This window comes from Ursus americanus, chromosome 6, assembly GCF_024610735.1.
Source record: "Ursus americanus isolate L20-20 chromosome 6, mUrsAme1.1.p, whole genome shotgun sequence".
NCBI lineage: Eukaryota > Metazoa > Chordata > Mammalia > Carnivora > Ursidae > Ursus > Ursus americanus.
In genome coordinates, this window is record NC_142132.1 from 79793580 (window position 1) to 79865668 (window position 72089).

General features: G+C 44.9%; 1 protein-coding gene across 1 annotated transcript; it reads left to right on the top strand.

Moving 5' to 3' along the window:
* Positions 1-200: 200 nt before the first annotated feature.
* On the top strand, positions 201-32898 carry FAS (Fas cell surface death receptor). Its single transcript, XM_087863154.1, has 9 exons — positions 201-661; positions 13316-13481; positions 17768-17905; positions 19071-19179; positions 23242-23300; positions 23455-23523; positions 24733-24794; positions 25229-25253; positions 26160-32898. Exons 1-9 carry the CDS (start codon positions 632-634, stop codon positions 26444-26446), a joined length of 945 nt encoding a protein of 314 aa, XP_087719280.1. The 5' UTR covers positions 201-631; the 3' UTR covers positions 26447-32898.
* Positions 32899-72089: the final 39191 nt, after the last annotated feature.

Here is a 72089-nt window from a genome sequence, read left to right on the forward strand (position 1 = left end):
GAGTCCCCAGAGCGTCCTATCTGAACCTTTCCCTGGATGACTGTCACTTGGCATGGGGGTCAGGGGCGGTCGGTGGCCTCCGGGTGCAGCCACCGCACGCGAGCTGAGCAAGGCCGGGTCTTCCCCGGACGTTCCCAGCGAGCGTCCCAGGCTTGCGCGCGCAGAAGGACGCTGGGGGCGCCCCGCAGCTTCCCGGGGTGCGCGACACCAGCGTGGCCCGAGGACAGAGAGCCCGCTCCCGGGGCCCTCACCTGAACCCCGCCCGCCAGCCGCCCGCGGAAACGCCTCCGCACGGGGAATGCCGGTTTGTGCAACAAAGCCTGACCGCGGCCCCCACCCACCACCCCGGCCCCGCGCCGTCCGAGGGCGCACCTTCCACCCCCTCCCCAGACGCTCCCCGGCCGGGCTTCCCCCAGCGTCCCGGCCCCGGGGCCCGCCGGCCGAGCCCGCGCAGGTGCTCGGAGACTTCCGGGGAGCGAGGCGAGCGGCCGGGGCGGGCAGGGCGGTGAGCTGATCCCGGGCCGGCGGGGCTCGGGGAGGGGCCACGCGGCTGGCACTCCTCCCGGGGCTGCTGGCCGGCGGCGCTCGCAGGCGCAGAGGCGCTGGCTCTCCAGCGGGGCGCTCCGCAGCCATGTGGGGGACCTGGGCCGTCCCGTGTCTGGTGAGTGGCTCCGGCCCCGCGCCGGCGGGCGCAGGGCTGGGGGTGGGGCGGCCTGGCCGCGGGCTGCTGGGGCTCTCCGTGCCCGCGGGGTCTGGGAGCCGCTGCCTCCCCGCGCCCCTCCCCGGGGACGGCTGTGCGGGGCCCGGGCCGGGCGGGCCGGGAACGGAGGGGATCTTCGGGAGCAGCGCCGCTTGTCCCGCCGCACGTCGGCCCCGGGGCGGGGTGGTGACCGAGCCCCGGGTGGTGTGGGGGGGGGGCACAGCCCGCGCCCTCTGCGGCCGGTCCCCAGCGCGCGTTTTCCACTCGCTCTCAGATCTGGGGAAGAAAGCGGCCCCCGGGCAGTGGGAAACCTGAGACTTCAGACCAAACCGTTTCTTTCTCGGAAAAGTTATCTTGGGGCTGAATGCGCCTCTGGAGGCTTGTTTACCTTCTTATCACCACTCAGAAAAAGAAACTGTTCTTGTTTCCCTTCCGGGAATACTTCTCCTTAAGACCGTAAGTCACTGTCTCAGGTCTCTTCTCTCTTCTCCTCTCTTCTCCTCTCTTCTCCTCTCTTCTCCTCTCTTCTCCTCTCTTCTCTTCTCGTCTCTTCTCTTCTCTTCTCTTCTCTTCTCTTCTCTTCTCTTCTCTTCTCTTCTCTTCTCTTGCCCTTCCTTGTCTTCTTGCAGTCTTCTTCGCGCGCACCCATAAGGCCGGTCTGGGCCAGGGCGCTGGTACCTGCTGCCGGCGCGCACGCCCCCGCGCGCCTGCACTTGGCCTGGAAGCCCGGCCGCAGCCCCCTCCCTGGCAGAGTCCCCGGCGCAAAACTGCCGGCGTGGTGGCCAGTCCCAGAGACTCGGTGCATTTGAGTGCCGAAGCCCCCGAGAGTCCGTGGATTTTCATTTGATGGGGACCGGCCCCGAGTTCCGCGCACCGTGCCGGGACCGTGTGTCAACGGCGCGTCCGCCGCGGGCTGAGGGCGATGCCTTCATCCCCGTTTCACAGAGGGCCGGATGGAGGCCGGAAAGCTCAAGTAGCAGCCGAGCTCGCGCAGCGCGTCTAAGTGGCAGAGCTGGGACTTAATTTAGACTTATTTCCAAAGTCCAGGCAAGTTTGTTGATGGCACCTGGTTTCCAGACTACACCCAAAGTTGGAAGGAAAAAGGCAGTGATGTCTGGAACCATCTTATGATTGGGGAGGAAAAGAAAAACAAAAAACAAAACAAAACAAAAACACAATTCACTGGCTCTTTTGGAAGTACTGTGCAATAGCTGGGTTCCTTTAGAAACTCCTAGAGAAAATGTAAGATTCAAAATCGAACTATTTGTACAACTCAGACCGCTCTCTTTTCTTCCTGTCCCTAACCACTGCATTTTCGCAGTGTTGGTTACTTTGGAAAATCTCTCTTAGTTCTCCAGACAGCAGTACAAGTAAGCATAGCAGAATTATCAAAGCCAGGAGGGGGTTACACTTAGCATCTTTCCAGAGATGCATATTTAAAGCACCGAGGACACTTCGTTTTTCTGAAAGAATGCACACACACACACACACACACACACACACACACACTTGTGTATATTTTTATTTGTATGTACCTATTATTATAACATCTGTAATTAAACATTTATTATGTTTACATATAATATATGGCCTAGGAGATTAAGAAATTTAAGTTTTTTTTTTTTTAAAGATTTTATTTATTTATTTGACAGAGACAGAGACAGCCAGCGAGAGAGGAAATACAAGCAGGGGGAGTGGGAGAGGAAGAAGCAGGCTCACAGCAGAGGAGCCTGATGTGGGGCTTGAACCCACAACGCCGGGATCACGCCCTGAGCCGAAGGCAGACGCTTAACCGCTGTGCCACCCAGGCGCCCCAAGAAATTTAAGTTTTATTAAATAAAATTTTTAAATGCAGACAAATAATTCTTTCATCTGGAAACAATCTGACATGACCCTATCACTTAGATAATCACTGTCTACATTTTATTGTGTATATTCCCTTTGCCCCTCTGACATGACTCTTAAATTTATGCCTTGCGCCCACCACTAGCCCAATAGCACACCTTATTCTTAAGTTTCCAGGCTGTCTGTCGTGTCATCCGGTGTCTCCCGCAAACACTTGCTTTTGTGCCTTTGCACTTAGCAGTGCTTCCTTAGTAGTAGCAAGAATAATAAAACGGGGCGGGAGTGCTAATTACATGGAACACAGAAGCAGACTTGGTTTGACCAGTCAGTGGGCTGCGTGGGTGGGAGGGAGCTGCCTCCTTCTCTTGTCCTCCTTGTTTCTCTGGGGTCCTGGTCTCCGTTCCTGCCTGCTGTCCCTTACCTCTGTGCTTCCCTTCTTTCTATCCTCTTGGTGTTTGTTTTCTCTCCTCTAGTTCCTAGCCGTTGTGTCTGTGGTACCAAGAAATACGTTTGAAATCCCCAAACAATCACAAATGTCTGAAGGAGACTTTGAAAAAGAGTCAGACCTAATATAGAAATTTGTGTGAGAAATAGCTGTGGGCAATGCATCCTTCTCTTCTCTTTTCTTTCTTTCTTTCTTTCTTTCTTTCTTTCTTTCTTTCTTTCTTTCTTTCTTTCTTTCTTTCTCCCTTTCTCTCTTTCTCTCTTTCTCTCTCTCTTTCTCTCTTTCTCTCTTTCTTTTAGCACATAGCTCTGATAGGTTTTTATTTATACCATTGAGGCCTGTGGTCAGGCAGTTATTACATACTGAATTTCTTCTACATTTCTTAGAGCAGTTGTCTTCAAATTATGGTCAAGGGAAAGGAGAGGGCATTTGAAAAGAAACCAGTGTATTTATAAAGAATCCAATGAAAGATTTTTAGTGGAAAAATAAAGACAGTTGTTTAATTCCTAATTTAATCATTTTCCTTAAACCGGCCTCAGAAACGTGAAATGGGTTTTTTTTTAATGGGTTTTACTTATATCGCAAAGGACTTGAAAAGTTTTTAGACCAAAACAAAATTATGAAATGTAATTTAAAACAATAACAACCTGGAGGGAAAAACACCAATTTATAAATGATGGCAAGATGGGGAGGCAGAAATGAAATTGGTACACGGAGCCCAGCAGGGCCACTGTGAGATGAAGGAAGTCTCCTCTTGTCCATCTCTGACATACAGTTACCACCCCTAGTGGCAAATTAGAGTTTAATGTAGAAAAAGAGGTTACATTTCTCTCCCTAAGTTTAGAGGGGGAAGGTGAAATAGTGAGAGGCAAAGGGGACCCAGGATTTGAGTGTAAGTCTCTTTGGGACACTAGGCAAGTAATTTACTCCTAAATAGTTCTTACAGTGGAACTGTCAGTATCTCAAAGGAATCTCTCCGAAGGCTTCTAGATGCTAAAGGGAAACCAGATGACTATAATACAACCGGCAGTTGGAGAAAATGGCCAACATTTAAGAGATGTTTAAAAACCTGAATAAGGAAATCCCCCACTTGAAAACCCCTAGTGAGCAAAGTGCCTTTTGGTAAATTATCTTGGGTCCCAAAAGTCCCTCAGTGAGCACATGTTTTGTAATAGGTACTGAAGACTATTACCTTATGATGAAAAATAATCAAAGGACACACTTAAAAAGTGGATCCAGAAATAAAAAGCAAATCGAAACCAAATTTAGGACAGTGAATCTCTTTCTTCTCTTTAAATAGATATATAGAGAGAAACTGACCAGATGATGTGAAATGAAAAGTAATTCTTGAAAATGTAAAGTTATTCCTTACTTTATCACCTAAAGCCAGCGTTTTTATATTTTTCTTATGGCCTTTTAGTTTTGTCTACATCTGTAAATAATTGCATGTTTATTCTGTGCTGTTTATAGTCTGCTTTCTGTCACTTCTCCGGGGCACAATTTTTATCTTGTAATTTTTATTGGATGCATTACAGAGAGAGCATTTATTCAATGAACTTGAATTTCTATAATTCTTATCATTTATTATTTTATTTATTCTTTTTTTTAGTAATCTATTATTATAAAGAAACCTTTCTAATTGTACTGGAATCTGTCCACATATATCTTATTACCAAAAAAAAACCTATTTATAGAACTATTGTCAGTATCTTAGTGCATAGGCTTGTATTCTTTTTGCTATCTGTGTGTATCTGTTCACACAAGTGGAAAAGCAGCATTTAACTACCTAGAAGGTCCTTTTCATTTTCTGGAAGACCCTTGCTTTAAAAAGAGAAATAAAGCGCCTTTAGCTTCTTAAGTAAGTCTCTTGAATTCAGTCTCAAGCAGGAGCAAGTAATTCAGTGACTTGCCAACCTCTATTTTCTTTGACGTGAGATGTAAGTGGTGATGGTCTGATTAGAGAGCAAGTGATCGTTACAGGATTGGCAGCTCCATCTTTGCCAGAAGGAAATGAGCTACTTTTCCCCTTAGATCTCTGCTCCCTTCTTGTTTTGGAGTGGAACCAAGCCACTCCCATCTTGGGCATTTAGGAACAGGGGTCTATGTTGGACCACCGGCCCGAGTTCCACTAAGTGTAAGGATGATAATGATTTACTATGTGGTTAGGCATGTTGAGCAAGGCCAGCCTTATAAACTAACGAATCCGACTGCAGCTCACTAGGCCAGCCCAGCGAGGCGAGCAAGACCTACTGTAGGTTTTGTTAAGCTGCGAACTGGGATGAACTTGCAAAATTAGAATAAACTTGGCTCTGGAGGCATTCATGACGGACTGCCCTTTGGCAAGTCATGCAAGATTCTAGACTTACTCACTTCTGTGTTCCGGGAGACCATAAAAATATGAGATGTTAGAAACATCGATACTTTTGATTTCGGAGGGCAGAGGTTTTGGAAGAGAGAGAGAGAGAGAGAGAGAATACGTTCTCAGAGCACGTGGGTTACACTCTTGCCCCTTGCTGTTGCCTGAGCTTTCGTTTTTAACCGCCCGCACAAGATATTCCAAAGTAGACTGTTTTTTCGTATGGAAGTCTTAATAGATTTAGGCCTGATTTCAAGGCCTGACCAGACACTGCCCCAGACTATGTGGGGTTTTTTGTTTTTGTTTTTGTTTTTTTTAGCCTGCATGGTAGTGACACATACAGTAAATATATATGTAAGTACCTGTTTTTAATATTGCTGCCACCTAAATGTTGGAGGATTTTGCTTTCTGTGGAAAAAATGGAAGACCTGGGCCCACTTGCCGCATGGCCCCACTCTCCTGCCCTTGGTCCCGGTGGCCCTCTCCATTTCGACGAACCTCTCCTCCCCTATTGCCCATGACACGTGGACGCCTCATTCCCGTGTGACTTCTTTGGCCCCCCTGGGCAGTTAAGAACTCTAGGTTCTAGTTTAGGATTTTGTAGCCCTCCCATTATCTGTTTCCTCCACCAAAGATGGCTTCTTTACTTCCGGCCTGTTTCTGGGAAGAGTCATTACTTCTCTGTGAGAAGTCAGCTTCTGATTTGCAAGCGCGGACCACAGAGGCTGTTGGTCTGTAAATCTCTTCAGCGCCTCACGGGTCAGTGCAGTGGCCTGCTGCCCTCAGCTGTCCTCTAGCTGGGCTGTCTCCAGCTGTGGTGACCATCCACAGAACTGAGGGCTTGCTGACTATCTCAGAGACCCTCAGTCTTTACGTCTGTGGTGGGACCTGCAGTATTTTTTTTTTTTTTTTTTTTAGTGAATCACTACACGATTCTGAGGTCTGTCACAGTTTTGAAGACTATTTTTCTAACTCTAGCACTAAACTCAAAATCTAATCCCAGGGAGAATTTGCTAGATTCCCTCGTTCTCTTTTATGTATTGCTTGATCACTCAGAGGTCTACACCCACTGCCTCAACTCTCTCTCTCTCCTGGTCTCCCCAGAAACTGGCCTTAAGAAAGAAAGAAGACACTCCGGGCATAAGATTACCATGTGTATTTTTATTTACACGTTTTGAAAAAATAAGAAGGAACGGAATCCTCACTCATCTCTTTCATGTCAAGAAAATTTTCTCTTACTTCTCTGGATCTCAGTGTTTCAATAATGCACCTGCCACAAAATGTCCTTACTACTTCCTTATGTTTCACACAAATATACTAGCGATGCCTGTCATAGTCGGAAATGGTCTTCTTAGAATTTCTTTCTTCTCACGTGTTCTCAATAAGAGTCCAAACAGCAAGCAAGCGAGCAGAAGTAGTCAGCCGAGCTGCTTCTCGTGCCATTTACGTCCTCAGCAGCAGAGGACAGGGCTCAGTCTTGAAAAAATTCACTGACTCTTCGGCAGGCATCTGTTAGTCATTCTTGCCATCCTTGCATTTTTCACTTGTGTCTTTTTTTTTTAATTTGCTGCTTTTAAAAATTATTTTCCTGTTTGCTTCGAGCTTCACTAAGAACAGGAAAAAAAAAACTTATTATTTTTTTTCTTACTTCCTTTTCAAATTCTAGCTTATCTCTTAGGGCAATTGATTCTTTGGTGTAATCCAAAGGTAGTTTCTGTTTCTTCAATAGTTTGCTTAATTCAGGCACAGAGATATTACTGTTTTTGTAACTGCCACGTGACATCTCCAGTGGTTGTGAGTCCTGGGAACGGGCGGACAGCTTGTCAACCAGGGTGAGGTATGCGGTGGGGGGCAGTCTTCAATTTCTGGGTCTGGCTTTGCATGCGTCATTTCTTGTCTTGAGTGACCTGGTTGTCTCTGAAAAGTGATCCATCCCTGATACAGATAACTAAGGAATACCCAATTATTCTCTCAATTCCTCATCCTCTGATACAAGGGACAAACTCTCTTGCAGCCCTGTCACTGAGTTTCAAAGGGAGCCAGTGCCAAGACTCTAGTCTAGGAAGACGTGGGGTTTCTGTTTGTGCGTTTCAGACCCCCACCCCTGCAAGAGACTGCAGTCCCAGCGGGCATCGTGGCTATTCTCAGAAACTCAGCACCCAGATTGGAGGAAGGGAAGTGTAAACCTACTTCTTTCCGAGCTGCAGACCAAGGGTGCGAAGTTTCCACATCCCTTCCGTGCCAGCCAGAACCCGAGCCTTGGGGTCCCTGCTACAGCCTTCTTACATACACTTGGGACTGACTTCTGTTTCTCAGAGAGTTCCTGCCAGACCCCCTCCCCCACCCGAAATATGCATTTGCTTTGAAGGTTCTCTGTCTTTTTTTAAAACATTTTATTTATTTATTTCACAGAGAGAGAGAGCACAAGCAGGGGGAACAGCAGGCAGAGGGAGAGGGAGAAACAGACTCCCTGCTGAGCAGAGAGCCCAACGTGGGGCTCTATCCCAGGACCCTGGGATCATGACCTGTGCTGAAGGCAGACGCTTAACAGACTGAGTCACCCAGGCGCCCTGAAGGTTCTTTGTATAATTAACACTCAGGCTTTTTGTCAACAACTCACTGTCTGAAACGAATTGAGTTGTTTGTGCACCTAAATGGAATAGAAACAATTAGGAAACTAATACAGCACCTGAAAACAGAGCCCAGGTCTGGGTCAGAGGTGCGATTTTTCCCCTGGCCTTTCCTCATTGTGGATTATTGCACAAGTCATTTCCCATACTCTGTGCTCAGCTTCCTCAACCATAAAATAAGATGGTAAGAATTCCTCATGCAAAAGCTTCCCATAACTACCACAAAGAGAGATATATTAAGGCCCTTTGTTGCAGGCCAGGCACAGGTCCTGGGGATAAGAGAAAACCGCCCTCCAGGGTCAGGAGCTCTCACTTCACATCTTCATGGGTGAGTCCAGAGAGAGAGAAGCACATTTTCTGACTTGCAGAAAATACTAACATCCTATAGATAATGAAAGACCCAAGATGGTCCATTTTTTAAAATCTGTCTTGCAGCTGAACAGGTGTGTATGGTCCTTCCCCTGCTCTGACATTCAGGAGTCCAGGAGACTGCGGCCTCTAGGGTTAAGGTTGGCCAGATAATCCCGCTAAGGCTTCCGTCGGCAAAAGGTTGCTGACTTGGGTAGCTCCGGAGACGGAGATCTTTACTTATCTTCACAGCTAGTTGCTAATGATGGTGTTGCTAAGGACCTGAGGTTCTTCCCCACTTTGGGCAGGCCAGGTTCTCCTGGGTCTGACCCTCCTGGAAAGCCTTTCCCGAAAGCCAGCTCTTACCCACATTTCCTCCAGTGCCGTGCGCAAACATCCTCTCATTCGGGGGCCTTCCCGGACCAGCTTTCTAACACAGCCCTGCCCCACCCTTCAACCTGTCTGTGCCCCCTAAGCTGGCTTGACCGCTTTCCACAGCACGTATCCCTCCCTGGCGGGGCGCGTATCTCTCAAGTTCTCCATCCCCCTGCATGTGATGCGTTGTTTCGTGTGTCATTGTGACTCAGATGTGAGCACAGACGTCTGCTCAAACGTTATCCTGGATGTTTTGGTGACGGTGTGTTTTTGTTTCTGTTTTTGTGTTTTGCTGCTGTTGTTTTTTGATGAGATTAGCATTGGAAGTGGTAGATTTGAGTAAAGCAGATTCTCCTCCCTAATGTGGGTGGGCTTCATCCAATCAGTTGAAGGCCTTAACAGCATCGAGACTGTGGTCCCTTGAGGAAGAGGAAATTCTGCCTCTAGACTGCCTTTGGGCTTGAACTGCAATGCTTCCTGACTCTCCAGCCTCCTGGTCTATCCTGTCAGATTTTGGACTTGCCAAGCCTCCCCCCCAACTCTGTGTCTCTCTCTCTCACACACACACACACCCTTTTGGTCCTATTCCTCTAGAGAACCCTGACATACCTCACGTACATATAAACTCTATGAGAGCAGAGTCTTCCTCTGGTCACTGGGCTGTTCCCAGGCACCTGTCTGGCACAGAATATGTGCCCAACGAAGCGTTTGCTCAATTAGTTAATTTGATGAATGGATTAGCGAATATTCCCAGCAGAATGAACAGTCGAGGTTTCTCTGACTTTTTCATCTTTAGGATGCTGGAGATGTCAAACTATTTTTATTCCTCATTTTTTCCCAGTTGGTGATCCTCTGACTTAGTTTAGTCACATTTTTTAGACCTTTAATTTAATCCATTTTCTGGCCTTTTTGGCTTTTCTGAAAACAAGTTTTTTGAGCATTCAGATCATTTCATTCTTTGTGGGTTTCCTGCCTTGTCACAGTCAAAATGCCCCAGTTCCTGCCTGGACGGTTTGGGTTAAATCTTTGCATATTGCAAACTTGAGTTAATGCAACAATTTAAAAGCAAATACAAGCCCTATGCAGCACCTGCCTTACCCCACGCGTCAGCCACCATGTGCTCTTCGGACCGGCCTCCTTTTTCATACTTAAAGTAAGTTTTTGATGCTGAACAGAGTAAGAGCTGTTTCCAGAAATTCAGCTCTGTGAAGCGGATGTGACCAACTATGAGATGAGCTTGGTGCTGCTGTCTGCCCTTCGTGGCCCGTGATGCCCCTGTCTTCCAGCATTCTGCCCCAGCCTTCGCATTCCTCAAATTCTGGATGGATTTTGGAAGGTGGATTTCGATTCCCACTGAAAAACTTCAGTTTTTTCATTTTGTTTTCTTTTTCCAAAAGAAAACAAAATGAGCGGGAGCATACATTTGTTTTAGACCGCTGGAGAAAGTTGACTGGGTGCAGAGTTTTCCAGAAATAGCATCAGTGTCACAACCCATAAACGTAAAATGTGCTGCTCTCCTGAGCACTTATCACCTAAGCCAGGAATTGTAGACCTGCTCGTAATATTGTCTCAGGAATCCTGAGTGGAATTAGAATACCGAGGAGGAAAAGGCCCCTGAGGCCATCGGAGACACCCCCCCACACACACACACACAGGATTGAGCATCAACTTTCACTGCTTTTTGCTGGTCAGTTTTGGCCTGCTCAATCCCTATCAATCTCTTCTGGGTTTAAACCTGTGCCGTTTTCTTCACTTTCTGGCGGGACACCAGATTCGAAAGAGGAGGGCAAGTAGTATCTTCCTGTTAATCCCCTCTTCACAGCAGTGGGGCTGGGGGCAATAGAAAAGAATTTCTTCTACTCAGTTGGGTTTGCTTAGTTCAGTCTTCCATTATCTGTTGCAGACAGGACTCACTGGTCTCTTCCAACTATGGAGAGATATTTTTAAAGGTTTATTTATTTTATTTGAGAGAGAGCGAGATTGAGCACGGTGGGGTGGGGCAAAGGGGGAGAGAGAGAGAAAATCTCAAGCAGACCCCCTGCTGAGTGGGATCCCCGAGGTGGGGCTCAAACCCATGACCTGAGATCTTGACCTGAGCAGAATCCAAGAGTCAGACACTTAACAGAATGAGCCACCCAGGCACCCCTGGAGAGATTTTTATATTGGTTCCAGACTTTTCATGTGCTGGCAGTATCTGGAAGGCTAGCTGGCTGGTATGCTTAATCCCTATCAGATAGAACAACCAGATAGTTACAGAATGAGGATCCTAACAATTTGAAAGATTTTCATTTGAAAGTCCTTCCCATCTTAGCAGTTCACATTCTGGTATGCTTTCCATCGTGTTATTACTTCCTCGCATGTCCAATTCCGTTACTATGCATTAGCTATTATTCTCTGCTCTAGAAGAGGAGCTGATATTAACAGGATGACAGAATTTCCCCCAGATAAAGTAAAAGTGGGGAACTGTCACCATGAAAAGAGAGATTAATGCTAATAAAGACCTTTTGTTCAAAGTTCTTAAGTTCAAAGAAACTTAATATTCCCTTTCTATAACAATTGATGTTACTTGTCTTTTGTAGTCTCAGAACCTGGCACATAGTAGCTGCTCCAGGAATGTCTGTTGGGTCCAAGAGGCAGTGAAGCCAGCATATTTAGGCATTATTCCTCTGATCTGGATACCAGTTTCAGGTGTTCTGTACGTAGAATTATTCTTTTTTTTTTTTTTTAAGATTTTATTTATTTATTCGACAGAGATAGAGACAGCCAGCGAGAGAGGGAACACAAGCAGGGGGAGTGGGAGAGGAAGAAGCAGGCTCATAGCCGAGGAGCCTGATGTGGGGCTCGATCCCATAATGCCAGGATCACGCCCTGAGCCGAAGGCAGACGCTCAACCGCTGTGCCACCCAGGCGCCCCCGTAGAATTATTCTTATTGAGAGAGAGAGAGCTAGCTGTAGCCCGTGGTAAGTTCACCTGTCTCTTGGCTGGAGGGAAAGAACACTATGGAAGTTGTTTGGAGACTCGGAGAAGCGCTAGGTCTACCTTTTGCTGGCAAGTGTCCCTGGTCAAGTGAGATATTGTCTTGATGCTTTGGTGTCATTTTCCCTCTTGGAAGACTGAATTTTAGGAACGCATTTTTAAAGACGTCCATCCCGAGAGGAAAAGTAGGCAACCACATCTCCCTCAACCCTCCCTCCTTGGAGGTGCCGTGGTATCCTGTGACCTGACAGGATACAGGCTTGGGTGACAAAGGGGGAAGGGCTAGAAGGGAAGAGGGAGGGACTTCCGTGGCAATGGTTTCTACATGAAGAACGCTTAGTTCTCTTGACTCAGAAGATGCCAGTATTATTACTATGCCAGAAAGCAGAAAAAACTATATATGCCATGAAAACTGTGAAAAATGACCTTCAGAAAAATCCTCAGAACTAATAGTTTAAATTCTTTTGATGCTTAGCAATAGAATTTACATATTCCACCTAAAATTTATATTTATGGTTAGAGAGACAAAATATACCTGGGAAACCAAAGAAAGGAATCAATCAGAGATTAGCCCCAAATGCTTCCATACATTTTAGAGGGCTCATTTTTCTAAGGAATTCTAGTCTATAACTCATGAGATAAGTCTGACACAATACCACTTAGACAGATGGACTTTTACCTCCAGAAGAAAGGAACCCCAAATAAATTAAAGATTGGTTCTCCACTGAAAGAAGTTCTTTTTTTTTTTTTTCCCCTGAGCAAAGGTGAAGAAAATCCCATGAGATCCACTGTATCATTGGTTAACCAGACAGGATTTCATCAAAATTGTTTATTCTGCGGTTACATATAAAAGGGAAGATAGAACATACTATAAGCTAAGTACCAGGTTTGGGAGAAATTATCACTTTTTATCCTCGTCACTTACTGGTCAGGCGACTGAGGGTCACCTGGGTCTATACTTTGCCTGAAGTGCTGGCAGCAGAGCTGGGAGTCGCGCTGCAGTTGTTTTGAAACTTCATGGTTTTTCCTGCTTGACTATGTTGTTCCTCACTAGAACTTTATGACAATAACAATAATAAAATTTATTAATGAATAAATTTATTAAATTTATTAATGAATAAATAAATCTATTATTTATTATATTTATATTTATAATATTATATTATATTTATTATATATTATTGTTATTAATTTATTATTAAATTTATTATTAATAAATTAATAATAATACCATTCCCCGGGCACCTATTTATAATGCCAGAAATCGCACTAAGAACTTTAGGTGCATCTAATGATCACATGAAGGGGAGATTATTTCCACTTTATAGATAAAGCCGTGGAGACTGGGAGAATTTAAATGACTTCACCCACAGCGATGGGGTTTGTAAGTGAGAGCCACGGTTCACTTTTGAGCCCACAGCCCTGGCTCCTACCATCCACGATGCTGTTTCTAGAATAGGTCGGACTGTCACGTAATCAGTGTGCTCCTTTTCCGGAGATGTGTGAGCAGAAGGACGGAGCCCCGCGTGCATTTAGCCTGTGCAACCACAAACGTAGCCATTTGGGGCAGCTTACACCTGTCGTCCAAGTTGTCTAGCTGGAAAGTCAGTAAAATGCTCCTCGTGCTTTCCTTTAACAGATACTTACCTCCATCGCCGGACCATGGCCTAAAGGTGTCGACGCTCAAGCAACGGCCGTCAGCTCCAAGCTGTTGAGAGTGCGGAAGAACATTACCATAAGGGAGACGGGGTGCCCGGAAGGTCTGCATCGTGGGAACACATTCTGCTGTCAGCCATGTCCTCCTGGTATGTTCGACCAAACAGCCAGCAGTTAGCTTGACAATCAGGGTGAGGAGTAGCATGCAGTAATAATGGAGAGAAGATTCTATAGTGCTTGGTTCTCCTGCATTCTAGCATGACTGGGAAGAAAAACAACCAGAACATTACTTTCCTGAGACTAGTTGAGTTCAGCCTTATCCTGCTTGTAGTGGACATGAAGAAAAGAATTTACAAATGACATGTCCCCCTGAGGTGAGAGGATTTCTCTCATTCGTTCCATTTTTCAGTAGCAAAAGAAGACTCCTTTGTGACTATTAAAGCTTATCACAATGGAACTGATTAAAATGTATCATCATGGGGCACCTGGGTGGCTCAGTCCTTAAGCGTCTGCCTTCGGCTCAGGGCGTGGTGCCGGGGTCTTGGGATCGAGCCCCGCATCGGGCTCCCTGCTCAGCGGGAAGCCTGCTTCTTCCTCTCCCACTCTCCCTGCTTGTGTTCCCTCTCTCGCTGGCTGTCTCTCTCTCTCTGTCAAATAAATAAAGAAAATCTTTAAAATAAATAAATAAAATGTATCATCATACCCATGGAGCTCTGAAAGCGAGGGACCTCCAGCCTTAAGCAATTCCTTTCAGTCAGAAGGTCTCTGACGCCTGCAAAATACATTTGCATGTTTGCAGCTGAAACTAAGTGAGCTAGAAAAGCAATGGACAAAACCCAGCAATTTTTTAACACCAGAATTTTGAAAAGCAAACCCATTTCAGATCAGAAATCCTTCCAACACTAGCAAATGAGAAGCTTCGCCAAATGCGGAAGTGCACATCTTCTATTTCAGCATGGACTAGAGCTGACGACGTTCTGGCTCAGCTATGACTCCCTCTCAACGGCGCTGCGAAGGACGAGAGGAAGAGAAAGGGAGAAGCAGCAGTTGCTGCTGCTGAGCAGAACCAGACAGGGCTGGATGCCGGAGCTTTCGCGGTGACGTCCCAGGCTTCCGGCACCCACGCGGCTGAGCAGGCTTAGGTCCTGTTCGTAAAGATTCTGCCAGTGTCCCCTGGCCTCCTGTCCGGTTTTTAATAACCCTCATGGAAAACCCCCCTTATAATCCAAACCATGTATACTTCAGCCTATTTACATTTACTCTGCTCCAAAAACGAACAGAGGACGACTCCCTGGCCTTTTTATGACTCGCCGAACATCATCCGTTTGCCCCAGGACTTAAGATCCTTCCTCCTATGTTTAAAACCTAAAATGCAAATTCAAACAAAGATAAGATGCTTTCTACCAAACTGTCAAGGAATTTTGTCTGTTTGCTTTGCTTTCGTGGTGCTTTATTTTCACCGAAGAAGTGTTTTTGACACTGGTGGGTTTGCTTTTGAGATCAGAACTCCCATAAACCATAATTGGAAGGTCAATTCTTACAACCTTTTAAGAAAGAAATTTGGACATGTGGGTCAAAAGCTTGAAATGTTCATGCCTACTGATGTAGTAAGAAATTGATGGGGAAAATGTCTTTAAAAATAGTCAGAGGAAAATGTATTCGTGACACTCCATTGTGACACTCAGTGATGTGGGATTGGTTAGTTACATTGTGGAGGGTTCAAAAGTTGAATGTCTCCAAAATTATATCATGTTTTCTCATATATTTTTGAAATGAGCCTCAATGTATAAATTCCCCGAAGGACTTTTTTTTTTTTTTTTTTTTTTTTGAGAGAGAGAGGAGGAGGAAGAGCGAGAATTTCAAGCAGGCTCCACTCCCAACAGGGAGCCCAATGCAGGGATCGATCTCACAACCCTGAGATCATGACCTGAGCCAAAACCAAGAGTCAGATGCTTAATCTCCTGAGCCACGCCAGCCCCACCTCCCCACCTCCCAAGGGATTTCTAACTGATCTGCCTGCTGGACTAACTGACTCTCTCTGCTCCATCTCTAAGAAGCCTTGCAGGTGTCCAACCCACGCTACTCCCCTTTCTGCTTCTATTCCCTCTTGTTAAATTGTAGGCTTATCACTATTCAAATTGCTTCTGAGTCTTTATGCTTATTGGTGTTGTGATATTAATATGTAATTTAACTATTATATAAACCAATGCCATACGAATACAGAGAAAAGACAGATTTTATTTCTATGTACGCTCGTTTGAATGCTTGGAGGATTTCAGTCCGGGGAGCTGCTAAAAGAATTGTTGATGAATGAGATGAGGTCAAAATAAACAGAAAAATCAGAAAACCCTTGAAAGCTTGTCATACAAATTATTGGTATCTGTAAGGCTTTGTTTCCATCAAAAAGAAGGGAAGAAAGGAAAGAAGGGAGGGAGGGAGAAAGGGAAGGAGGCAGGGAAGAAGGAAGAGAAAGAAAAACAAGAAAGGAGGCATTTTGAATGTCACCTACCTGAGGAAGAATCTGGAATTCTTATTACTTTCTCCTATGCCACAAGACTGGCCAATAATTTCACAGTTATACTTTGTAAAGTAAAACATTTATAGTATTTTTTTCAATGTTGCCCTACGTGAACTAACATTTTTGATCAACTGATCAGAAAGTCCTCATCACGTCACCTTATCCAGTCAGAAGGGTTCTGTGGTACACCGCGTACATTACACACGCACACACATGCATATTACGTGCACATATGCTCACATGTATACATGGGTGAACACGCATAAGAATGCACCAAAACGAGAACCGTGAATCTCTCAGAATGGTTGACATATAGATGCTTTTTATACTTCCCTAACTTTTCCAAGTTCTCCATGTTAAGCATGTGTACTATTATACTCAGAAACAAATGTATTTTAAAATCTTATTTTCAAGAAAACAACCACTCAGGGACGCCTGGGTGGCTCAGTGGGTTAAGCGGTGACCCTTGGTTTCGGCTCAGGTCATGATCTCGGGGTCGTGGGATCAAGCCCCGCCTCGGGTTCCGTGCTCAGCTGGGAGTCTACTTGAGATTCTGTCTCCGTCTCTGCCCCGACACCCCCCACACACACTCGCTCTCTCTTTAAATAAAAAAAAAACTAATTAAAAAAAACAACCACTCATTTTTGATGTTTCGATCAATTGTGTACGTTGGAGGAGAGAAAACCCCGTGTCTACTGGCCTGCCTAGGCGTTGTGCTACTCTTATTCTGCAAGGTAATTCGTTAAAGGGGCCAATTTGTTTAGAAGCCAGGATCATACCACCGGCAGGCCAACGAAATCGCACTTGGCTCGGTGTTCTTAAACATCGCTATGATGTTATACAGCCCCGACGCTCCATGATGCCTGGTATTGGAATTTGGTTCTGGGTTTTCACAATTTATTGTGTTCTCTTGACAACTATCGTCTCCTTTGTTGCCTACTATATCGTACCTGGTTCAGTTTCATAATTTGCTTATGTAGTACTTTGTTTTCTTGGAAAGAATGCTACGAGGATTAAGGAAGTGCTGTCCCCAGGAAAGAGCATCAGTTATTTTTGCGGCACATGTGTGTGGGGCAGATTGGACTCGGCCTAGTCTTTTTAATTGGTTACGCTGTGAATAGTGAGATCCCCCAGCAAAGCTTTCCTCTTAGATTTTCCTTTATAGTTTCTGTCTCTTTCTTCTTCATCCTCCATCGCCTTGCCCTAATCCAGTTTTCTCCAAGGCACTCACCACCACTTGACAATCGTACGTTGATCTAGGCTTGCCCTGCTTCTTCCCTGGAAACGTGAAGTCCTTGCAGACCTAGGCTTTGCCTTCCTTCCTGCAGGATCTCTGGCTCCTGGAAAGGAGCATTTAATAAACATTTGTTAAATAAATGAATTTTCAGGAGAAAGCATTGCCATCTACTGCTTATGAACGCCTATGCAGTGACTCCCTTTATTTGACAAGTAAAGCGAATGTGAATATTACTTACAATCATGTGGATTGAGATAGCCCACCTGATAATAAATTTTGTTATAAATATGTTCATGCCTTCCCATCAAAACGCCCTCTGTCCCGTCCTGACAAAGGAATAGAAAGAGGAACGAATACAAACCTCTGCCCTCCTTGCAAAGAAAGTTGCTAGAGGCATTTCTTCCAGTGCATTCGGTCGTTCTAACCTTTTAAAAAGTATGTACTCCCATTGGTAATCAACCTATGATTAGGCGTATTCTCTGAGTCACTGAGCTTTTGTCTTGGGAGGCTTTCTGCCTGGTGACATGATTTTTAGAATCACCTTCTCTCCCGTCGTATTGATCTATCATTAGTCTGACAATCCTGACTCCCAGTCCCTTGTCATCCTGCACATATCCCACGCTGTTCCACGTCCTTGTCTTCCTCAAGTTCAATGCTTGCTCCGTTTTTCTCTTGGGCAGGCACGCGGAAAGAGGGCGACTGCAAGTCTGAGAGGGGTGAATCAATATGTGTGCTCTGCCAGGAAGGGGTGGAGTACACAGAGGAGAAGCATTTTTCTGATAAATGCAGAAGATGCATACTTTGTGATGGAGAGCACGGTAAGTGTCTTAAAAAGCAATCAGAAAGACCAGTCATGGTACTCCATGTGGAACCACTTACGACACAATTTGAAATTGGGACCTAGTCTGGTGCTGTGTTGGCATAGAGGAAAGGGCAGGGTGGAGCTGGCTGGAGTGAAGCAGGACCAGGTACCGAGCTAATCACCCGTCTAGACATTTGTGGGTCAAATCTAGGCATTTCTCCCAGAATGACTAAATATGAACGTGGTGAACAGGGCTCATCAGCTGCTATCCAAATTGGCAGAAATTTTTTTTCCTGCCCTGACTGGTGCACTGATTACAGCCAGCAAGAGCTCAGAAGCCTCTGATATGAGGACAGAGGAACCCAAGAGGTCAGTGGGATGCTCCCCCTCCCCCTCCTTTGGAGATCCGTTTTGTCCTGATAATTCCAACTGGGGACCTGAATTTCTATGAACGTGAGAGCCCAGATTCAAATACTCCCAGTTTCATTGGATATCAAGAAATGTCTGGACATAAATCATTTCTTGTCCCTATTCAGACCCTAATAGAATGTTTCTCAACCCTGGTGGTCCATTAGGATCATGCAGGGAGCTATGAAAAATGTCAACATTTAGTTCCCACCTCAGAGCAATTAAATCAAAATCTCTGAGTGAGGGCTTTGGCATTGGTCTGACTGACTAGGTCTGGAGTAGGGCCTGATATTCTGCACTTTTTTTTTTTTAAGATTTGATTCATTTATTTGAGAGAGCAAGCATGAGCCGGAGGCAGCGAGCAAAGGGAGAAAGGAAAGCACTGAGCAGGGAGGCCAATGCAGGGCTCGATTGCAGAACCCTGAGATCACGACCCCAGCTGAAGTCAGAGGCTTCACCGACGGAGCCCCCCGGGCACCCATGACATTCTGCATTTCTAACAGGTTTCCAACTGAGGTTGATGCTGCTGGTCCACAAGCCACACCCAAGCAGCCAGGTGCTCTCGAGGCACAGGGGAGCTCTTTAAGCAAAAGTGGGGTCGTGTTGGTTGCTGAACTGTCTGTCCACTTAAAACTCTTCTGGGTCGCCTGTTTTGCACGTGCGCGCTACCCGTGCTGCAAAAGGTGTGCTGACTTAAGCGGTAGATGTCAAAATCTCTTGCAGCCCCTGCTCCCCAGCTGCTATAATTCATAGTCTGCAAACTGGTTTTCTAGGCTTGGAAGTGGAAAAAAACTGTACCCGGACCCAGAATACCAAATGCAGGTGTAAACCAAACTTTTTTTGTAACGTCTCTGAATGCGGACACTGTACCCCGTGCACCACGTAAGTGTTCACCTTTCTTCGATCAAGAGGCTAGATACACCTGGATAGACAATGTCTTCCTCGGGCAGCAGCACTGGCTGAGAGTCAAGAATGGGGGTTCTAGTCTTGCTTTGCCTCCAAGCCACTACATAACTGTTCATTCGTTCAAACGTCCAGTCTCCAAACGTTTATTGAACACCCCCTAAGTGCTTGATACTGTGCGTGCTGCCTTAGCTAGCAAGTGTTATGAGCGAGCCACGTTCCTGGCATCAAAGCTCTCAGGCATGAGGCAGAGAGAGTCAAGAAAAGCAATGGTTATGGGGTCAAGCACCAGAAGAGACGTGTGCTCAGGCTGTTACAAGTTCTATGGAGAACATTCCAGCTCTGCCTGAAGGGCGGGTGAAGATAGGACACACAGCGGGAGTCTTGAGAGAGGAAAGGTGTGCGCACATGGGCAGGACATCTCAGGCAGGGGGTAGCATCTGCAGAGAGACCTATGGCCACTCCAGAGAGCAGAGTACCTGGCCGCAGTGTAGTGAGAAGGACCCAGGGCCAGATCATGAAAGGCCTTGGCTTTCATGCAAAAGAGCTCAATTTGGACCCAAGGTTAGAAAATCTGATTGTGCATTTCACTTAATCTTTTATTATTATTATTATTATTATTATTATTATTATTATTATTATTATTATGTTATGTTAGTCACCATACAGAACATCATTAGTTTTTGATGTAGTGTTCCATGATTCATTGTTTGCGTATAACACCCAGTGCTCCACGCAATACGTGCCCTCCTTACTACCCAACACCGGCCTATCCCAATCCCCCACCCACCTCCCCTCTGAAGCCCTCAGTTTGTTTCCCAGAGTCCATAGTCTCTCATGATTCATTTCCCCCTCTGTTTACCCCCCCTTCATTCTTCCCTTCTTTCTCCTACATATCTTTCTACTATTTCTTATGTTCCACAAATGAGTGAGACCATGTGATAATTGTCTTTCTCTGCTTGACTTATTTCACTTAGCATGATCCCCTCCAGTTCCATCCATGTTGATGTAAATGTTGAGTAATCGTTCTTTCTGATGGCTGAGTAATATTCCATTGTATATATGGATCACATCTTCTTTACCCATTCATCTGTTGAAGGGCATCTCGGCTCCTTCCACAGTTTGACCATTGTGGACAATGCTGCTATGAACATTGGGGTGCGTATGGCCCTTCTCTTCACCTCGTCTGTGTCTTTGGGGTAAATACCCAGTAGTGCAATTGCTGGGTCATAGGGTAGCTGTATTTTTAACACCAGGAACCTCCACACTGTTTTCCAGAGTGGCTGTACCAACTTGCATTCCCACCAACAATGTAGGAGGGATCCCCTTTCTCCACATCCTCTCCAACATTTGTTATTTCTTGCCTTGTCAATTTTTGCCATTCTAACTGGCGTAAGGTGGTATCTCAATGTGGTTTCGATCTGAATTTCCCTGATGGCTAATGATTTTGAACATTTTTTCATGTGTCTATTAGCCATTTGTATGTCTTCATTGGAAAAGTGTCTGTTCATATCTTCTGCCCATTTTTTTGATTTGATTATTTGTTTCTCATGTATTGAGTTTGAGAAGTTCTATAGATCTTGGATACCAGCCCTTTATCTGTAGTGTCATTTGCAAATATCTTCTCCAATTCTGTGGGCTGCCTCTTAGTTTTGTTGACTGTTTCCTTGGCTGTGCAGAAGCTTTTTATCTTGATCTTCTGATTAACTGGGTGATTTTGAGCAGGTCACTGAACCTCTCTGAGCATCCGTTCCCTCACTCATGGGAAGCAAACAGTGTTCACATCTCCTATCCACCTCATTTCTGTGAAGCTCAGACTGGATGATATGTGTTGTAAAGTAGCTTGTGCTCCGTAAGATATTGTGTGGTACCAATATAAACATTCAGGATTATATTCATGTGCCTCTCCCCAAACTTGTATTTCACCTTGGGAAACTTTCAGGAGTTCACCTAGTTGACTTGAGAAGTAGGGACATGATGCCGTCTGTCTCTTATTGACTAGAAATTTAAAATTATGTGCAGTTAACCTATTCTCTCCCTTCTAGCTCCCACCCCCCACCCCATGGCTGAGAGTGACTCATGATGACAGCATAAGTAGGGACTGCAGGGGAGGGACTAATGTGCTATAATAATAATAATAATAATAATAATAATAATAATAATAATACATTGACCCTTAAACAACATGTGTGTGAACTGTGCAGGTCCACTTATATGTGGTTTCTTTCATTAAGTACAGTACAGCACTGTAAATGTATTTTCTCTTCCTTATGATTTTAATTTTTTAATTTTAATTTTTTTTAAAGATTTTATTTATTTATTTGACAGAGAGAGAGACAGCCAGTGAGAGAGGGAACACAAGCAGGGGGAGTGGGAGAGGAAGAACAGGTTTCCAGCAGAGCAGGGATCCCGACGTGGGGCTCGATCCCAGGACCCTGGGATCACACCCTGAGCCGAAGGCAGATGCTTAACTACTGAGCCACCCAGGTGCCCCTTTATTTTTATTTTTTAAAGAGAGAGAGAGAGCATGAGCAGGGTGGGGAGGATAGGGGCAGAGTGAGAGCGAGAGAGAATCCCAAGCAGGCTCCATGCCCAGCTCAGAGCCCAACATAGGGCTCCATCTCACGACCCTGAGATCATGACCTGAGCTGAAATCAAGAGTTAGATGCTCAACCCACTGAGCCACCCAGCTGCCCCTTCCTTATGATTTTTAAGTAACATTTTCCTTTCTCTAGCTTACTTCATTGAAAGAATACAGTATAGAATGCATGTAATATACAGAATGTGTTAATTGACCATTTGTGTTATCAGGACGCCTTCGGTCAACAGTATGCTATTAGTAGTCAAGTTTTGAGAGAGTCAACCCCCACATTGTTCAAGGGTCCACTGTAATAATAGTTCTAAATACCTCATAGTCTCAATTTAATTTTCTTCTCATCATAACCCTCCTTGTTATTGTAATGTAGTCTCCTTGTTATTGATGAGAAAACAGGCTCGCGGTGGTTAAGTGACATACCCAAGCTCACGGGGTTAGGGAATGGGCTAAACCAGGCTATCATTTAGACAAGCTGACAATCTGACTGTCCGAAGGAAACCCCAGGATTCTCCTCCTGAGTGTTCTGATCACCACCTGATGCTGAGAGGGGAAACCTCGGAGGGTTGGCTGGGTAAGCTTTCTAAGCAGTATCATGGGCAGGGGCTGCTGTCCATTCATTTAATTGTTCAGTGGGAATGTTTTGAAATAGCTTTGGGCAGTTCATGATTTTAAGAGCGTAGTTTACCACCAATCTCAAATCTTTGTTTCATCCTTTTTCCTATTTGTCAATATTTTATTACTTTCCTTTAACACTTGGTATTTTATTTTTTAAAAGATTTTATTTATTTATTTGAGAGAGAGAGAGAGAAAGCACGAGCAGGGGGAGGGGCAGAGGGAGAAGGACAAGCAGACTCCGTGCTGAGCAGGGAGCCCGATGTGGGACCCGATCCGCATGATGTGGGATCATGACCTGAGCTGAAGGCAGAAGCTTCACCAACTGAGCCACCCAGGTGCCCCAACTCTTGGTATTTTAAAACGAACGTAGTTACTCTTTGGGACATTTCTCATTCAAACATCCAAATTATGTTATGAATTTGTACCAACTTTAGATGCTAATCTAGCAATATTTGAGGGATGATGTTTGCCAGAGACGCAAATATGAATGAAATGGCCCTGGTTTTAGAATGTGTCATTGCAGATGATCAAGGAGTCAGTCCACCAGGCTTTTTGAATTTCCTCTGTATTTTATTAAAGATTTTATTTATTTATTTTGAGAGAGAGAGAGGGACACACACACACACAGACATGCGTGTGGTGGGGGGAGGGGCAGGGGCAGAGGGAGAGAGATTCCCAAGCAGACTCCATGCTGAGTGCAGGAGCCCGATGTGGGGCTTGATCTCACAACCCCGAGATCATGACCTGAGCCAAAACCAAGAGCTGAACGCTTAAGCGACTGAGAGGCGCCCCAGTTAGTGTTTTGGTTTTTTTGTGTGTTTTTTTTTTAGGTGTGAACACGGAATCCTTGAGAGCTGCACACCAACCAGCAACACCAAATGCAAAGAAGGTTATTATTTCTTTTTATGATGACAATCTCCCCTCTCTCATCCCTACTGTAAAATATGAAGAAAAGCCAATCCCTTTTGATTCTTTGAGAGTACTCTGTTTAATCTTAAAGATTTCTTATTTTCACATTCAATGTTCAATGTTTCTACCTACAGGATCCAGCTCCAAATTTCTGTGGTTTTGTGTCCTAATCCCGATTCTAGTAGCTGCACTAATATGTTGGTGTAAGTTCTTACTTTGTTCAAACAACTGCAGATTGAGATAATTTGGGAAGTAGTTATTCACAAGAATTCCCCTCTGTCTCCTACCCATATGAATGCTCCTGCCAGGTAGGTACTTCTGTTATATTGTTAAATTCCCGCCACGAAATGCCCCCCCGAGAACGGATAAGAACTAGATAATATCACCCGTCGGCTACTGTTTTTGAGCAATCATTCTGGGGCTCAGAACGGATATTCCCATCCTCCTTATGAACAAGGGTATGTTTTCACCCCAGCAGCAGCTGAGCTGGTCAGGAATCAGATGGAATCCTTGACTGCTCGTTGAGATGGCCCCATAAAGAGCACGAGGAGCAAGGATCTTCCTGGGAAAGATTGCAGAGAACACTTGATTGCAGGTCCTCTCTGTGCCTCCCTCTCCCTTGTTCAGGCTCCATTGTTTTTGTGTTTTTATTATTATTTCTCCACCTTAACTTAAAATACTGTGGCAATGGAATCTATGCTAGGGTTATTTAGCAAAGTCAACAGGTAAGCCCAAATGGGCATCATCATGATGACCATAGAAAAATCCCTTGAAATCACTCCTAAAACACAGAGGGGTGTCAAGTTTTAATAACTCGGAGGTATCTAATTTTTCCTTCTCCGTTGGAACCCATCACTGTTTCTCCAGGTCAGGTGAAGATAAAGAGGTCACCTTGCCTTTAGAAGCTAAAAACACACGCTCAGTGCTTAAACACGATCATTGTGCTTGGAGATGTGTCCACTTGTTTCTTTCATTTCATACTGACTTCAAGGCACACACGCACTGAGTGTGTGCACTGTAGGGATTTGTATGTACTTGAATTTCTGGGCCTTCAATGCCAACTTTCCGTATCCTTTGGCTTCTGCGTCCTACCACAGGCACGTCCCCCAATTCCATTCTGGTGACAGGGACTAGTGGTGGCCAAATGATAAGTCAAAAGCCAGCTTCATGCTATAGGCCCGTGTGTGATCACGGGATGGCTCCATCAAAATGTGACATATCTCTAGAACATTTGACCTCGCGGGGTGGGATTTCCAAAATCAGGACAATGGGTCCTCTTGGGGTGTTGGTCACTTTAAGTTTCAGCGAATTTCTCCTTCCTTCTCCCACTTCTTTTAGTGCGAGAGTCTGTTCTCACGGGCTTCCTACCAGGCTGAGATGTGAGTCTGACAGAAATGTCTTTAATCTTCCAGGGATGTTAAGACGGCGCAGGAAGAAAAGCAATGAAGTCCTTCGATCCACAGGCTCAACCACTGTAGGTGTTGAAGCATGCATCTGCTTCCTTCAGAAAATGGAGAGAGTCATAATTCAGCTTTGTTTTTGCTCCTTATTTTCAAACAAACGTTTATCTTGAGTGCGTGTGCACGGGTTAGAGGGGCATCAAGAACGGACGAAGATTTGGTGCCCAGTTTAGAGGACCTTTCTACACAAAGAGCATGAGAGTCAATTAACAAAGAGTAGGAGAGGGCTAAGCTAAGACTCCTTAGTTTCTGGCAAGCCTGGAATTTTGCAGAATAAAAATTTGATGGGGAAAAGAATCCTTAATCACGTCATCTAGCTAATCTTATACATCAAGCTACTGATTGTACGTCCTTCAGTATTAAGGAAGAATTAGACAATTACATTTAGAATATTATAAATATATTTTAATTTATCTTGCTCCTTCCCTCTGCTTTTTGTCTCCCCCAGGAAATGATGCCAATAAATTTTGCAGGTAAGGCTTCTATCATTCTGTTTCACAGAGATGGCTTCCTTGGGAGTTAACAGGCCAATTTCAGAGTAAAATAATGTTGCTAATTTCGGTGACATCTTGTGAGGTCTCTTCCTCGAGCTTATAGCTCCTTGGGCTCACCATCAAGGGTTTAGCAGACAGTGTGTTTGAATGTATAACTAATACTCATAGTTAAAAATAAATGGGATAGCAATCGGAGACTTAGGAGAATTTTCCTTCACAAACAGGTGTATTATAGAACTCCTGCTTAAATTGATTTAGGGCACTGGGTGTTATACGCAACTAATGAATCATTGAACTTTACATCAAAAACCAGGGATGTACTGTATGGTGACTAACATAATATAATAAAAATATTATTATGGAAAAATAAAAAATTAAAAAAAAATTTTAAAAGGGAAAAAAAGTAAATTGATTTAGGGGCTAAATAAGCTGAATTGTAGGTGTGGTTAATCCTGGTGTATTCCTGGCTCTGGTGTATCACGTGATTCCATTCAGTCGTGCTGCTCTCTGCCTGTGAGTCAGAGAGAAGATCCTAAAGTCTTTGCCTGCCTTTTAGGTTTGTGGGTCACTAATCATCAGATCCATAAAGAACATTAGAGGTGATCTTTTCCAACCCTCTTATTTTATAGCCAAGAAAAGAAGATAGAGAGATGTCATATATCTTGCCCACGTCATAGAGCAAAGTACTGGGGACCCAGGAGGGGCTGGGATTAGAGCTCGGGGCGGGGGGAGGATTCTGTTTTCATTTTCCCCTGATCAGTTCTTCCAATCTCTAGGACTGAGCCCGTATTCTTAATACTATTAGAAGAGAAATAAACTTGGTTTTCAATAATGAGAATTCCATTCAGAAAAACAAATTTTCAGAGACTGTCCTCTATTTTTCAGACATCGACCTGAGTAAATATATCACTAGTGTTTCTGAACAAATGACAATAACTCAAGTCAGAGAATTTGTTCGGAAGAATGGTATCAACGAAGCCAAGATAGATGAGATCAAGAATGACAATCTCCAAGACACAGCGGAACAGAAAGTCCAGTTGCTCCGTAATTGGTACCAACTCCACGGGAGGAAAGATGCATATTGCAATTTAATTAGAGGCCTCAGAAAAGCCAATTTCTGTGCACTAGCAGAGAGAATTGAAGAAATGATCCAGAGAGACATTACTAGCTAACTTGAAAATGGAAACTTCAAACATGAAAATAGAAGACAAAGCTTGGCCAAAAGTGGAAAACAACTCACTCCGTCCTGAGTATATACGAGTCAATAGAAAGAAAAAGTAGTGTTTGAGTAAGTTCCGACCAGCTGTGGACCATAAACGTTGCTTGGCTTTTTACAGGGTGTGCATTTCACCTGTTAGATGTGTAGAGCTAGTATGTTTACAGGTCCTGAAGGTCTCAGGAGTCTGACCTCAAGATTGCCGGGAAGACAGACAGGGTTAATAGTAAAAGCAATGTCGCAGTATGTGTGCAAGTTGCGTGCAAAGGACAAAAGACAAGGAGCACGCTCTAGTGTCTAACGAGAGGGTGTGGGTAGGAGCGGAATCGGCGTTCGGGAATGCAAATGTCTCCCCGCAGGTCGACTCCATTCCATGAGTCAACAGAAGCTGAGACTTTTTGTTGCAATGTCACAATCACTGGCAAGGCTACTTGGTTTCTGCATGACCTCTCCAGCTCCACGATGACTCCAGAGACTGCACCATGTCTGTGAATTTCGCAACTCCCAGAGGACAGGATCCGAGGCAAGCTCGCGTGTACATCTGAGTGCAGAATTTGATAAGGGTCTATCTCAAAGATCTTTGCACAGATCATGGGCATTTCCGTGTGAAATATTTCAATTTTGAATTCACGCAGGAAAGGCAGACTGACTTACAAAGCTTGGATATTTTCTACTCGGATGCCATTTTACTGGATCGAGATAATCCACTTATTTCTCAGGAAAGTCGTACTGGGGCTTTGTTGCCTCTCCGTTCTCTCTCTGGTATGTATCTTGATTGTACATCTTCACACCCAGAACTGCTGCCTAGCAAACACATAATGATCCCCTAAAAGCCAGGGCTGCCTGTCGAAACTTCTAGCCTGTTTTGGAGAGACTACTGCTCTTTCAGAAGGTGGCTCTGCAGCATATCGGGAACCCAGCAACCCACAGAAGTTGACAGTGTAGATTCTTATTTTGTCCTGTTCTTCCCAAAATGCTCAGTCACCTCCCATGTGACCTCTGTCACTACAAGGGCAGCGCATACACAGCAAGGGTGAAGTCATCTCCAGGCTTTAGGGACGCCCTTGTTACTCCCTGTCGCTTCTGACACAAACAAGCCCCTCTCCCCTCTGCTCCTTCCTCCCCTTTTCCATTTAAACACGTCTAGAAGTTTGTGTTAAATAGGAATCTTAATAAATACTATTTTTATTTATATGGATATAAATGGAAGACAGGTAAAACAAAAAAGGCAGATATTTAGAACCACCTAATGGGCCTCCATCAATGGCAGATATTTTTTCCTTATATTTGGAAATATAAAATATTTCATTAAAATCACATTTTGGGAGTTTCTGGTTATCTCTTTTCTGGTGGGGCCTTGCTTTTTGTTTTTGTTTCCCTGTCCTCTAACTGTTGCTAAATGTAACCTGGTTATGAATCGCTGATTCTCTCTTGGGTCTCTCAGAAAGTACTTCCTTTCTAAAGCCCTCTTAGTACTTACTTAATTCCCTCCGTAGGCTGTTACTGCCAAGAACACCTCTCCCAAATAGCACATAATTATTTGTTATGGGAGGGTATGTTACAACAGGATTATATGTCAGGCACTGAATGTGGGTAAGAAAGTAAATATTTCAAAGGGTAGGTTTTATTGGTAAGAAAGGTAAATGGGGATTTTGAAAAATGCTCTTTCCTGCATACTTTCCATTCTGGCTACTTTGTGACCACTGGACTACCCCCCCCCTTTTAAATTTGATTTTTTTTTAAAGATTTTATTTATTTATTTGACAGAGAGAGAGACAGCCAGCTAGAGAGGGAACACAAGCAGGGGAGTGGGAGAGGAAGAAGCAGGCTCATAGCGGAGGAGCCTGATGTGGGGCTTGATCCCATAACGCCGGGATCACGCCCTGAGCCAAAGGCAGACGCTTAACCGCTGTGCCACCCAGGCGCCCCTTAAATTTGATTTTTTAAAAATACTTTATGTATTTGAGAGAGGAAGAGCAGGAACAAGGGCAGAGGCAGAGGGACAGGGACAAGCAGATACCCTGCTGAGTGGGCAGCCTTTCCTGGGGCTCGATCCCAGGACCCTGAGATCATGACCTGAGCCAAAGTCAGACACTTAACTGACTGAGCCACCCAGGTGCCCCAAATTTAATTTTAATAATATATTCTGTTTAACCCATTATTCCCAAAGTATTCTCATTTGAAGATGTAATTAATATAAAAACTACTAATGAGATAGTTTACATTCATTTTTTTCATACGAAAGTCTTCCAAATCTGGTCTGTACTTTATTTATACTTAAAGGCACATCTCGGTTTGGACTAGCCAACGTTTCAAGGGTTCAGTAGCCACGTATGGGTATGGCTAGTGCTGCTGTTTCACGTGGCTCAGGTCATGTCTCTGTGAGGGCAGGTCGAAAAGCCCTGGACCCCCTGGCTGGTTTAGCCCTGCTACTTCCCGGTCTGTTCATCAAGGTCTCTTCATTTTGATTGGTTGGAACGTTGACATCTTCCATCCCTATGTCAGTTTTAAGAATTACGCTGTTTACAGTGCCCGGGAGTTGGTCTTTGCCCAGCTCTTGGAGACTTCGCCCCGCACGTGCACACGGTGATTGGCTCAAGACGCCAGAGAACCGCTGTTCTGATCTCTGGAGCTCCTGTTTCTGGGGAGCTCCCTTCTTTCCAGAACTCTGTACTGTAAAACCTGGAGTCTCAGCCTTCCGAGTTCCAGTCTCTGCTCCTCAACTCACAGCGATGACCATGCTCTGCTTAGGGTGTCCCCGTGGGCTGGAAAGTGCCCCTGGGCAGAGAGTCTCAGTGCTCATAGGACACACCTCATTGGCTTCTCTCCCCTGAGAGATCACAGTGTGGGCCACCTGTTGTCCAGTTTTCTAGTTGTAGACAGCGGAAAAGCAAGTCTGGTCCTCATTATCCTTCATGTCCAGAAGCAGAAGCCTCACTTTGCAAGGTGAAGCCCAGGTAGAGAAGATCTCGTGCCCACTCAGTGAGTCCCAGCCAAGAACGCTGGGTTCCTTGGGGAGAGAGGGGGAAGCTGGAAAGGTCTTTGGTGTTGGTGTGAGGGCTCTTTCCCCCAGGATTTCACCCGACCATGACTGCTCACACATCCGTAATCACCTGAGCCATGTTTCCTCATTCTGGTGAACCCAGCCTGGTCCTCTCTGTGGTGGGCGTCCTGGGCAGGAGTGTCAGTCACGTGCTGCGGAGAACAGGCTTTGGAGAAGGAGAGATCAGACCGTGGGGAGAGCCTTGCTCACTCCGTGATGATCTGGGGCACACATGCGGTTTTCCCACGTCTGCTTGCATCAGATGGTTTTTCGCTGTGGAAACATCATGTTTCTGCACAACCATCTGGATAAGGCATATGGTCAATGCCATCTGGAGAATTTTCCGCCCTCGCTCCCAAGTGGTGATTTATCTGGTGATAGAATTTTATCCTAGGGCACCTGCAGTTTTCCCTCTGCACTTTGAAAATACTAATCTACTGTCTTCTTACATCTATGGCTGCTGAAGAGATGTCCTCTGTGGGTCTAACTATCACTCCTCCATAGGCAATCTTTATTTTTTAACTCTGAGAACTTTCAAAGCTTCCCCTGCCCTTGTCCTTGGCTTTCTGCAGTCTCACTTCTATGAGTTTCAGTGTGGACTTATCTTCACGTGAGGAAATTTTCCATCAGAAAGAGAAGTCTGAAATGTTTCGTCATTTCTAGAAAATTCCCAGCTCTTTTCTCCTTCAGAAGGATTTCTTCTGAAACTCTTCACATCCTCTGGTGAAGTTTCTTGAGTTACTCTTCATGTCTCTTCATTTTTATTTTGATCTTTTAATATAATTGTCTCTCTAGGTTGTATTTTGGGGAATTCCTCACTGCTCTTTCCCAGTTAACTTTTTTTCATAGTAAGACTAGAGTGTTCTGCCCACTGAAGTGTGTTTTTTGTTGTCTCTGCTTTTTATCCTGAATATTTCCGGTCGTTTCACATTTCCCGTTGTTCTATTTCTGCTTTTCTTCATGGACAGTTTATTATAGTTTAACAGATCTTATCGTACTATTTACGTCCTTGGGGATCTTACACATCATCATTTCAAAGTCCTTTTTACATGTGCTTTGTTATCTCCACTTTAACTGTGCTGATATCATCCGTGCTGCTTTTGCAGGTTGGCTTTTCCCGTGTCATTTTCTTCCTGCATTTTTGAACTTGTAGGTTCACGCTGAATGACAGATTTCCCCCCTATTTGTCTGCATTCACCTTTACCTCTCCTTGTCTAGTAGTTTATGGCTTCTTTAACCAGGCCTATCAGCATCCCCAGGGCTGGGCCAGGATTTCTAGAGCTGTTTGGGGAACCACACCCTTTGGTGACACTGGGGCTGTTGAAGATTCAGTCAGGAACCTGCGGGTGGCTTGGCTCAGCCAGTTGTCATGAGGTTTTCAGATGTGCCCAGGTCACCATCTTGCAGGGAAGGCTTGATCTCACGCTTTAGCTTGACTTTGCCTTTTTATTTTCCTTCTTAAATGGTTTCTGTATTGTTGCTGTTTGTTCAGATGGGGAAGGAGTGGCCCCCAAGAAATGAGCTTCCATTTCTATAGTAATTATAAGGCCTCGTGTTTGTCACTAGAAGATCAGAAACAATGTCCTGTTTTGTTTTAATTTGTGAGTTACATTTGTAACTCGGGTCAATTTCAGTTCTATAGGACCCTTTGGCAGGAATCAGGAGAACAGAAAGAGGTTGTGGGGTTTTGGGGTGGACCGGAGTGTTACTATAGTGATGAATCTAGAGTCATACAGATCTAGAATTAAATAGTGAGTTCCTCTGTAATGGTAGAAACAAATACTTTAATCTCTTTGAGCCTTACTTTCCCCACCTATAAAATGGGGGGAAAGTTTCAACATTTTTGAGTTTTATGAGGACTAAATAAAGTGTGTATGAAGTATGTACCACAGCGCCTGGCTCTGTACCTTGAAAGATGGTAATAAAAAACCCACTTCAGATGCTTAAATAAGCAAAATATGAATTGATTGGCACATGTTTCTGGAGGCTTGAAGATATTACTGGGTATTACCACGGGGGGAGGAATTACTTTGCTCAGATACTGCTGGCTTGGCATTTTTTAAGTAGAAGAAATCAGTTTATTATGAAAGCAAGTGCATGTAAGGGCCTCCCGGAAGTTTTGCTGCCAGCTTTAAAGTCCTATGTTTCATTTCTAGTCACCAAGCTAAGCTTCAGGCGGAGACATGTACCGTCAGTAAAGGCCAATTCGTATCTTCCCTCCTTCCACTGGAGTGTTTGAAGGGAGGGGTTGGCTTCCTGGCACGGCAGTGAGCACTTCTAGTTATGTTATTAATGAGAGGAGACAAATCTAGTGTAATATCAGCCCCCTTGGGACCCAGGTGCCTCCAGTCATCCACTGTCGGCTCCCACTAGGCCACAATCCCAGACGCATGGAGCAGGGCCCTGCAGGAGCTCCCAGACCAGACTGGGGACGTAGACACTCCCCTCCTCCTGCTCACCCTCACCTCCCCTGCTCTGCACCCCGAAGTCTTCTTGTATGCCCTCCCCTCTCTCCCATGCCTCTTTGCACCCTGATTCTCCTCTTTTCCTCCTCCCCATGCTCTTGTCATGTTCCTTCCCTTCTGTCTTCTACATTCTCCGTGAGGGGAGCTGGCAGGTCTCCCTACTGTCCACCCCCGGTCTGTTACCAGGCCCTATTGGCCTGATGTGTAAGTAGTTCTGGAACCCAGCACTTCCATGGAGCATTGGCTGCCCTGCCCTCTCCCTGGCCACCCTCTTTCCTTGGATTATTGCAACACCGTCTTGACGTGTCTGACTTTTACTCTTCGCGCTTCTAACCCATCCTCCAAAGAGCAGCCACCACAATCCAATTGTATGGCTTCCCTGCTTAAAATCCTCCATGACTCCCGTTGCTTCCCGAATAGTCTATACTTGGGTTGCGAGTCCTATGAGATGTGGGCATGTGTGCCTTTCTAACACCCTTTTTTTTTTTTTAAGATTTTTTATTTATTTGACAGAGAGATCTAGCACCCTTTCTTAACACCTTCCCATCCAGTCCAAAGCCCCGGCCATGTCAAACCATTTATTGTCCCTCAGAGCTGCTGTTCATCTTCGCCTCTGGGTGTTTGCTTTCTGCTTCTTCCCCATTTTGTCCCCCTGCTTCCAATTTACCCCTCAGGTCTCAGCTTTAAATGCCACCTGCTACGGAATTGGAATTCCACCGTGAGGCGGTCTAACCCAGGCACCTCGGAGGTATTCACGTGTCCTGCCCCCCAGATAGCTGTTTGTCCCTCCCTCTCTAGCCCAGGGCCCCCTGGGGACAGAAATCACACAGAGCAGGTATTCATTCAATCAATATTTTGTGACTGAATCAGTGAATGAAGGAATAAATGTATATCTAGTCATTTGTGTCGTTTTGTGACTGCCTTTCCGTAGAAAAATTATGAGTAACTGATCACTCACTCTACAGGGAGGCTGACCTTTTTTCTTAAAAAACACACTTCACTCAGTCAAAATGTTCTGCACTCTGCCCCTGCCCCAAGAAACATCTTGCCAAATTCCACCCCTCCTCAAAGGTCCAGCGAAAGCCCTAGCTCCCTGAAGGGGCAGTCACCATCTCCCCCAAAGCCTCGCGTCTCCTGAAGTCATAGTGACTGCCTTCAGGAGCCCCCCTGTCACCCCAGCAGGAGGCCTGAAATTGTTGACTTGCTGCGAATACGTATGTATCCGTCAGGTCCTTCGGGGCAGAAAAGGACTTAAGAGAGCAGGCTCTGAGGACAGCCCATTTGGATCCCTGCCGTTCCTGCATCTGGGACCCGGCCCCTTGGACGAGTCAGTTAACGTCCCTCGGCCTCAGCGTCCTCACCTCTAGAAGAACAGTAGCCATCGCGTGGTGCTGCCCGGAGCGGGAGTGAGCTACCACACCGGGAGCGCATAGAACGGTGTCCAGCACATTCTGTAAGCGCTGAACAGAGCTCTCCTACACGGACCTCAAGCGCCACGGTCCCACAGGCCGCACCCAATGCTGGTGCGGGAGGAAGGTCGCCACGGGTCCCTCGAAACGGGTGCTCCAGGAGACCACACACAAAGCCACGCCTCGGCTGTCACGCGAAGCAAGGACTTGGCTGCCAGCCCCGGGGCTGTTGGGGCTTGAACTAGCTAGAGCTAGAAAACAGGTCTGCAGGAGAAGGCAGCCAAGTGGCCACCAGGAGGCAGTCAAAGACTACGACAGGGACACGGGCACAGGTGAAAGGATGCGCCTACCTTCCTGTCCCCGCTCACTGCTGCAGCAGCAAGGGTGACGGGACAGCAGAGCCCTCGTTGCGGGAGACCTGTCCCTGCCACCCGGGCGGACGACGCTCGACCACGAGCAGCAGCCGAGGATTTGCTGTCCTCTGTGGCGCCCTCCCAGGCCCTCCCCCACCGCGCTCTATAGCTCCCCCTCTGGAGAGCAGGAACTTTTTAAAAAAGTTTTATTTATTTAAATAATGTCTGCACCCAACGTGGGGCTCGAACTCACGAGCCCGAGATCAAGAGTTGCCTGCTCTTCCATCTGAGCTAGCCAGGCGCCCCTAGATGGCAGGAACTTCACATCTGTCTCCGAAACCTGGCACCCGGGTCCTCCTCAGCCTGCTCCCAGCCCAGCCCGTCATATCTGAAAAGTCTCCCTAGCAAAGCTAAGGAACTCACAGGTCCAGCGCCCGATCTAATGCCTGCCCCGCCCCTGCACCTCTGCTTGGACTGCTTCGAACGTGGAATTCTCTCCTCCATCTTCGAAGGTCAGACGCCACCCTCTTTTGAGGCTTTGATGAAGACCACGTGCTTCCCCGGGGTCTTGGGCTGAAGACGCCTTTCTGACTCTGACGGTGTCAGAGCTCGGGCCCCATCTGCTTATCAGGGCTGGTACTCTTCCCCCCACTTCTGTAGAGCGGATTAGAGACGATTGTGCAAAGCACCTGGTACAGTGCCGGGCTCACTTCAACATGGCACCTGTTCTTACAATTATCACTCTCACTGAAATTGATACACAGCTCATCAGCATACAAGCAGGAAGGTAGGAGTGAGGTCTGACCAATCTCCCACATGTAAGGATTTATAAAAAATTTGCTGCACACGTGATCACACAAATTAGAGAGCCAGCCAACCCCTAATTCATCGCGGAAGCAACGGAAGGGGCAAATGACTCCTTGTGGGGTTTGTTGGTTTGTTTGTTTTTTGTAATTATGATTGTGAAGTACAAGCCAGCAAATGCAGTCATTATTTTTCCCTAATCTTGAAGCCAGTATAGTCTCTTAGAAAATTCAAGTAATACAGGTAAGTGTGAGGAAGAAAGTGCAAGTTAACCCAGTCTCACCAACCAGAGGTAACGGCTCTCATGAATCTATGGATATCTACTCAGACATCGAGTTAAATAAACGTGATCTACTACATATGCTTCTAACCTGATTGTTACTCAAGATGGGTTATGGATGCTGTTGCATATTAATAAATATAAAAATATCTTTTTAGTATTTAAAAAACGTAACATCCATTTAGCGGGCATAGTATTCTACCACTTTGAGGTATCATGCTTTATTGAAACACAAATGTTATCATTCATTTTGTTAAAATGTGAGTGTGGTATAAGAAAGTGAAGACATTTAGCCCCTACGGGCATTAGCGCTTTAGCTCCTACCTGACTTACTTAACCTTGAACTAAAAACTTGGTTGGAGGGGGAGGGGTGTCGCCTGGGTGGCTCAGTTGATTAAGCATCTAACTCTTGATTTTGGCTCAGGTCATGATCTCAGTGTCGTGGGATCAAGCCCCAAGTCAGGCTCTGTGCTCACCGAGGAGTCTGCTTGAGATTCTCTCTCTTTCCCTCTGCCTCTGCCCCTCCCCCCACTTGCGAGTATGCTCTCTCTCTCTCTCTCTCTCTCTCTTGATCTCTCAAATGAATAAATAAATCTTAAAAAAAAAAAAGACTTGGTGGGGAAGTGTAAGGAGACAGTGCCCCAGAAGTTGGGCACTGCCAAAGTGGTACCCCGAGGGTGAACAGAATGTCTCCAGGTGGCTGAGGAATGGGAGATCCAGGACAAGGACTGGAGGAGAACAGGGGGTTCTGGAAATGGTTTCTCTAGGTAGACATATCTGGGTCAGCCCTGCCAAGGTTTGGGTATCTCCAACGCTCCACTCCCAATGTAAGCCTCAGCCAAGTTCAAAGATGCAGGGTCTGGAGCTACCCCTAGCTGAACAAGATTATTTCCATACCACTCGATGCTGGCCAGCCAACTAATGAGGAAGTTACAGAATGAAAAATAAAGAAAAAGTGGTTATAGAGGGAGGAAAAAACTTAACCGAGTGATTACTATGCACTATGCTATGTGCTTATGTGAAAAAAAGCATTGACAAAATTCCACATCTATTCATGATGGAATTTCTGCAAAACTGGAAATAGAAGGGAATTTCCTCAACCTGGTGAGGGATATCAAGGAAAAACTCAGCACTAACATCGTAGGTCGTGGGGCAGGATTACATGTACATCATCTTGCTACTCCTTCCAGTGGTTCTGGGTTGATGTTCTTTTCCAGTACCAGTAAGTTTTTACTGGTCAGAAATGAGGGGAGGGGATCAGGGAATGAACAGATAAGTACAGTCTCTCCCCCCTTTCTCCCCTCCCCATAAATTCAAGACTTCACACCACAAGCCTTTGGTTTCTATTAAACAATCTTTCAGGGGCACCTGGGTGGCTCAGTCGGTGAAGCGTCTGCCTTTGGCTCAGGTCATAGACCTCAGGGTCCTGGGATCGAGCCCTGCATCGGGCTCCCTGCTCAGCGGGGAGCCTGCTTCTCCCTCTCCTCCTCCCCCTCCTTCTGTGCATGCACGCTCTCTCTCTCTAATAAATAAAATCTTTTAAAAATTCAGTAAAAGATAAATAAATAAGCAATCTTGTGGCCACTTTGACACAAGTTTCTTGCACCTGTACCAAAGTTCCTGAGTGACTTGGATATGCATTCATCTTCCCTTTCTTGGTCTCCTGACCGTACTTTCTATGTGGAAGGCCGCCCTCATTGCTTCTGCTTCTCTCTACCCGAAGATGAGAGACTAAAGCAGGTTTGGTCCATCCAAATACAAGTGTATTGGTACGAATCACAGCAAGGATTGGTCTTGACACAGGAGACTGGGAACAAGGGATGGAGTGCTCTTAGCTTCTTCAGGATTTAAAGGTTCATGTGTGTGGGGCTTTTTTTTTAGGGGGAGAGGGGGAAAAGAAAAAGGGATAGGGCAGGAATCAAATTTTTAGGACTGAAGATCTGGCCCCAAATAGGAAATAGGGGAAGGGGAACCCAAGAGAAAGGGTGGTTCAAGGCCCCCACACTTCAAGAGGGGCGACAAGGCTCTGTCCCAGGTTCTTTTCCTGCAGCAGGACCTTTTGTCAAAGATGCTTTGGCTATTTTTCTCACTACAAAAAGAAGTTTGTAAATAATAAAACCCCAAAAGAACACAGAGAAGACCAACGTGTCATATTTACAGAAACCAGGCCACCTACCGGCCACCCAGCCAGCCGCTCTGAGGTCCCGCAAAGCCCAGACAGATACAATAACTAGAGGGGGCAGTGACTACGGGGACAAGAATACACGATCAGACACACGTCACCCAGAGAGCTCTGCTACATTTGCCCCGTTTCAACACAGTGAGGCAGGTTTGCGGGGATCTCACAGTGTGGGAAAGAAACTTTCTTTTCTCCTTCAGCTCCCAGGACATGCATCCCTTCCACAGCAGAGCAGAACACCACCTCTGGGCAGCACAAAGAAGCCGCAGTTTATGGTCTCTCTGGAAGCCAACAAGAAAAGCCCAGAATCTGTAAAGGTTAAAAAAGTTAGACTTTGCCTCATACACCCACCCCTGCACAGCTCAAAATGGATACAGAGATACTGTTCTTAAACCTATCGTTGCCAACTCATTTTTTAAACACACACACACACACACACACACACGCCTGGTTGTGCATGGTAGGCGTAGCCCAATCCCGCGAAGGATGGATCTGGTATGGGAAGCGAGTCCCGTGCCCTGGGAGAAGCCTCTATTACCCTTATAGAGAACCCTCAGCTAAGCTTGGCTTCTCCTTTGAACTTTCACCCTGTGCAGACAGACTCTGCTTGCCCTCCTGCACCACCTGTTCTGTCCAGACCAATTTCCAGTCTCCCAGAAGCAGGAGATCAAGTCAGGGGGCAACTGAGTTCAAACCTAGTTTCCCCCGGAACCCTGCAGGTGGAGGGGTTTCAAGAGGGCGCTGTGGCCGGAGAGCCGCTCTCATTGGCAAAAACGAGACGGTTCCATACGCACTGCCCTCCAAAGAGTTGTTCCCAGTGATCAAACCAGACGTATTCCTGCTGTGTAGACCTGAGCTCGCCCGTGCACCTGAGAACACAGTGCGGGAAGGACGGCCTTAGGACTCGAATACACAAAAGTACGAAACCAGAATCTGATATTAAGGGGAAAACGTGAACATGCCCAAATACATCACGTACACCCAGTGCAGCTGGCGTCCTGGAGGAAGGGGGCCCACGGTGGGTCAGCCAAAGGAGCAAGAAAGTTCTATAGGCCCAGAATGGGGTGGGAGACCGCCGAGGGGCAGCAGGCCTGCAGCTGTTCTTCCAACAAGGCCTCTACCTGCTGTCACAACCCACGGCTGGGGACAGTTCTCGGCACCCTATCCCCACGGTGGGTTATGACAAGAAGTGGAAAAACCCTGCCTCGCCCCGGGGAGATTCCCTTCCACAGAGTGTAGAGGCTCGTGGGCTGGACTGGTCAATCCAGTCTCCCTCTTCGTCTTTACACTCTGGCCTGGGGGAAATGATTATTACACCCCCTTCTTGAAAGGAAAACAACTTCCCTATCCAGGCCACTTGCAAAAGCTGGAGATCTGGGGGCGGGAGACTCTGAGAAAGCCCAGCGGGAAGGGATTTTCCCCGTCAAGCCCAGTTGCAGTTCATTTGCACCACCTCCCACCTGCGAGCTGGGGGCCTGCCCGGCTTCCGTGGACACGAGGCCACCGTATGGCGTGGTGGCCTAGACCTCCACGGTTGGAGCCCTTGACCCCCTTCAACCTGAGCTTCTGCACATCCTTCCCTTTGGGGGCCCCTCACTCCCGATACAGAACACCCCACCAGGGCCCGAGCCCCCCCCACTGATGCAGGGCCCTTAACGTACTCGCGAAGGTGAGCTCCAGCAGCTCACCGTCGTGCCGGCTCGGGCAGCCCTCCGCCTGCAGCTTGCTCGGGGCACAGGGACATCCAGCGAGGAGGGGGCGAGGCTCTAGCGTGACCCCCACACAGGCAGGCGGCCGTGGACCAGAAGCCGAACCCCAGGTGCACTGTGCGGCAGCGTGGGCTCCCCTGTGCCCTAGTGGGTTCCCGAGCCTCCTCCAGCAGCCTGGGGCAGCCACCTGTCAAACCGTGCTTTCACGCAGAGGCCCTGGTAGTCGACTGAGCCCTGGGCACCCCCCCCCAATGGTTCTGTTGTCCCCCACTTTATATTTTTATTTATTTATTTTTTAAGATTTTTATTTATTTATTTGACAGAGATAGAGACAGCCAGCGAGAGAGGGAACACAAGCAGGGGGAGTGGGAGAGGAAGAAGCAGGCTCATAGCAGAGGAGCCTGATGTGGGGCTCGATCCCATAACGCTGGGATCATGCCCTGAGCCGAAGGCAGACGCCTAACCGCTGTGCCACCCAGGCGCCCCTGTCCCCCACTTTATAGATGAAGGAAGCGAGGGTTTAAAAGCTCCATGAACTCATCCAAAGTTACACAATCAGTAAGACTCAGAATATTCTCAAGAAACCAGCAGGGTATTGTCAAGCAAAATTGCCATCTTTCACCATCTTGCCAGGACTGGAAAAGTGCGTAGGACCTCTCCCCACCTTGAAGATGGGGTTTAGGGCAATAGGGTTTAGGCAGCAACTTTGAGATCTCTGGCATCAAGCAATCTCACAAAGCCACCGCCTGGAAGACAGGATCTGAGGGGTGGGGGTGAGGTCGTGGGGGTGGGATGAGCGTCGCTCACAGGCTCAGGGAGTGAGTCCGTCAATGCTTCTTGCACTCCTGTGTGCCTGTGAGGCTCTGGCTCACAAACGCTGATACTTCCCAGGGTCTCCCATCTAGAGGCAGACATGCCTGAGACGGTGACACAGTCAGATGGTTGGTCACAACTGTGACAGAGGCCGTTGGAAGAAAAGGAAGAAGGGCAGCAGGACAAGAGGGTGTGACCTCGTGTGTGAGGTCAGGAAAATGACACCTGACCTGAAATCTGGAGGAAGGACAAGGGTGTGAAAGGCTCCCGTGGCAGCAATGAGCAAGGGCAGTGGGGACACAGAGGGGAGAGCAGTGCAGCTGCGCCTGGGGGGGTCCGGGGGGCTGGCATCCTGGTCCCCACGGCTCTACTACACAGCCACTCGCAAGGTCGGCGTTTGAGACAAGACAAGCACGTGTGAAGATTCCAGAACGAGGACTGAGAATTTGCACAGCTGCCTGGGGTGGCGTAAGCAGATTCTGTGCCATCTTGGAGGTGAATTGTCAGGCCACACTGGCTGTTTTGGGGGCTGTCTGGATAGTTCTGTGGTCCACATGAGGCACCTGCCCACGGACAGCTCCCTATGGTGACTTCCTCGGAGATTTGCAGAGGTCCGTGTGCTGGAGTGGAGGGGGCAGAGGGGCTCCTCATCTCTGGGGGCTCCTGCAAGTGGCTGTTGAGGGTCCTATTCCTTAACACTCTGATGACACCTTGGTTTTGTCAAAAAGATTTTGTAACTATGGGAAAACAAACAAACAAAACCCAAAACAAACCCCACTTTTGAATAAAATTTTTAAAATGAAGACTAAGCTTCTAGAGATACAAGGTATGTTGGTTCCACAAAGAGTTTCACTAGGGTCCCTTGGATCTACTGGTTGTTATGTGGCACTAAAGACCTGAGGTGTCCTGCCCTATATGAGTCAATTAACTTCAGCTAGGAGAAGAAAAGTTCTCGGTTACAAAACCAAAGCACAAAACACCAGTCAGCTGGTCCTCCAAAGGAGTGAAGCTGACTTAACACAAACCCATCCATGAAAAGTGCCGCAAAGCTAGCAAGAGGAAATGATCCCCTGTTCAATCAAAAAAAATTGATTTTCCCCCTCGTTCGCTTTGCTCCCAGGCGGCCACCAGATGGCACTGTTTCCCCAGTCCTAACTGGGCTTCTGCGGGTTGAAAAGATTCCTTATCCCTCTGGAGATATATCCCAGTCATTTCATAGTTTGATCCCCCTTTTTGTTTTCCAGCGCAGGGCAAGCCAAGGATGAGATCCAAAATCAGGCAAATCCGGATTCAAATTTTAGCCTTGCCACAAATTAACTGTATTGCCTTGGATTTAACATCTCTTGAGTTTCCATTTCTTTCTCCGCAAAATGAAGACACATCTCACCTGCCCTTCTGATAATTGTGAAGAACAAGAAGGAAATACATCTTAACCATAAAGATGCATACGTGTGGCCCGAGGAATATTTTTAAATACATATTGGCAGGTTCCGCTCCTAGAGATGTTTCAGTAAGTCCAGTGTTGTGCCTGGGAATCCCCACATTACCGACTACCGTTGATAACGGCGATGCTGAAGGACCACCGTGTGAGGAACTGCCCTTTGCAAACACACACCAGGGGGAGGAGAGAGGCCAAGGCACAGAAGTTATTCTTAGCTTCCCTTGTAATGGCATTATGATTTTCTATTGTAAATAAAGGCTCTACAAAATCTCCAGTGCTCACGGATTAACTAATGAGCGCAGAAATCTGTATTTTGTTCCGTCTCTTAGGTTCATAGCCAGTATTTGAAATATTTCTCTGGTGGAACATAGACCTGGAACAGCCCGAAGAGCATCTCTAGAAGTTTTTACCCCACTTGTTGATACATTTAGGTCATAGGACTTGGCAGCTTTGCCTTTGGACCCCCACAGGTTCATTTTGGCTTGCAAATAAATGACCCGGTGCCTACTGGTAATAGCGGATCATGGCTTCATTGACCCTGCAGAAGCAGGCAAGAAGTTTAGCAGTGAAGTTGCACGAACCCCCTGGGATTTTCTGTCACTATGGCGATGGAAGACCGCCAGGACTTTCGACCAGTACTGGCAAGGTTTTCACAATTTCTAAGCAAAGACCCAGGGTCCCCCGTCCTCGGAAGCTGCTCCCCTACTGTGCTATTGCCCCACAGAGAAGGTCTGATTCACAGTGTGAAGATAGCTGGTGAGTGATGCAGTCTGGCCCTCGGCCGCGGCCAGGCAGGAATAGATCGGACTCCTTAACCACAGCACGTGGAGGGGACTCTTTCTACACTCATCTTAGGTAAGAGCGGACAGAGCTGTTAGCGAAGGACTGTGTTCAAACTTCGCACTGATGGCAGAAAAGGTGTTCAAACACAACTAGAGGATTTTGTCTCAGCAAATATTTACTGAACAACTACGAGTTTTGAGCCGGGCACCATTCCAGGCTTTTCACTAAAAGGTTAATGCAATACCCCAGTGTCTGCCATGGGAGAGCTGAGATTCCAGCACCAGGAAGCAATCTGTGGGCGTGACTGCACTTTGGAGGGCCCGTGAAGACCATCTGTTGGGTTGGCGGAACCTGGAATCCATGCAGGAAGGGCACTCAGCACGGCACCGTCTACACCCATCCTGCTAAGTCTGCGTTGTGCAGGTTGTGCTCTGCTCTGGGGCGTTTTCTCCAATCCTCCAGCTCTTGACTTTTCCTATGCATCATACCTTACTCATTTTTCCACTGAGAAAGGATTTTCTTAACAACTTGGAATTTGGAAAGTCCCTTCCTTGCCCCCGCCACCTTGTTGTTTTTAACTGAGGTGAAATTCACATAGCATAAAATGACCCATTTTGAAATATACAATTCAGTGGCAAGCGGCATGCTCCGTGTTGTGCAACCAACCGCCTCCTTCTAGTTCCAAAACATCTCGCTACTCCCAAGAAAACCTGCACCCATTCAGAAGCCGCTGCTCACTCTCCCTTCCTCGAGGCTCTGGAAGCCACCAGTCTGTTTTCTGTCTCTGAGGGCTTAAAACTATTCTATGTCATTCATATAATATATGGTTTTATGCGCCTGGCTTCGCTCACGGAAGTGCTCCGCTCAGCACTATAACGTTCCAGTGAAGGTGCAGGTTTGAATCCCTGCACAGCCGGAAGAGCAGATGGAGTTGCTGGTAGTTACTGTCGGAGAGTAACAATCTCAAAGGCTTTCTGGGGTCTGGGGGGGGGGGCTGTATAATTCCGTCAGACTTGTAGACCCTAGAGCTAGTTTGCTTTGGATAAAGATCCAGAATCCAGATGACAACAGTAATAGGTACCTTCTTGGCAATAAGAGGCAGTGTTTGAATAGGGAAGTTTACCGAGATGGTCTCTTGTAAGGAATGAGGACAGGGTGGAGGGTCTCAGAGGCGCAGGGTTTGAGGTGGTCTCATGCTTCCATTTACAGAGTATTATCAACTGGTCCATGCAAGTACCCTTTTTACTTTTATTTTCACTGCTGCATTTTATTCTCCAATTTTGAAGCAGGTGTTATTACCATCATTTTATTTTTTTTAAGATTTATTTATTATTTTAGAGAGAAAGAGAACACAAGTTGGGGGGAGAGGCAGAGGCAGAGAGAGAATCTCAAGCAGACTCCCTGAGCTTGATCCCGGGACCCTGAGGTCAGGACCTGAGCCAAAATCAAGAGTTGGTTGCTTAACTGGCTGAGCCACCCAGGCGCCCTATCCCCATTTTAAGAAGAAATGGAGGTTCCAAGAAGACAAAATTTGTGCACGTTCACACACCTTTCTGCCCACAATGCAGACTGAGTTTTTATACCCTAGAGAGATTCCTAAGTCATGAGCAATGTCATTTGTAGGAACGCTTAGTCACATCCTCACTGGAAGCCTAGGGAGCTTTCACTGAGAGCCGGCTTGGTTCTGGCATGAGATGAGACTTAGATGACGGCTCCTACCTGGAGAAGGCTCCCAAGCAGCACTTAGTGAAGACCAGACCAGGCTCAGTGCAGCCAGGAACCTCTCTGCCTCCTATCCCTTTTCACCGACCGTGTGTGCACACACACACGTGTGTGAGTTCTCTACTCTGTTCCAGATTGACGGAACGCAGTGGTTCCTAATGAGAGCTAAAGTGGCGTGCTTTGTGTCCACGTGATTCCTTCATGATTGCCCTTGACACCGTGATTGAGGTGGCAGCTAACTGGCTTTGGAAGCGCGCGTCCATACACACGCATATAGACCCTTCCTATTAGTTTGTTAATTCAAGAACTATGTGTTGAAAGTGTATCCAACGATCTCCCTGGCACTCAAATTCTAGGGATACAGTATGAGTAAGATAGACACTTGAGTTTATCTCAGAGTGGATATTTACAGCAGGAAACATCTATAGTAATTAATTAAGTAATACATTCTCTAATAAGGAACATCAAGAAAAAGTACACGTGCTATAAATTGGTATAACAGAGAAACTTAATCTAGAATGAGGTGGGGGTAGAAGATGAGGAAAAGGCTTTTCAAGAAAATGACATCAAACTCTGTCCTTCCATATCTAAATGTATCTCTATATAGATACGAATAGATATTCATGAAAACTTAAAGATGATTATCTCCAGGCAGTGGGCATTGGAATTATGTGGGATTATTCTTTTTCTTCCACAAAGGGTGTATATATTAAAGATTTTATTTATTTTTGTGAGAGAGAGAGAGGAGGAGTGGAGGGGGAGGGGCAGAGGGAGAAGCAGGCTCCCCACTGAGCAGGGAGCCCGATGCGGGGCTCGATCCCAGGCCCCTGAGATCACGATCTGAGCTGAAGGCAGTTGCTTAACCTACTGAGCCACCCAGGCATCCCACAAAAGTATATTTTAAAGGCAGTTCCCATGCAAATAAGGTACATACACATTTGTTGGAGTTATAGTCAAGAAGAACCACATCAGATCCATCGCTGGGTGAAGCCATCCTGATTTTGTATCTTTGATTTTGTAGCTTTGACTTAGTGAAGAGCTACTTGATGTTCACAGAGGATCTTAGGAAATCCCAAGGTTCATTTTTTCTGAGAAATGGATTGCAAAATATCCATTACCAACTCAAAAGTGGACCATGCCTGTTGGACACTAGCTGAAGCCATCACACGAGGCTAATTTTCCTGCACCACCAAGCAGCTAGCCTCTTCCAGGAAGCACGCACCCCGGCCCCAGCATCCCTACTGCGTGGCTGTACAAGGGAAGATACTGGCCAGCGTTTCCACTGCTTGGAAGCTTGCTGTCTAGCGGGCAAGACAAGCCAGGTGCCTCAACTCACACTGAGTGCATACAGTCGCATTCTCTGATTCCTGCAAATAGTCCACAATGTCAGGCAGAGCATTTCGACCTGGTCATTTAATTTAACCTTGGTGGCAGTGAGTGTGCATGGGTCACCTGGCAGGGTACATTTAAATGTTAGAGGACTGCTCTCATGCCCAGAGAATGCAACACAGAGGCTCGGTGCAAAAATCTGGACTCTCCAGTAATGAATTGAGGATTCTCTCCCTCTCCCTCTACCCCGCTCCTCCCCACATGCTTGCATTGCCTCTCTCTCTCAAATAGATAAATGAATCTTTTAAAATCCATGTTGAAAATGGGTTAAAATTACCTCCTTGAACAGTAAACATTGCTGTGCACCTTCCCAAGTGCCACGTCCTCCTCTGGGCACTTTACATACATCACTTCATTGCAACAAAAACCTGTAAACTAAGTATCCTACAAATAATGAAACTGAGGCTCAGAGAAACGAAATATTCCCCGCTGCCCCCAAAGCCCCCGTACAATTCACCCATTTAAAGTGTATAGTCCATTTTTTCCAATATATTCACAGAGTTGTGCAGCTCTTACCATATTCTAAATTCAGAATATTTTCATCACCTCCCCCTAAAACCCATACTCATTAACAGTGAGCCCCCAATTCCTCCCTCTCAGCCCAAGGGAACCACTAATCGATTTCCTGTCTGTATTCTGGACATTGTACATCAGCGCAATCAGGTAACATGGTGCCTCTCATGACTGGCTGTTTTCGCTGTGCTTATTATCTTTAAGATTCATCCGTGTTGTACTAGGTACCAGAACCTCATTCCTTTTTGTGGACGCATGGTAGGGCACGGTGTGGATACGTCACTTTACTTAGCGGTTGATGAACATTTGTTCACACTCCGTGGCAATTATGAATAACACTGCCTCAAACATGCATGGGCTCGTTTTCATTTCTCTCTTTCTCTCGGGTATTTACCTAGGAGTAAGCAGAATTGCTGGATTGTATGGTAACTGACTCTACGTTTCACATTTCAATAAACTGCCAAACTTGTCTACGTAGCACTTGAGAGCAAAGAATGCAGTCCCAATCTCCCCCCATTATTCCTAACACTTGTCACTGTCTGTCTTTTTGATTAGAGGCAGCCTAAGTGGATGTGAAGTGCAATCTCACTGCGGTTTTGATTTGCAATTCCCTAATGACTAAGAACGTTGAAAATGTTTTTATGAGTGTGCTGGCTGTTTGCACATCCCCTTTGGAGAGATGTCTATGCAAATCCACTACCATTTTTCATCTGCTTGTCTTTTTATTATTGAGTTATAAGAGCTTTTTACATATGTGGCTGTGAGTTACTTATCAGGTATATGATCTACAATATTTCTCCTATTCTTTGGGCTGTCTTTGTACTTTCTTAACATCATTTGCAGCATGAAAGTTTTTAATTTTAATGCAGTTCATTTTGTCTGTTTCCTTCTCTTGTCATTTGTGCTTTTGACATTTTATCTAAGAATCCATTGTTGAACCCAAGGTCACAAAGACTTGTTTCTATGTTTTCCTCTAAGGATCTCATAGTTTTGTTTTGTTTTTTTAAACATTTTATTTATTTGACAGAGAGAGACAGCCAGCGAGAGAGGGAACACAAGCAGGGGGAGTGGGAGAGGAAGAAGCAGGCTCCCAGTGGAGGAGCCTGATGCAGGGCTCGATCCCAGGACGCTGGGATCACGCCCTGAGCCGAAGGCAGAGGATTAACGACTGAGCCACCCAGGCGTCCCAGGATCTCATAGTTTTATATTTTGCACTTAGGTCTGTGTTCTATTTTGAGTTAATTTGGGGATATGGCATGACATAGGAGTCCAATTTGATATATTTGCACATGGAGATCCAGTGGTCTCAGTACCATTTAAACAACTCTTTCCCCTTTGAGTTGTCTTGGGTCCTTTTTTCAAAAGTCAACCAATGTCAATGCAAGGGTGTACATACGCATTTGTAATTCTATTCCGCCGTCTATATATCTACCCTTATGCCAGCACCACACAATCTTTATCCCAGTATGTTTTGAAATAGGAAAATATGCGTACTCTATGTTGTTCTTCTTTTTTAAAGATCGCTTTGGCTACTTGGGGTCTTTTGTATTTCCACATAAATGTTAGTATCAGCTTGTCAACTTCTGCAGGAAAAAAAAAAATAAGCCACGCAACTGCAAAGCAAATTTATACTTTATCTTCCTTTTCTTACTTGATGTTAGACTCAGAATATACAGGTCATTGGCAGACATATATATTATTCAAGCTGCTGTGTTATTGAATAATGTTCCCATAGTCAATTTTCACCCAATTATCATCAAAATGGAAAGCTAACGATAGCAGTCAAGGATGGAAAAAACAAGATATCTGTAATATTACGGATTTTCGAAGCTATTGGAACTCAATACCTTACTAAGTGCTATAATTCTGAGGCTTTTATACCATGTTGGTGACTGATCACTGCCTGGGAGTCAGGTTCCTGCTTCGAGTCTAACATTTGAAATAAGAAAGCCAGCTGTTTTATTTTTTTAATGTAAAAACTGTTTCTAACTGATGAGATGAAGATTCCAGTCTGCTTTCAGTGAGCACCTCTTCATAAATAATATATTCAGGCGAGAAGAGTACTCCTACCAATGAAAAATCAAGTACATAACTGAGGCCCTTTTTTTCCCTTTTAAACTATATTTTTTATATTTTTCAGCACTCAAATGTGTCCAGAGTCCTGTGATTTTGAATAATTACACAACAGGAAAGCTGAGAAGGAAGAATTGCATATGTGATATTGTTTCCTACTCACGGAGTGTCTTATTCCCTAACTCCGTTGGCGCAGTACCGACTGAATGCATACGATGAGGCGGACACTGCACCCATCTGCGGGAATGCAATGGGAGCAAAGCAGACACGGACTCCCCCATGATGCCAAAAGTCAGGTCCAAGCCTACCGATCTCGTGCTGTGACCTGGACTTCCTTCCAAATCTCGCTGCATCCCTAGCAGGAGGGCATCGGCCGGTACCTGGAACCTCGCTTATGAGCTGTGAGGATCCGATGATGTGAATAAAGCCCCTGGATCTCACCCATCCTTTCAGACCCCTTCATCTCCACCCATCTCCTGGGACCCGAGCTATCAGTACAGAACCCTAAACTCTGCATGTGCCCCCCATTCTGTTCCCAAGGCCAACCTGTAACTTGCCCGGAGTGTGCTCGCTCAGCCCTGACTGACCACCTGCACGCTTGGGAGTTTCCGGTTCTGGGCACCGTGTCCAGCACAGAACAGCACTTATGGGGGTTTGGGATCTAGCATTCCAGGGGGTCACTGGAAGGGCTGGATTGACACACCCAGAAGTCCAGGGGCATTATCTCCTTGTGGGGAGAAACTTGACCATCGGGGAACATCAGTCAAGAGGAATCTGGGCAGGTAAATTCTCTCTCCTTCCTCGTTCCTCAAGGGATAGTTTTCTCTGGCCACTCAAACGGATAATACCCGTGTAGATATGCCTGCCGACAACTCCCTGGGTCTCTTGGCGCTTGTCATGGATCATGGAGCGGTAGACAGCGTCATCTGAGGTGACCTCACCTCCTTCCTCGCCAGGCGTTCACAGACACACTTCAGCAAAGTTCAGGTAGAAATTTTCTTGCCATTACTGTCTTTCTTGGTCTAAAACTCTTTTCATGTAGATTTGGGTTAAGAAATGGAGAAGACCAGTGAGAGAAGCAGTGAAACATTAACAGGAAACTCACTCCTTGAGCAATAGCCCAACGTTCCTGGACACATCTTTGTAGATTAGGCTCTCTGGGAAGCTGGAGATGGTAACACAACAAAGACACTTCCCAGAGGTCTGTTCCACCCTGCTGAGGAATGCTTTCAGATGCAAAACTCAAGCATCCCCCCTATTTCTCCTATTTTCCACATCCTAGCTATCACTTATGCTGGTCACTGCCACTTACCCACATGTTTTTAACCACTTCCTTCCTCTTTGTCCCATTGTCATCTTCCTCAGACTCCAGTCACCACTGTTCTAGACAAAATCCTCAGAAATGCCGGTCAGCTGGCCTCCGGGGTCACCCTACTTGAACCCATGCTCCCAATGGCCCCCAGATCAGTCTGTCTAAAGTAGGAGGCAGGTTGCTTTCTCCTCTGCTCTCAAAACCTCAAGAACTCCTCACTGCCCTTGAAGGAGAGCCTTCAGGTTAAACCCATCCTGCGACCATCCACCCAGCCCCCGCCAGCGGCAGAGTGATTACAAGACTGTATGATGAAGGTTGAGGAGGGATAGGGAACAGAGAAACAGTCTTCCACTCAGGCTGCAAAGTGGGCACCGTTGTAAGGGGGCTGTTGATATGTGACCAATGTCTTTTCTGAAAGTAGACGTAGAGAGAGTCCAAACCATGGGCGCTCTGACTGGTCTCTAAGTATGTTCCCTCTGGTAGATCACGAGACTGCTCAGCCCACAGCCCTCCCTGCTGAGGGTGCTGCCCGCCCACCGGGTGTGGCTGCCTGTGGGACTTGCGCTCCATCCGGGCAGAATTATTATTTCCTGTACCCTTTGAATTGTTGTCAGCCTTGGCCACGTGACTTCTTTGTCCAGGGAAGTGTGAATGGAAACATGCACCTCTTCCAAGTAGGAGCTTTAAGAGTCACACTAAGGTTCCTTTGTTGTCTCTTCTGCCCTAGTTTACTGTGAATCAGCAGGTTGCGGACAGAGGCTGATCTGAGTCCAGAACAGAGATTCTTGGGGGTAGAGCGGCAGTGGCCCCACAGTGACAAGTGACATGATGAGAGGTAAACCTTTGCTCTTGGAGGTCTCTGCCGCTTGAGGGTTGATCGTCACTGCGGTACCAGAGGGAACATCCTAGTCTCGGCCGATCCATACCTTCCTCTACAGAGTGTCCCAGCGCTCTGTCGCTGCTTGCAATCCACCCCAAGAGTACCGGCTGAGAAGGAAGCAGGCGTTTCGTCTGCTTACAAATTGCAACTTGGGCCGTGGGAGGCGGGGGGAGCTGAGAGTAGCTTCTCTCTGCTCCTCAAAGCATGAACAGTGTAGTTCAGCAGCCAAGGGCTGGAACAGAAGACGGCTCACCCTGGAATAGAAGATCGCTCGCTCACTCACACGTCTGGTGCTCGAGGCTGCTTGTCACCCGATCTCCGTTGGACTGTGACCACAGCACCAACATGAGTTGTTTTCGTTTGGCTCTTCGCCATCCTCCCAGCATGGTGGCTGGGTCTCGACCCCAAGAACCCCAAAAGGAGCAAGCAGAAGCTCTATCACCTTTTCTTCACCTGGCCTTAGAAGTCTTACAGAGTCATTTCTGTATCGCACCTCATAGCCGCAAACACACACACACACACACACACACACACAGACACACACACACACAGTCTTAGACAAGTTTCTCCAGAGAAACAGGATTCCTACAACAGCAGTATTTCTTCTGGGGAACTGACAACACCTGACTTAAATCTGAACGATTTCTGCACCTAGACCCCTGCAGACTCAGACAAACAGCAGAGATGCCTGGCCGCCTGCCCTGCAGACCTCAGACATGCCAGCCTCGCCCCTCGTGAGCCAATTCCGTAGAGCTCTTTCGGAGTCGGCTTGGGATTCTCTCTCCCTCTCCTTTTGCCCTTCTCCCTTCCACCCCGTCCCCCTCGCATGCTCTCTCTCTCCCTCTCTCTCTCTTTCTAAAATGATACACAAATAAATCTTCAAAAATGTAATCCATGGGTATTAACGAAAAGTGGCTATTACACACAAAAAAATTCATAAGGCAGTTGGGTCAGGGGAAGTTTATAATGAGCATTTAATTTACGATACTCCAATTACAAAGAAAAAAATCAAATCCACTTATAGGAAAGAAAATTGAATTCTCACAGAATGTAGAGGTAAAGGGGAAAAAATTAGGAAAAGAGGAAATGACACATCTTTGTCATTAAAATGACTGTAGAATTGTGGAGAATATACTCTGACATGAAATAGCTTTATTTAAAGCAATCAGTTAATAAACCAACCTTGGTAGGAGTCGGAGTATCATCTAACCACATCATGTGACATATTTGAAAGAAATTAAGAAAGATATGAATCCAGAGGACAGGGTTGAAAAAACGAACCCCTTGTGATAAATATTAACTTGGAACCTTCATTATCTTCATAATTACCCCAAAAGAATGTGTGTGTGTGTGTGTGTGTATGTGTGTGGGGGGGAGGTTACCATTTCTCTGTGTTTGTGGCTCAAAAAGGCTCATTTTGGGATTACGTAGCCCCCAGTTCTGCATGCTGGTTCCAACTTTTGACTGATAGTTAGCTGCATTAAAGTTTTCAATTGTCAAACCAGAAACCACAACCTGTTGCCATGGTAACTCCAATTCACCTGGAAGGTAACCTCAGTTCATCTTATAGGTAATCTTATCTTAACAGAATAACTCTGGTTTCTTTCCTTCCCTCCCTTCCTCCCCCCTTCTTCCCTTCCTTTGTTGCTAGATCCTGCCTTAGGCTTATTCATAAAACGCGCAGGAGGACACAGCCCCATGCAGACAGCAGCCCAGGGTCACGCTGGTCCTGCACCGTCACACCGGCAGACAGAGGCCTCTCCTCGGGAGCCTGGGCAGAGGCCTGGGCACCTTCTTGATCTTGAACTGGAGCTGGAACTGGGCCAGAGCTATAGTGCAGCTTGGATCTTGATCTGAGCCCTGGCCCCAGACTCTGGCCAGCAGAGCCCCAGACTCCTGGGCTGCGGGCATGAGCAGCATGAATGTGCTGCCCAGGCCGGGGGTAGGCGACGTCAGCAAGTGGATTGAGCCTGTGGCTGCCACCCTTTGCATGGTGGGCTTGACCTCTCTGGGCTTGGTGAGCTTGATCGTCTTGGCCTGCACACTCATGGCCTTGGCGTTGTTGGCCCACATCTTCTTCAGGCCCTTCTTCTGTGGCTTCTGATTGTTAATATAAATAATTTTCAACCCTGGAAAATTAATACCTAAGCATAAGTAGAATATGACGATTTACCGTTTGTGCGTTCGGCTTAAGAGTAAGTTTTGTCATCAGTGGACTAGCCTCCCAGCGTTTGAAGTTAAAGTGTTTGCAGAGATAGTCATACTTATGTAAAAATTACATGACCAGCAGGAACCAATAAAGGTCTCCCAGTGACCAAAGTCGGAACAACTTGAGCAGCAAAATAACAGAGCATTGGACTCTAACCCAACAGAAAAAATAAATATCCACAAGTCCGTCCTGATACAAGAAATGATTGAATAAAAATAACTAGAGGAGAAGAGACAACTCTTCTGTGCAGAAATATTCCAAAAAATCCAAAATGGATGCATATGCTCCCTACTTCTTCTGTGTGAACTGTGCGAGGTAACTTCCTTCCAAAGAGGAGGGTATGGAAATATGGGGGCTCGAAGTAACCGTACAGCAGAGAAACGGGACAAACCCTACCTCAGCCAGGTGACCAAAGTCAACATCAAAGTCATTACGCATGTTGATAGCATGTAACCTGGCTATAACGGGATCAGAAGGACACTTCACCTATGTGACCCTCCTTCCCCCAATTCGTAACCCCAGTCTAATCAGGAGACAGCATCAGACAAATCCCAAGTGAGAGACATCTACAAAACGGGTCACTGGCTTTCCTCAATACTGTCAAGGTCATCAACACAGAAGGAAATCCTGATAAACTGCCATAGGCAAGAGGAGCCAACAGAGTCAGGTGACTACAGGTGGTGTGGTGTTCTGGGCGGGATCTTGGAACAGCATAGAGACAGTAGGTGAAAATTAAAGAAATATGAATAAAACATGGACTTCAGTTGATACTAATGTGTGAATATTGCTTCATTAACTACAACAAATGTACCGTACTTGTTATTACTAGGAGGGACTGGGCGCGAGGTATATGAGAACTTCCTGTAAGATCTTCTCAATTTTTCTGTAAATCTGTTCTTTAAAAAAAAGTCTATTTAAAAAAATGTTTCATTGTCCTCCAAACACGAAACTCCCCCAAAATGGAAACCGCTGAGGGCAGTCCAGGTCTAGCTGCTCAAAACAGAGGACAACCTGTGTGTGAAAAAATTCGAGAGAGATGCCCACTTACTATGCAGTGAGCCAGTCAGTGACCTCATTTCTTGAGTTCCTAAAGGCTTTTCTGAACTTGACATAGAAAGGCCTCTTTGGGGGTCTAAGCCTTATGTTTCAGAAGCCTTAGGGGAAAGTAAGGAAGAGAGAGATCAAAAAATAAGGAATTATACGATTTCTTCTTCTTGTTCTCTGGCTGGTGCTTCTTATATTAAGACAGTTTTGTAACTGTCAACCCGAGCTAATGTTATCACCTTCCTGCCTCTTGCTGCGTTGGGTTTAGATTTTCCTGGGGTTTGCCTCAGTGTTTGATGCTGGATTTTGGATTGTAGTCTTGTCCAGTGTTCCTGGTGCCAAGAATTTGAGAGTGCTATAACTGGGCAAAAAGTTTGTTTCTATTTTGAAAAATGTAAATATGATACAACCCCCTATATATTTTATATATGCTATTATATAGATAAGGTACAGAAAACGACAACACAACACTGCCCAATACAATACAATAATAAAGGATTTATGTGCTCACTGCACAAGTGTAACGAATATCTGCCGTTTAGTCATATGTGTTTTGGATATTTCAATAAAAGAAAAAAATGTAAAAATATATGCACCGGGGGAGGCACTATAAAAATACTCAGAACACAAAAATTCCATTCTAAGAATTTTTCACTGTACCTTGAATCAAGGGGGAAGTTAAGATGTATGGCCCCAGGAAGAAAGAAATGAAAATCATAGTGCAAAGCTCTGAGAAATAAAATTAATAGAAATCTGTCCTCTTAATAGGAGGGACAACGTCTCACACACATTTCCCCTTACAGTTTCAGGAAGCAATTTACTACAAAAGAATAGGGAAAAACTAAAAAATAGCCTTGGAGCTATCTTTCCTGGAAAAACACAATTGCGCGCGCACACACACACACACACACACACACACACACTCCCCCCAACATTTAGTCTTCCTGGAACATGCAACATCCCCCAGAAGCCAAATTTACTTTGCTCCTAATTCTTTTGGCTCTCACTATCTAAACAACCAGGTGTCCTTGGGTGTCCTTATGATGTCGAAACCCCAGAACCCAGCGATTTACGAAGTTGTGCACACTGTAAATCTTCAATAGATACATATTGCTTGACTGAGTGAACTGGTATTTTTATGTATAATCAGTGGTTTGTTTGAATTTTAAACGTCCCACATTAACTCAGAGCAAATGCCCTCTATCCTTGAGACCCTCACTAAATTCTATTAATATTTAAAAGCCCATCTTAAGTGCATACTTCCCAAAGAAGCCTCTTCTGACCCTCCAAACCACAGACACTGACATTTCTAATCCATACAATTCCTTTGGAATTCACCGTGCACTTTGGGGGAGTAATTCCTATTTTGGTTTATGCAGTGCCCTGTACTTACATTTAAATTGCGCTGAACTTACGTGCTCACATTAGTACACTTTGTAACCGTATGATGAGAATTTGACAGCAGACATCCCAGGAAGCCTTTGTCCTGAAGTTAGTGGCCAGCCACTGACCCTTTATGGGACCCTGATGCCATGCCTGGGGGGTGCCCCGTAAGTGTTTGTGGAACAAATAAATAAATAACTTAAATCCTCCTATTCTCAGTATCTTCATCTATGAGACAGGTGTAATTTATCTCACCTAGAGAAATAGTGGGAGGACCAGAAACACAAAGGATTGAATGTAACTATATACAATGCGTTTATTTCAGAGAAAATTGTTGGCTTTTGCCCGACTTTTTGTTTGCCACAGATCGAGTGGGTTTTCTTCGTGGAGATCCCCAAGATATCTTTTTCTTTGCCTTTGAAGGGAAATAAACCCAATTCATTCTGTATTTCTTCTTCCACTGTACCCCACGTGTTTGCTTCCCGGTTCTTGCCGTGAGGCAGTTTTCGGTGTGCCCTCCAAGGCTTGCTGGTACCCTCCCCTAGACAATCAAGCACTCGGTGTCCTGTTTACTTGTGTGACTCATGCTCACGTCGCCCTAAGCCTGACAACCCGTTTGCACCGTCTTCTGAGAATTATCACATCGGAGTGCCTGGGTCGTCTGCGGGAGTCACCCTCAGGACAAAAGGACGCAATCTCTGCCCCCACTGCATTTGTAACGGTGAGATAAGGAGATTGACTTCTTCCTCCCCAGGAGAGGTGTTGAAGGGACACTGGCAGCGGGAGGGATGCCCTGGCTCCTTGGGGACGTCTATTAACTCCTTCAGGACAGAAGGCATTTCTAAAGGACCTCCTTAAGCAGGAGTTTTCTAATATTTGAGAGCATAGGAATATTTGAGTGCATAAAAGTCTGTTACAAATGCAGATTTCCCGCGCCCTCTTGCTGGGAGACTGATTTGTTGGGGTGGAGCCCAGGAATCTGCATTTTACTGTCATAATGCTCCCCCTCCCCATTCTGTTGATGCTGATGGTCTTTTGGCCCCAATATAAGAAGGATCCTTAGGCGACCAAGAGTTCTTTTCTCCAAACTGGCCGGCACCTTCCTGGGCCAGGACAGTCTGAGAACTTCACTGAATACTAATGGGGTTGGTAGGATGATATCCTCACTGCTTTGGCAACGTTAATTCCAGCAGAACCAGAAACAAGCAATACATTCAGTTGTTCAGATCCTCGGGAGCTTACAGGATGGGCTCGGGTCTCATTCTGTCCAGTTCTGCATGACACAGTTTTAGAGTGGTGTCCCAGGATACGTCCTAGAGAAAAGACGATCCAGCTGGTGAAGGATTTAGAAACCACGACCCATGTGGGAGGTGCTGAAAGACCCGAAGGCTCTGAGGCCATGGGGAGGGAGCTGTCCTCAGTTAGCCGCGTGTTTCCCACATAACTTGGGGTGGGCGGAGGGGCATTCATCCAGAAGGCAAAATGTGTTTATCCCAGCAGATCGTCCCCTGACCCACAGCTCAATGTTGTGTCCCACACATCACTGTGGTCACGATGACATCAACCTATAGAAAAAATACATTGAAATGGTGATCGAAATTTGGTTAAATCTTTGGAGCCGAGAATAATACTTTCCTCTCTAGTAATTCCAAATTGCCCTTGTCCTTTCCTCTTCTGTCTCCAGGTCTTTGCTCACTCAGTTAACACTCTCCCAAGTGTCTTCCCTCCTACTTCTCCGCCTGGTCACCTCCCACTTATTCTCTAAGTTAGACAACTCGTCCAGGAAGCCGTCCTTAATTTCCAGGCAGAGTTAATTCTCTACAGCATTCTTGTGGTTCTCCATGTCTTGTGTGGGAGGCCTAGCTGTCCTTTTGTTTTGGGCTGTCTTTTCAAAGCTGCGTATATAGGGAGGAGCTTTGGAAGGTAGATATACTGTCTCCATCTGAAGAACTTACTGCTTATTGCGTAGTAGGAAAGATTCAGGGTCCCTGAACTCGAGGGACCTCAGCGGTGAAGCAAGCCCACTGCTCGTGCGGCATCCATCCAGATCCCTCTGTGTCCCCCTTGTGGAAACAGCTGGGTGATGGGAAGTGATACAAACATGATATTCATGTTTGTGTCGTGAGTAATAGAGCTCTTTATCTTTGACTCAGAAGTCTGGTGTCTTCTGTGAGCTTCCATGAAACTGTTGGACGAATTCCTTAGTTTGCAAGGAGGGCAAAATCTCAGACCCCTCATGGCTCTTGATAAGTGGTCCCCCAGTTGACAGCTTTTATCACAGTGTTATTCATCTCCTATTTTGAAAGAACCAGTTTATATTATGGTAACTTCAGGGGAAATGACTGTTACCTTACTCATCCTTGCTTTTCCAGTGTCTGGTCCATGGCAGGCACTCTCCTTGTAGAAGGCCTTCTATTTAAGTGCAAGGGGAGCTTCAAAATCTTGTATCCCTAAGGCTACTTGCTTCAAAGTGTGAAGTGACCCTATTTAGCAAATAATGCCATCCATTAGCGGCGGGCAGAGTTAACGTGGTTTTGCTAGTGTATGTGCCTTGTGCGAATCAGTGAAGGTTTGCAAATTTAAAAATTTATAATTAGAGGAATGTGGTGCACTTCAACTGAACTGAGAATTCAAGAAATTGCACTGAATTAAATTGTTATTGTTTGCAATTCCTCCCCCTGAACATACTTGTTGAAAGTAAAGGAAACATCTTGGAGGGGAGAAGAGTAGGAGGGGTAAAAGTGAGGGTGAAGCCATGAAGACATCAAGGGCAATTTAAGGACACATATTTGGGGCTTGGAGATAGGTCCCTCAGGGCGTGAGAAACACTTTGGTTCAAGGGAACATTATTAGGTTCATACAGCCAAGGTTCATACAAGCTATACATAGGAACTCCCTGCCAATATTCTCCAACTAACTTTTACTTCTAGATGTTTCATAATGGTCATTATCATCAACCTCCCATGTCTTTTCTAATTTAGCACCACGAGCCATAAGAACACATGACCCGGAATGAGAATTATACGTCCCCCAACACACATCCTTAGTGAGTGTTGACCAACTATCCTAGCATTCTTTCCTTCTAAACCAGGAGTCTGTTTCTCCACCTAGTTCTCTAGTTACCCATCACCAGTCAGAGTGAGTTGATACAGGCATCAAATCTAAATGCCATTGCAGATAAATCTTTCTGGAATAATTTTTTGGAATGAGATGTAGCTAAATGATAAATCCGCCCTGAAGAGGAGCCCTGAATCGATGAGGAGACTTGTCATCTGGCTGCAGAAGATTTATTTATTTTAGAGAGAGAGAGAGAATGAGAGCTGGAGGAGGGGCAGAGGAAGAGAGAGAATCCTGAAGCAGACTCCCCACTGAGCACAGAGCCCGACCCAGAGCTCAATCCCATGACCTGAGATCATCACCTGAGCAGAAATCAAGAGGCGGACGCTTCATTGACTGAGCCCCCCAGGCACCCCGGACAGTAATTTCTAAAATCAAGAATTGAAATCCCACAGAGATGAGCACCAGACTCCATGCAAAGCCAGACGTATTTGACCACAGCTGCCCTACACCTCTTGGGCTCATCCCCTCCCTCTGCCCTCCTCACTGTTTTCTCCTCACAGAGAAAGGAGGGAGAGGCAGAAAGAAGGGTGGTGGGGAGGGAGGGGAGGAAGGATGTTCCTATAAGATGAGAAACTCACTAGAGAAGAACTTAGTGGAAAGTAATGTCTCCTAAAACCCTCCGTGGACCGTGTATACCACTTCTAAAGCTTCTGAACACCTTCAGGGAAAAGAGTTGTCATGCCTGGGGAAAACTATCAAATGGGTTTGCCCCCATTGGGTGTGAGTGAAGATAGGAGAAATGGAGGAGCTGGGTTGTTTTCCAGATGCTTTCGATGACCTTGCCAAGCGTGCTGCTCTTGCCCATCAGTACCTCAGCCTTCCCGTGGAAGGACACGGGGACGGGCTGCATCTGCTTGGACCCTGCACTGTCTGCTCCCAGAATCTGATAGGTGGGTGACCTTAAGGAAGGAGGTAGCCCTTCAGGTCACTTGTCTTCCCTGGGCATCCTGGTGGTACATCAGGAATGGCCACACAGGATTGAAAGATATTGTCCTTCTTACAAGGACACCCAGCCTGAGGAACCCCAATATTTTCAGAGAGTCTTGGTAGTCAGGCATAAAAGCAAATATCTATTGACAAGAATGGTTCCTCCAGTATGACTCAGAATAGAGAAAAATCTGAAAAAAGCCTGAATTACCAATAAAAAGGGTTTTGTTACGTAGTTTATTTGATGTCACTACATTGGAATAATTCTACTTAGTTATTTCAAAAATCACATTTAAATGGAAATTTATTCACGTGAGAAAATATCTCGCTGAAATATTGTTAAGAGACAATGAAAGATACAAAAGAATGCATATAATACCTCCATTTTATGGTATATATGGATGATATTTAGATGGTTAAGATCATGGATGAATTATTGATTTTTCTCTCCTCTTTTTTAAAATTAAAAAGATTTTTGTACATTAAATAATGATTATTGGTGCAATCAGAAAAAGTGTATGTTAATAAGATAGTGATAAAATTAAAAAAAAAATCTCCAGGGAAGGAGGGTGTAGCCTTTTTGAGAAATGAAAGCAAGTTTGAGAGAAAGCTGAAGGCCTAATAAAACAGGTACTAAAATCATGTTAGTGAGCAGGTAGGCTCAATACTGTAAATTATAAAAATTTCCCCTCCCCTCAAATTGATCTATAAATTTAATGCAAAGCCAATTAAATTCCAAGCACGTTTCTATGCATATGTACATGTAGAAATTAAGACGATGCTTCTGTAATTTCTGTAAGAAATGAGAAGATCCAAGGGTAAGTAAGACGACATTGCAGAGGGAAACAAACCCGAAGGTCTTACACTACTAGAGAAGAAGTTTCGTTATAGAGCAGATAAAGGAGTGTCGGTGCAAGAATAGACAAGTAGACCGATGGCACAGAAAGGAGAATCAGACACATACCTGTTCATAGATGGTCACTTGATTACTGCTGTGCCGTGGGGAAGGGGGAAAGAACTGTGTTCATAAATGCTGCCGGGTCAAGTGGATATCCATATGAACAAAAACGAATTCTCACTCCTAATTCTCACTGCAAACCAAATTGAAGTCAGATGCACAGATGGTATGACAAAATAATAAAGCTTCCAAGTTAAAATATAGAAGAACGTCTTTATGACTTTGAAGCAGGCAAAGATTTCCTAAATGCAATCTACTAAAAAGCCTAACCATAGAAAAGATCCATTAGACTGCATTATAATTTCGAATAACAGTTCGCCAGGGTCCCCGGGTGGCTCGGTCCATTAGCTTCAGCTCAGGTCATGGTCTCAGGACCTAGCCCCGCATTGGGTTCCATGCCCAGCTGGGAGTCTGCTTGAGGATTGCTCTCCCTCTCCCGCTTCCTCGGCCCCTCTGCTCCCTCTCTCTCTCTCAAAAAAAAAAAATAAATCAATCTTTAAGAAAAAAAAAGAATATCAGTTCATCAAAAGATATCACTAAGGCAGTGAAAAGACAGGTACAGAATGGGAGAAAATATTTACAAAGCAGATATCCCAAAAGCATTCATATATAGAATATATATGTGTGTGTGTGTATATATATGTACTTTCATATTTAAAGCTCATAGAAACAAAAGGAAGAAAGCACAATAGAAAAAAGTGAGCAAAAGACATGAAAAGACATTTTTCAAAAGGAGGTATTCAGATGACCGTTCCTCACAGGAATGGGTGCTCAACTTTGTAGGTTGTTAGGGAAATGCTAACTAGGAACAATTAAAATACCCTTTCACGATTACACGAATGACTGAAATGAAAAAGGCCAGCAGTTCCAAGTGTTGGTGATACCGTGGCTCAGCCAGAAGTCCCCCCACTCCGGTGGGAGTGTACGTCAGGTAAATACGTTAGCGTACTGTTTGGTGATATCTAGTAAAACTGAACAGGAGCTTTCTCTATGACCCAGAGCTTCCTTTTGTGAAAATACACCCAGAAGAAACGCACACAGATAGTCACCATCAAATACATGCAAAAATGTGCAAGACAGAATTATTCATGATAGCCCCACCCTGAAACCAAGTCAAATGTACATCGAGAGTAGAAGGGATATATAAATCACGGTGTTTTCGTACAACACAAGTAAAACAATGTTATATGCAATGAGGCAGGTGATTTTCAGAAACATAATAAATCCTGAACAAAAGAAGCCAGTATCTAACTTTATTATTCCATGTATGTAAAGTTGAAAAAAAAAAAAAAAACCAAGAAAAAGTAATCCCTCTGTGATATATCAGGATAGCTGTTATCCCTACCGCGACATGCCTGATAAGGGGCATGAAGATGTGGGTAATGTTTTATTTATTTATTTTTATTTGGTTTCTGGTTACATGGTATGTTCACTTGTTAAAAAAAAAAATCAATGAGCTGAACACTTGTATATTGTTAAACTTTAATAAAATGTATATTTTAAGAAAAGTTGCTAAAGAAACCATTTGTGTGTTATATTCAGTAATCTGGTAGAAGGGTTAGTTAGAATACACTTTAAAAAAAAACATTACGGGGCGCCTGGGTGGCGCAGTCGTTAAGCGTCTGCCTTCGGCTCAGGGAGTGATCCTGGCGCTCTGGGATCAAGCCCCACATCAGGCTCCTCTGCTAAGAGCCTGCTTCTTCCTCTCCCACTCCCCCTGCTTGTGTTCCCTCTCTCGCTGGCTGTCTCTCTCTGTCAAATAAATAAATAAAATCTTTAAAAACAAAACAAAACAAAAAACCAACATTAAAAGTAAACTTAGTTGCCAGAAAACCCCACTTGGCTTTCAGCTTCTGTGTGTGTGGAAGTCTTGAAACCCAGGCAGGACATAACATTTCAAACATGTTTCTTCTTCAAGTTTCCTGAGCTCTGATGTGGCTCTTCCAGTAAGTTCTTGATTTGGCTCCCTTTGGTAGCTGTCTGATCTTGGTGTTCCTGCCCTCGGCTTCCTGCCTGACGGCAGCTTGACTCCGTCGCATGCGTGACCCCAGGTCCCCATCCCAATGGACTGGCTACATGTCTAGTCTACGGCTTCATTGCCTCAATTTTTGCCTCCTATCAGCACACTCTGGTAATTTAACAATCTGAGTTAATGAATTTCCTATTCAGATAAACCCTGAAAGGAAGATTAAAACTCTTTTCTTTTCAAAGATTTTATTTATTTATTTATTTGAGAGACACAGAGAGAAACTGAGAGCAAGCATGAATGGGGGGAGGAGCCAAGGGAGAGGGAGAAGCAGACTCCCCGCTGAGCAGGGAGCCCCACACCAAGAACCTCCCCCCTCCGGAGGTCATGACCTGAGCCGAAGACAGATGCTTCACCTACTGAGTCCCCAAGACACCCTGAAAATTAAAACTCTGAAAGAAGATTTATTTTGCAGACCGTAGTTTCCTCTCCATCTGGCTTTTGTAAAGCTCCCAGAAGCAAAAAGCATCGAATCTCCATCACAGAAAAAAGACAGTAGGGCAAGAGTTGAAAATTGAAATGTCCAAAGAGGCCAGGCATTTGAAAAATGATGAAATGTTTGTGAAAACTTGTTTCCTATTGAGAGATAAACATATGCTCTCTTCCATTTTTTTCCTTAAATTATGCAACTGTCAGTCTAAATTAGTGGAACAGAGAAATATGCATTTACTCTACATATGAAGGGGAGCCATGCAAATAAAATCATTGAGAGCAATGTTCTTAGGGCAGACCTGCAAAGTAGGAGGGAGTAGGGCTCCTGTCTTGTCTACGACGGACATTCTGTTCCACCTGTGTGATCCTTCGGAGAAATATGGACCTAGTGCAAGATGAGATAGAACCTGTATTTTTACCACTGGATGTTTTTTCTTGTTTTGTCAAAGATTAGTTGCCCAAACAGCCAAGGATCCATTTCTGGGTTCTCTATTCTGTTCCATTGGTCTATGTGTCTGTTTTTGTGCCAGTACCATGCTGTCTTTGTGATCACAGCTTTGTAGTACAGCTTGAAATCCGGCATTGTGATGCCCCCAGCTTTGTTTTTCCTTTTCAACAATTCCTTGGCAATTCGGGACCTTTTCTGGTTCCACACAAATTTAAGGGCTGTTTGTTCCAGTTCTTTGAAAAATGCCATTGGTATTTTGATCGGGATGGCATTGAAAGTGTAGATTGCTCTGGGTAGCATGGACATTTTAACTATGTTAATTCTTCCAACCCATGATCATGGAATATTTTTCCATCTTTTTGTGTCTTCCTCAATGTCTTTCAAGAGTGATTTGTAGTTTCTAGAATATAGGTCCTTTACGTCTCTGGTTCAGTTAATTCCAAGGTAACGTATGGTTTCTGGTGCTATTGTAAATGGGATGGATTCCCTAATTTCTCTTTCTTCAGTCTCATTATTTGTGTATAGAAAAGCAACTGATTTCTGAGCATTGATTTTGTATCCCGCCACATTACTGAATTGCTCTATAACTTCTAGTAGTTTGGGAGTGGATTCTTTTGGGTTTTCCATATAGAGTATCATGTCATCTGCGAAGAGAGACATTTTGACTTCTTCTTTGCCGATTTGGATACCTTTTATCCCTTTTTGTTGTCTGATTGCTGTTGCAAGGACTTCTAGTACTACGTTGAATAATAATGGCAAGAGTGGGCATCCTTGTCGTGTTCCTGATCTTAAGGGAAAGGCTTCCAGCTTTTCCCCATTGAGAATGATATTTGCTGTAGGCTTTTCATAGATGGTTTTTATGCTATTGAGGAATGTACCCTCTATCCCTATACTCTGAAGGGTTTTAATCAGGAAAGATGCTGTATTTTGTCAAATGCTTTTTCTGAATCTATTGAGAGGATCAATAGCACCAAAACCATATGTTACCTTGGAATTAACTGAACCAGAGACGTAAAGGATCTATATTCTAGAAACTACAAATCATTCTTGAAAGTCACTGAAGAAGACACAAAAAGATGGAAAAATATTCCATGATCATGGGTTGGAAGAATTAACATAGTTAAAATGTCCATGCTACCCAGAGCAATCTACACTTTCAATGCCATCCCGATCAAAATACCAATGGCATTTTTCAAAGAACTGGAACAAACAGCCCTTAAATTTGTGTGGAACCAGAAAAGGTCCCGAATTGCCAAGGAATTGTTGAAAAGGAAAAACAAAGCTGGGGGCATCACAATGCCGGATTTCAAGCTGTACTACAAAGCTGTGATCACAAAGACAGCATGGTACTGGCACAAAAACAGACACATAGACCAATGGAACAGAATAGAGAACCCAGAAATGGATCCTTGGCTGTTTGGGCAACTAATCTTTGACAAAACAAGAAAAAACATCCGGTGGAAAAAAGTCAGTCTCTTCAATAAATGGTGCTGGGAAAATTGGACAGCTACATGACCACTCTCTCACACCATACACAAAGATAAACTCTAAATGGATGAAAGACCTCGATGTGAGACAGGAATCCATCAAAATCCTAGAGGAGAACATAGGCAGCAACCTCTACGACATCGGCCACAGCAACTTTTTGAATGACATATCTCCAAAGGCAAGAGAAACAAAAGATAAAATGCACTTGTGGGACTTCATCAAGATAAAAAGCTTCTGCACAGCCAAGGAAACAGTCAAAAAAAATAAGAGGCAGCCCACGGAATGGGAGAAGATATTTGCAAATGATGCTACAGATAAAAGACTGGTATCCAAGATCTACAAAGAACTTCTCAAACTCAATATGCGAGAAACAAATAAACAAATCATAAAATGGGCAGAAGATACGAACAGACACTTTTCCAATGAAGACATACAAATGGCTAACAGACACATGAAAAAAATGTTCAAAATCATTAGCCATCAGGGAAATTCAAATCAAAACCACACTAAGATACCACCTTACGCCAGTTAGAATGGCAAAAATTGAGAATGCAAGAAACAACAAATGTTGGAGAGGATGTGGAGAAAGGGGATCCCTCCTATACTGTTGGTGGGAATGCAAGTTGGTACAGCCACTCTGGACAACAGTGTAGAGGTCCCTTAAAAAGTTAAAAATTGAGCTACCCTATGACCCAGCCATTGCACTACTGTGTATTTACCCCAAAGATACAGACATAGTGAAGAGAAGGGCCATATGCATCCCAATGTTCATAGCAGCTCTGTCCACAATAGCTAAATCATGGAAGGAGCCGAGATGCCCTTCAACAGATGACTGGATTAAGAAGATGTGGTCCATATATACAATGGAATAATACTCAGCTATCAGAAAGAACAAGTTCTCGGGGCGCCTGGGTGGCACAGCGGTTAAGCATCTGCCTTAGGCTCAGGGCGTGATCCCGGCATTGTGAGATCAAGCCCCACATCAGGCTCCTCTGCTGTGAGCCTGCTTCTTCCTCTCCCACTCCCCCTGCTTGTGTTCCCTCTCTCGCTGGCTCTCTCTATCTCTATTGAATAAATAAATAAAATCTTTAAAAAGAAAAAAAAAAGAAAGAACAAGTTCTCAACATTTGCTGCAACATGGATGGCACTGGATGAGATAATGCTAAGTGAAATAAGTCAAGCAGAGAAAGACAATTATCATATGGTTTCTCTCATCTATGGAACATAAGAACTAGAAAGATCGGCAGGGGAAGAAAGGGATAAAGAAAGGGGGGTAATCAGAAGGGGGAATGAAGCATGAGAGACTATGGACTCTGAGAAACAAACTGAGGGCTTCAGACGGGAGGGAGGTGGGGGAATGGGATAGTCTGGTGATGGGTAGTAAGGAGGGCACGTATTGCATGGTGCACTGGGTGTTATACGCAACTAATGAATCATCGAACTTTACATCAGAAACCAGGGATGTACTGTATGGTGAATAACATAATATAATAAAAAATATTAAAAAAAAAGACCTGTATTTTTAGGTAAAATCTCCTGACTCATAAATGCTAATTTAAAAAATTTAAAAGACAATGAAAGTGTTTGGGGCTGGATTTGGCCCAGGGGAACATTAGTTTGCAACCCCTCCCAGGGGAGCTAGTTGCATATTCATCAACTTCATTCCTGCATTAAAGAAATTCTAGAGGAATATTGACAATGGAAATAACTAGAGATCTAGGGCTGTATATAAGCTTTGGACCAAGCAAGGAAGAATTAATGTCAACTGCTTCCCTCAGCTTCAGACAAAAAGCCAGGTTTAGGAAGGGAAACCAATTCGTTTTTCACCCAATGAACATTTACTGGGCAGCTGCTCCCCACATGTAATTTGGTTCAACCTGGTTCGATTAGATTTATTTAATTAATTTCAAAAGGACAACCAAATGCAAGCAAATCCGTAAACCGAGAAAGCTTTGGGTTGAATGACAGGCCTGGACTTAATGTTCAGGAACCATGACCCCTCTCCTGGGAAACTTTTTGGCATCAGCTTTCATGGTGATCATTGGGGGGTTTAGTCATGGAGTCGAGAAGGAAATTAGAGGCCTCTGAAGGCTGACCTTTCAAACCAAAGTCTTGTCATTGCTCAATTCGAATTCAAGAGAGAGAAACAAAAGACGGAGGGAAGTCTCCCTAGATACAAACGGTTAAGAGCGAATCCATGCAGGATGAATTTGGAAGTGAGAACAGCAGTGAGGGCCGAAGGACTAAGAGCGAAGGACTGATCCGAGAGCAGGATTTCATACTTACATTCCCAAGTGGTCCTGCTGTTCCACTTCCCAGTTCAGTTTTGCTTTAAAGGGAAGGCACGAAGAATAAAAATATCTGTCATCACAACAGCCCTTTCACCCCTACTCTTCCTAATGGGAGGACAGTGGAGGTCACTACTCCTTTTGTTATTGTCTCTGGAGGCTAGTTTTTCCACACATACACAGGCCAATCTTTAATAAATATTTTTCTTCTCACAATATCACCCGAAGAAGAACCCAAACATTAATTCTTTCAAATGACAGCAATTACCCTTTGATGCCACATGAGTTCTCCAAGCTACTTAGGGGCTTCCCAGAGATGTTGAAGCTGCCAGTTCAACCCAGACTGAGTGCAGAGCCCAAGTGAATCGGTTCCTGGAACCCAAGTGCGTCTTTCTGAACTTTGTTTACAGACTTCAGTTTCTTCTCTTTTCAGTTCCAGCAGAGTTTCTGACAGAGAAATAGGAGCACATTCTTTAGCAGTTCCAAGGTCAAGATCATAGAACAAAAGGTCCCCCTAGTTTGTTCCTTCTTATCAACATTTTGTGTGGGTGAAAGGGATTGTTAAATTTCCCTGGATTAAGGTAGTCAAAATTGGGTCTGATCCAGAAACAAAAAAAAAAGAATGAAAGAAAGAAATTTCGACTGAATTTTGTTTGCCTAGCCCTTATCCTCACTAGAAGGGAATGGAAATGTTTAGCGAATGTTCTCTGTGTGCCCATAATTTTCTTGGGCCCATAGTTTCTCACCACAGCTACTTCTTCCATGCTAACGTCTATTGATTCCTGAGTATACGATGGTGCCTCGGAGAGCACAGCATAAGTCTCCCTATCTCCTAGATTTCTCAGCAGTGACAGTCACTAGAAGAAGACAGAATCCAAGGGTCACCAGATTGATGGAGAAGTCCTAGATTTGGAGCCAGACTTCCAGCTGGACAAGTCAATCTCAATAGTTTCGGCTTCTTTCTTTGTATAATGCGGATAAATAACCACATCACCTAGTTGCAATAAATGTTTAAGTGAATGAGGAATATGAAATATCCAGAATGGCACCTCATGCAAAAGAAGTTTCCAATAGATGGTGGTTGAGTTTGAATTCGAAAGAGAAATAGTACCCTGAACGTTGATCACGATGTTGTATGCTATTCACAAAACTAAGAGAGCAGGCAATCTGAATAATTTATCAGCGTATGGCACTTTTCTTGGTTTGAAAAACGCCTGAATGTTTTAGGATTTTACTAAACTAAGCACACATTATTTATTTCAGAAAAGATGCAGGTTCCAAGTTATGCTACTAAAAATACCATCATAGGAGAACTCAAACACATCTTCCCCCCCAGAGGAACACATCAAAGTTTTGAAATTCCAAATCCAGCTATCCAGAAAATTAATACAAAGGTCAAACCAGGACAATCTTCATAGTTGAAAATCCTGTTTATTTATTTTAATCCAAACATTCTAGAAATCTGAAAAATAAGTTGATTACATTTTAAATATTCGTTTTGGTCCGTTTGGTTCTACTTGGTTAAAGGGCCATGGGATCTGGCCAGGGTTTTTTTCTTCAAATCAAGGCCTCATTCTCTGAGCAAGATCGAATCCACCATCTTGACAGTCCCACAGTTTGGACTCTTTACTGAGACTGCAGGGAAAACTGCATGTCTGTACTTTATTTTTAAAACAGCTTTTATTGACACCTTCCTACAGAAAAGTATGTATGTCCTAAATGCACAGCTTAAAATTAGTCGTCAAATAAATTTTACAAACAGATCACACCCACGTAACCAGCACCCAAATTAAAACACAGAATGACACCAGCATCTCAGAAAGCCCCTGGTGTCCCTCCCAGCCCTGCCCATCCAAGAATCATCTGATCGCACAGACAAGATGTGTCAGTTTTTACATGTTATACAGTGTGACTCATCTAGCAGGTACTCTTTTGGGCTTCTTTGGCTCAACATTATGTTTGTGAGACTGATCTGTATTTTTTTGCAGCTGTCTGCAGATCAAGGTGATGTTTCCTTGTGTGGCTGGAGCACAATTGGTTTACCTACTGCATTGGTGGATATTCATTCATGGTGTGGGGGGTTCCTTCCAGGTTTTGGCTTTTACAGATAAAGCTGCAATGGGCATTCTAGTGCTTGTTTTGGGGTGAGCATAGGATGCCCCTCTCTTGGTTATATACCTAGAAGTGATATTTAAATATTTAAAAATAAGCATAGCTTTAGCTTTAGTAGATAATGCCTAAAAGCCATCCAAAGGGGCTACTTGGTATTGTCTGTCTTTTCCATGTTTGTCATTCTTCTGCAGGTGTCTTGTCATTACATGGAAATCGCATGTGTATCTGGAAACAAATTTCTTTGTAATTTAAAAAATGATATGTTATCTGGCCTTGAAGAAATATAATCAGGAAAGTAGTCTTGAGGCTCAAGAATCAAACTCCCACAGAGAGGAGCTGCCTAAATAGTCAGCAAAGTTCGCACACATCTGGTCACAGCACAGCTGTGAGCTACCAGTCCTCGTCAGAGTCTTTGAGACCAAGGCTGGGATGTCTGGAAGCCACAAATGAGTTGGTTAGCTTTCCACAAAGTAATACTCTTCTGCTCCAAAAGCATCACACCTAATGTTTGCTAGTAACCTTGTAAATAGAAGTTGTCCTAGGGGTGTGGAATCGAGTGGGCAGATGGCTCATGAGGAAGACCAGAAAACTCAAATTTATGGACTTTTCCAATGGTGCCTCCATAAAATTCATCATTATGTACTCAATTTAAGAATTCTTTTTACTGTATTAATGTACTCTTTAAGGCTAAAGTCTGGAAGCAGGCTGGCAGGGTCTGACTCCTGGGTCAACTCCTTACTAGCTGTGTGACCTTGCCCAAGTTACTTAGCCTCTCTGTGCCTTAGCTCCCTCATAGGTAAGATGTAAATAATCCCAGTACCTACTAAAAGCTTTGTTACGAAGATTAAATGTGAGTTCAGTGAGTTATATGAAGTGCTTAGAACAGTGCCTAGCACAAGGGACGTATTATGTAAATATTTGCCACTATTTCATAATATTATGTCATGAAAGTAGGCTCCATTACCTAAAACAACTCTCTAGTAGTTCTTAAATTCTGCCATTGTACATAGACAGATTCTCCATCTAGAAAAGTCTGTCAAAGGAAGAAAATTTACCAGCCTTAGACCAGGACCAATGGAGGAATCGAGAATTACCAAGTCAGCCACGCTGATCAGGATGTGTTCGGGGGTCTCTTGCATCTGTGAGACTCTCTAAGTCTGAGGGGGGGCCAAGAAGGGAGTATTGGAATAAGAGATGTGACTTAATATCTGGGCTTGCTAACTTTTTGATCTTGGAAATTCTTGCCTATTTCAAGGATGAAATAGACCCCTTGACCAGATAGAGAAGACGTGTCCTAAGGGAACTTATCCAGAAGTCAATCAAGAAATAAAGGTTAGTCTAGCCAAGCAGTCATAGATGTTAGGGTGCTTTCTTGAAGATAATAGAAAATCCAAGCCAAAATTGCCCAGTGATAGCAGGAAATTCAGTGTGTGTGCATAATCTGGTTTTAGACACATTTTGATCAATGCACTAATCCCATTTCTCTGCAATTGTTTGGGCAAAGCCCTCCTCCATCCTTCAGGGTGGCTTCTGGCAGAATCATGGCCACGTGCTTCCTTGTTCACATCCCACAGTCGTGAAACCAAAGCCCTACCTAGGCAGTGCCACAAAACAGACTGAGGCCACAAAACGGACTGAGGCTGTGGTGAAGAGAACTAAAATGATCTGAATTATCTGATACAACCAGGGTATACGCTGGAACTCAGCGTAGGGGGAACCACACCAAAGTCTCCATGCTGCTATGATTGGAGGGATGTGGACTCAATATGGGGGTGGGTAGGGACAAAAATGATGTCACGTCATCAGAGGATGTCATGGCGTTAATTTGGATGTGGGGAATAGAGCAGGCAAAGGTAGGATGGGATCACATTATAAAAAGGCAAGGAAATGTCTTAGGGACAAAAAACAAAGAGAAGGGTAAGAATCGGAGTCCCATAAAGATCATGCCTGAGGTCACCTTTATTTAACCTCTAAATGTTTTGGAGGAGAGAAACAAGGCTGCAGATTGGAGGACCCCTCCAATTTGCTGATTATTAACTTATTATTGTAGTAAATACATAGATTGAGAGTAAGCTGTAAGCAGCAAGACTGCTACATTGATGAGTGGGCAGAAAATCTGCAGATTTGTGTCAAAATGGACAAGCACTTTTAGGTTTAAATAAACATAAGCCAACTCATCCTGGGTGCTCCAAACTCTTCCCTTTATACACGGAATTCCCTGCATCCAGAAGGCCCTTCCCTCCACTTTTACTCTATAAAAAAACCCACATGTCCTTTAATACCCAACTTCAATGTCATCACTTATGTGGAGCTTTTCCTGATTTTCCCAAGGAGAAACAGCCACCTCTGCCTTTGTGTTTTACAGAAATTGCCGTATGCCTCTAATATAGCACTCAACTTACTGCCCCGAGATTGTTTATACGGTTGTCTCCATGGTGCAGATGTGCGTGGTCCAGCTCAGCCATACCGAGCTATTTAAGTTAAATTAACCCAAATTAGATAGAATTAAACTTTGTTTGGGGCACCTGGGTGGTTCAGTTGGTTGAGCTTCTGACTCTTGATTTTGGCACAGCTCATGATCTCAGGGTCATGATATCGAGTCCCCTGATGGGCTCCGTGCTGGGTGTGGAGCTTACTTGAGATTCTCTCTCTCCCTCTGCCTCTGTCTCTCTTGCCCTACGCCCTGCTCACGTGCCCATGCTCTCTCTCTCTCTCTCAAAAAAAAAAAATTAGAACTTCGTTTCTTCAGACCTGCTAGTCCCATTTCACACGTTTAATAGCCACATGTGTCTGGCGACCACTGTATTGCCCAGTGCAGGTATATGCTATTTCCTTCATGCAGAAATTCTACTGCACAGAGCATCTGGACTATTGGTTCCATGAGGCTGTTAGTATTCTTTTATTCATCTCTGTATACACAGGGCTTAGCACCAACAGCTGGTAAATGGCACAACCTTAATACATATTTGACTGATTGACTGTTAATGGACATGATAATACTAGTTAATACTATTAAGTGCTAACTATAAGTTAGAACAGCGGTAAACATTTTACAGAAGCCGCCTAATTAAATGTAATGGCCACAATCACCATATAAGGTAAGTACCATTTTTATTTCTATCTTATATATAAGGAAATAAGATTAGAGTTAATAAAAGAATGCCCTAAAAAAAACCACCCGACAACAACAAGGTTTTATTTTGGAAAGATAAAGCCTGAAAATGATATGACTCTGGCTTATGAAAATCATAAAGGGAATGTATATTGTGAAAGAATCTCTTTCACTAAGTAAATCTTCAAATATTAGACCAAGGAAGTGTGGACACCGATCAGAACTTCTAGAGCTAGTCCTGGCTACTGTTGTGCACCGAAAAAGATGAGAGAGTATGGATGATTCAATTAAAGCCAACCACACAGTTGGGAGAGTCATTCAAGACCTTATCAAAGAGGAGAGTTAGGCAACTTTGAAGAGATACAATAATCATTACTCATCTGGCTCAAATAAAAGACAGCTTGTCACAGCAGGTAGTATATATAAGGAATCTACTACATTCGAGGGATAAAAAAAGTTAAAAAGAGAGTAAAATAAAATAAGAAAGAACGAATGACTTAATAGATAAATAGGTTTAAAAGTATAAAAACAATTACCCTTGGAAAAATCAGCAAGTCTGGGGCAGATTGCTTATTCTTGGTATCTGGTCTACCTTTAGGACGGGATGGATCAGAGCCTTGCAGTATTGTGGCGTTTCTCTGAGTTAGTTCTAGTTTGATTATCTGGAACCCATATGAACCTAGCTCTCTAGTAAAAGTATGGCTGTCACACCTACGCCACCGGGCTGTGAGGATTAAACATAAGTATTACGAATAATTAAAATAGCACCTTTTTTTTTTTTTCAGTTTTGTAGGTAAGGAGAAACGGAATGTCTGGGTGGATTGGTTCTGCTTTGACAATGCATAGAAATAATGTAGATACAATCTGCTTTGATTCTCAGCCTC

Bases quoted from the DNA above. Each gene is read 5' to 3' on its own strand.
- FAS (XM_087863154.1), top strand. From the start codon at position 632: ATGTGGGGGACCTGGGCCGTCCCGTGTCTG. The intron at 13,482-17,767 runs GTATGTTCGACC...TCTCTTGGGCAG, and splicing joins CTGTCAGCCATGTCCTCCTG to GCACGCGGAAAGAGGGCGAC. The intron at 25,254-26,159 runs GTAAGGCTTCTA...TCTATTTTTCAG, and splicing joins GATGCCAATAAATTTTGCAG to ACATCGACCTGAGTAAATAT.